This window comes from Mycena indigotica, assembly GCF_014461135.1.
Source record: "Mycena indigotica strain 171206Taipei chromosome Unknown Mind.scaff0007, whole genome shotgun sequence".
Lineage (NCBI taxonomy): Eukaryota > Fungi > Basidiomycota > Agaricomycetes > Agaricales > Mycenaceae > Mycena > Mycena indigotica.
The window spans coordinates 4,882,415-4,943,362 of record NW_023503006.1 but is presented as its reverse complement, the minus strand read 5'-3'; the positions used below and the strand labels follow the sequence as shown (position 1 = coordinate 4,943,362).

Below are 60,948 nucleotides of genomic sequence, written 5' to 3'. Positions count from 1 at the left end.
CGCGCTAGTGGGGATCGAACAACGTGGCCGCCGACCTGGCCTCGTGCAACGGTCCTCCATGCAGCCTCATGTGCTGTTATTACGCGTTCGTTCCTTGGGATCGCCACTCTTTTACGCAACCGGATTTACTGCTCCGGGTCCGACTCCCTGTGTCCATTTATATGAAGATCGTCGTAAGTGTTTTTCTGTGTCCTGCTTCCGTGTCCCTCACTCTCCAAGCAGTATGCCTGGCCTCTTGTCTTCATTCCCGCTCAGCAACGAACGCTCCTCTTGGGAGGACGCCTCCACCACCATTTCCATCGACGCTCTTCGGCAATCCTACCTGTGGCGCTTCCCGCTGCCTCCAAACTCGCTCGACATCGTATTGGACGACCACGGCGACCTCACGGTGCCTTCAATCAGCGAGCACCCGTATCCCGCTAGTCACCCCGACTCGCAACACGCGACACAGCACCGCATCGATGTGCGTCTTTGTCGTTGTTCCTTCCCAGTCGTTGCTGACTTTCTTGCCACACAGGAGCTTCAGCGCTGTTCGTATTGCGCCCAGCACCTCCTTCCGTGTCTGTTCCGCGCCATGGGCGTTCCTTGCGCCAACTGCGCGGCCGCGGGCTCCGACCTATGCTGTTTCCTCGACCGCACTCTCTTTGTCGACTCTCTTAGCGACTTCCGAGTCGTGGAGCTCCACGACGCCCGCGAAACACTCCTTTCTCGTGTTCTGGACCGTGAAATCGATGACGAGGAAGCAGGTTCATCTCCTGCTTTGTCGTTGTTGCTGTGCTGACTGCCAACTCGTAGGTGCCATGTATCAGACCGCCATCACTCGAGTCCATCGTTCTATCCAAGGCGCCATTGAGCGCTTCCAGGTACGCTCTTTTTATTTCTGCAGCGGTCACTGATCTTACTCAGATCACTTCCCAAGCACTCGACGGACTAGTGTTCAGTGGTTTCATGGCCGTCATCGCGAGCTGCGATGATATCGAATTTCTTGGACATCTGGCCTCCGTACTTCATGCTGCTGGCACAGTGCACCCCGCTGTTATTTCCGCCATTGGTGACCGCATCTCCGCTCTTTCTCGTGCTCAACTCGAGTAGTTTCTTCGTGTTATGTTGCCTCCAGATAATATATTAGCTTGTTTTGAAACCAGTTTCGTCGCCCGGAGACGTTTGAGAGCGCGTTTCAATACCATAGCCGTGCCTGTGTGGCCTGAATAGTGTCGCAAGGCACAGTTCCAGCTGCACGTTTTGTTTCGTGAGGCGCCGGCCTCGATTTCCTTTTCGGGCTCGCCGGCCGGCCGCGCCGATGACATATAATAGCGAGCCGAATATTCTCCGGTTTCCGCTAGCTCGCTTACCTATCCCTTCACGCCTATCACACCGCAGTTTTTGCCTCTTGCCTTCGCTTTTCATGTCGTCCGCCCACGTTCTTCTTTCTGCAACGGAGCTAGCCTCCATCCTCGACGCCGGCTGCGCCGTTCGCCACTCGACTCCCAAGGATCTTCAAGCTCGTATGCCTTTCTTGCTGGGACAAGCAAGTTTCCTCGTAAGTCGTTTCTTCTCGTTGTTTTTGCCTAGTGCTGACTGCTTTCCAGCTCGAATTTCGTCCGCGTCTGCTGTCTTTCGTCGATATCCCAGCCGCTGGAGAGGTCGTTTTTACTCTCCGCGCGGTTATGGTCCACAGCGACATCCGCCGCCAAGGCCCTTTCGGTGACGCCCTTGTCGCTATTCAAGACTTCTGCTCCGACATCATTCATACCCGCAAGATCATTCGCGAGCGTAAACGCGCTGCTCGCCAGCACATTCGTAACTTCAAAGTGGCGTCCAACCGACAAGATATGCTCGACACAATGGCTTTCATGTCCGAGCTGGACGCTTGGAAGGTTGGTTCATCTTTCTCAGTTTTTCATGCTCCTACTGACTTGTCTTCGTCTAGGCGAGCGCTCAAGGCTCTTCTTTGTCTGGTTCCAAGATCAATCCGACACCAGGTGGTCCTGCGGCGTCCGGCGGCTGCTCGTTCAGTCAACACTGGTGAGCCCTTCGTTTTCCTTTTGCCAGTTCATGGGTATTAATTCCAGTATGTCGTTTTCAGCTGTCTCCCCGGCGCTGTCCGATCTCGAACGCATGTTTACTCGTTTCAGGTTCCCTCCGGCGCCGGCGCCGACACCCATGCCATTTCCGACCCCATCGTCGCCACCGTTTCGTCCAGCGTTGAAGACCAGGTCCTCCCTTCCGGAGCTCGTTCCAAGCAGCCCAGCCAACAGCAAGGGCGTAAACGAGCCCGGTATCATTCGGATGCCGTTCCTGCACTCGATGAGTCGCCCAACGCGCTCGCTGGTGAGCTTACTTCCATTGTAAGCGTACCCATGCTGACGTGCCCATTAGCCTCGCCCTCGTCCTCGTGTTCCGGCTCTTGCGGTCGCGACGGAACCCCGCCCGGAATCTCAGTCTTACACCGCGACCCCACTCGCCCCGTATATCGACGACTTCATCGTTTGGACTCCGACATACGAGCTCTCGAAGCCGAGCGGCGGTGCACTCGCTGGCAACTCGACGTTTACTTCAGCACCCAAGAGCTCCAAGCTCCGCCGCCGTCGCCATGCGAAGAAGAAGGCAGGCGTTCGTCAGTTAGTGTTTCCGCTCCTCGACCGCATGCTCGCGCTGACTGCATTTCCAGAGCCCCATTTTGTAGTTTTTGCGATTCTCGTTTGCATACCATCCAACAGTGCCCTTCGCTGGTCTAGCTGTACCGTGTCTTTTGTTTGTAGTTTCTTTGTGAATTGACTGGCCTTTGCAGCCGGATTTTGCGTACGTCCGTGTGCCTGCCAGGCTGTCAGATTGAGTTGGCCCTCCCTTTCCGCGCCCCTTCCTGCTCGTTCTCGAACGCGCTCCACTTTCTGGACCGCTGGGTGTCCTATTCGGGCCTAGTCGTCCTGCTGGCGTCCTAATCCAGCCGCTGGCTGACCCAAATCCGCTGGCCCGTGTTTCAGCGTGCGCCTGGAGGCACCCCCATACTCGTTTCGTGTCGTGCCTGTCGCCTCGTGCTGCGACGCGACACGAGTGCGTCTTGTGTTTCGCCCCAGCTTGAGGCCAGGCACCAGTTCTCCCCCAACATAAAATGGCGACACTCCCGTGGAGCGCGGCACATTAGCTCTTCCGCCTTCACTTTAACTCGCCCATGACACACCCTTGCCCAAATTCCCCTTCTAATCCCTCGCCCGCTACTCGGTTCGAGGCTTCCAGCCTCCCCCCTGCTCTGAACCACCTCCTCACCCGCCTCGTTCGTCTCTTCAACGTCGACAAGGTCGTCGGGACCCAGCTTCGCTACAAACACGAAGTGTTCACAGACATCTGTGGTGTCTTGGTGCGTCTTTGTCTTCTGTGTGCTGTTTTATGGCTAACCTTGCTGTCCAGCTTTCGTACGAGCGTGAGCTCGACTGGTTGACGGCGCCCAACGACGACAACGTCCGCCCCGGCCCGATTATCTCCGAATTCGCCTCCTACTTGACGAGCGTCGAGTTCATGCGCGGCGGCACCCAGTACGAGTTGGCGCAGAAGGTCCGCGCGCTCGGGCGTCTTGTCGACAACTGTATCGCCGACGATGAGGCCATCGAGGCCTGTGCTCTCGTGAAACTGGTGTGTATATCTGTCCCGCTCTGCTGTCTTTTTCTAATGCTCTTTTTCCAGCAAAATCTTCCTACCACTCACAACACTCCTCGAGCATCTCTCGTTCCCGATTCTCCTCCCCTTGTTGCTGTCGACGACCTTCGCGAGGACGGGGCGATGTCGCCCGTCGATGATTCTCCTCCCATCGTCACCTTGCCCGAAAAGCGAACTACGCGCTCGCACCGTATCAGCGTAGCGCGTCCGCCTACACCTCCTCAAAAGCGTTTGGCGCGCCAAAATAGCGAGTCCTCTAGCCCACGAACCCGCCGCGGCTCCAAGTCCACGTCTTCGACCCCGTTGACTCGCTCGAAGGCTCTGAAGAATGTGCCAGCAGTGCCGTCTGCACCATCGCCTCGCGTTTCTGAGGCGGTGCCTGTCCTCTCGCAATACGTCTTGCGGCCAGCACCAGCATCGCGTCCAGTGACGCCCATGCCTGCCGCCAACGCCAGTGTTGCTGAGGCAGTTCCAATCCGCTATCCACCGCCTTTCTTCACCCAGACGGGCGTGCCCATCGCGCACATTGCTCGCGACTATCGCCAAGTCGAGATTCAGCAGGCTGCACTCCGCGCGCAGATGTCTGGTGCTCCCGCAGCTACCCACAACACCAGTATTCCATCTCTTCCCGGTCCCGCACCTTCGTCTGGTGCTCGCCCATCGCCAACTCCTGCCGCTGCAGCCATTCCTGCTGTTCGCGATGCGCCACCTGCTCAAATTGCTCCCGCAGGTCGTCGCTCTCCACCAGTCTTCGGCCCTGGGCCATCTTCCCACTCTTCTGCTGGCAGCAAGCGGGGCTTCCATGAAATTGTGAATGGAGAGCTTGACGATCCCATTCGCTCCGCTCCATCCATCCCTGGCAATACCAATGCCTACACCCAAGCCCTCCACGCTGACATCGAGCATAACGCACTCGCTATTCGTCGCAGCGAGTCCGGCCGCGAGTATAGCATTGCTTGCCGTGACTTTCATGAGCACAATGCTATTACTTTTGCAGAGCAGACCAACTATTTCCGCGGACGCTTGGCCAAATCCCAGGCTCGGGCCCAGGCAAATGGCACTCCTTATGTTATCCACAAGACTTCTGATGCTCCTGGCCACTGAATGGACTGCAACACCTATCCTCCCCTTTCCTGTATATTTATCCTGGCCTCGAGGCCATATTCTTGTGCTTTCTTATAGTCCAGTGCCTGTATTTATGAAATCCCAATGATCAAGTTGCTTTGTCTTGAGCATTTGCTTGCCTAAGATTTCCTAGCTCTAGGTTTTGGTGGCCGTTTAGAGCGCCGCAGGCCTCCTGTTAATGGTTCATCTTCAGAATCTGATTCCAGCCTTTGTTCTTCACTGATCCTGCTGATATTGTCTGTTTCCTGGCTGATGAGACCGCTGGCATCATCGGCATCGCTGATCTCGGCCTCGGCATCATCGGCATCATTGATCCGAACATTGATACCATCAAATTGGTAATCAGGGCCATGATACTCCAGGTCTTCTTCATCTTCTGCCTCTAAACTGTCCAACACAGTTCTGGAGACATCAATCATGTCTTCAATTGGCCTTGGCAGAGTCAATTTCCTTCTCTGCTCAAATGGAACCACTCTGAATCTCCCAATCTTCTTGGACCATACTGTACCATCCATGTCAGCCACTATGTAGGCTCCACCTTTGGTCCTTCTGACCACTATGAGAGGTCCCCACCATCTTTCCCTGTTCCTGGCACTTGGAGAGTCTTCTTCCACTGTGTTTCTGACCAGTACTATGTCTCCTGGCTCAAAGCGGAAGTCTTTGATGACATTTTTGTACTTTCTCGAATATTCCGCCGCTGACTGTATGCGGACTTTCAACATCCGATTTCGCATTTCTTCGACGTGTGTCACATGTTTCGCCAGTGCTTTCGCCCGGAGTCCGACTAGTTCGGAGGTTGAAATGATGGCATCAGGATACTCTACCAGCCAGGTTGCTTCAGATAGGTCCAGAGGAAGTGTTGGATGAGCACCGCAGACAGCAAAATAGGGAGAACATCCCATTCCTCTTCTTGCTGTGATCCTGTCTGCCCATAGTACTTGATGAAAGAACCAATACCACTTGCTCAGATCTCCACCTGTAGCTTTGAACAGTGACTGTCTCAAGTCCCAATGTCCTCTTTCAATGATCCCATTAGCCTGAGAATTGTAGGGTGCAATTTTGATGCCCTTGATGCCATATTTGGCTTCAAGCCATTTGACGGCTGCCACAAATGGTGCTCCATTGTCAGTGATCAACCACTCTGGGCATCCCCATCTGCAGATAATGTCCTCCAACAGGAACAACCCAATATTTTTGGCATTTTGCTCCCTCAAAGGCCTTCCCTCCAAATATCTTGAGAGTGCACACCTGGCATCCACCACAAAATTGTGCCCATAAGACTTTTCTGACATGTACATCACATCTGCATGCACCTTTTGGAATATACTGGGCACCGCAGCCACCACCTGTGGCGCTCTCATGATGCTCTGTTTCCGTTTTTGGCAAAGTCGGCACGTTTTGATGTACCATCTGATGTCTCCTTCCATATCAGGCCACCAAAATCGCAGTTCCAGCAGTGACTTTGTTGCAAATGCTCCTCTGTGTCCTAGTGCATCATGGGCTGCTCTCATCATGTACATCCTGTGGTGCTTCTCAACCACCAACTTGTGCATTGATTCTTCTCCTTTTCTGTACAATTTGCCATCCTTGCTCATGAAGAATTTAGATGCTAACTTGAGGAACCTCTTGAACTTCAGATCATCTTGAACTTCAGCAGGTCTGACTAAAGGCTCCTTTAGCCACTTTTCCACAATGGTTAATCTGTCATCCTGGACTTTGGCACCTAGACTCCTGTGTTCTTCATTGTATGGCTCCCTCTCCTCAGCATCATCCTTGAGCATCTGATCTGGCAACATCTTGTCCTCAGGCAGGTCTGCTTGGAGGTAGACTGGCAGGTTCAAGCCCTCAGCAGCATAGGCAGCTCTGACTTTGGCATTGAATGCTCTTGTCTCCTGTTGAGCCAAATCCAACTCCTGTTGTATGTCCTTCACAGTGACAGCCAAACCTTCTAAGGTTTGTACATAACCTCCTCTTGTGTCAATGTCTCCTTTGAATTCCTCAAACTCCAGGGGTTGCTCTGCAAAATAATCCCAGTCTTCATGTCTCTCTGGAGGAATAGTTGGGTCTAAACCATCTTCATCTGGTGGCCAAATTTCATCTCCAGGTTGAGGTTCTCTCCTTGACAGTCCATCAGGAGGGAATGCTGCACCCTTCACATGCTTGAGTTTGAACTGGAACATCAAAATCTGCTCAATCCATCTGTTGATTGTTGCATTAGGTCCCATTCCTGGATTGTTCAACATTCCTTGGATATATTTGGCGTCCGTTTCAATGACCAGCCGCCGGCATCCTAAAAAGCCAGTAGCGCATTGCATCCAGTGCTCGCTTGAGTCCATACAGTTCCCGTTTCGGCTGAGAGAATTCCGCCTCTCCTTTTGTTCAACGGTATTGATGCGAATTTTGCATAGTAGCGTTTGCGTGGATCTGCGGGGTCACACTGATAAATCTGAATGCCAACTGCCATCCAGGAGGTGTCAACTGCCATGACTATGTCTGAGTCCCACTCATAATTCAATGGTTTGAGACTTGGTGCATTGATCAGAGCTTGCTTCAACCTGTCCATAGCTTTCTCCTGTTGCTCTCCCCATTCAAATTCTATGTCCTGTCTGGTGAGCTTCTGGATTGGTCTTGCAATGATAGCATAGTCCTTGATGAACATCCTCAGCACTCCAACTGTTCCTAGAAATTGTCTGACAGCTGAGACATCCTTCAATGGTCCCCATCTGGCAATGACTCCAACTCTATCTGCATCTGCAGTTCTCCCTTCAAATGAGCAGAGGTGCCCCACCACATGGAACTTTTCAGCACACAGTACTGATTTTGCCCCATTGAAAGTCCCTCCACAATATTTCATCCTCTGCACAATTCTGTTCAAATTTTGGAAATGCTCCCAGATAAACCTCCTAATCCCAGGATTTTCAGGAATTGTCTCTGGTGTTCCATCTGCAAGCTCATATCTAGAGCCAGGTCCCCTCAGTGGGACATCATCAATGTAGGGTTGAGTGACATGTGGAATCTCATCCTCCAGAATATATGTCACATCATCATGGAAAATGGGCACACTGTTGGTCCAACCCATAGGAAGCTTGACGAGTCTCATGGCTCCAAAGGGTGTCTGGAATGTGGTGTAGTCCCTTGAACTCTCTGAAATATCTCTGGCATCATATCCTGAATAGAGGTCCAAACATCCTCCACATGCTCTTCCAGCAAAATGGTTGGCCAATTCCTCTGTAGCAGGAGGAATTCCAGAATGTGCAATAGTGACTGCATTCAGAGGTTCCAGAGCATGCACAAGTCTGATGCTCTTCCCATCCTTCTTGATAACTCCAAAGAACTTGCTCCTGTAGGAAGCATTTGAAGGCTCATAGACTCCAGCATCCAATTTCTTCTTGATGACTTTGCAGAATTCTTCAAATTGTCCCCTGGGAATGGGTATGCTCTTTTCAACCCATGTTTCATGCTCTATCACAGGGAATTCCACAGGTGGGAAGAAGTCATGCCTGAAATCTCCGCGCTCGTTATCTGTCCATGCAAAGCCATATTCATGATTTCCAACCACATCATGCAGCAATTTCAACTCCTCTGGTTGCAAAAAGTCCTTGTGTCGTTTTTCCATGTCGACCATCCGTTCGCGGGTATAGCGCTGTCGGTCTTGATACTCGGGAGGGTTCGGGTTGAGTGGTGGCAAATCTGCCAATGGGTCACCCTTGATCTCTCGCTTGATGCGATACCGGTCCGGTAACTCAGTATACACCGGTCGAACTTTGAGTCCCACGGGCTTGTACTTCTTCGCCGCAAACACCGACTCCGCTTCCGGATCAGCATCTCTGATCACGTCATCCTCGCTCGCTCCCGGAGGACTAATGAAGTCAATTGATTGACAGCAGAAGCATCTCTCCACTCCAAATTCGTGCTTCACAGCTCCTTCATCTGGATCAACCAGCACATTTCCAACCACTTTGTGCTGCACTCCATCCACAATCTCTGTCCGTGCTTGATGGAATTGTTCGAATAGGTTTGCCGCCAGTTTGTCGTTGACACATATTTCAGATTTCGAGGCCAAGAGGTATGATTCAACAGTTTTGCGTGTTGTCATAATTCCACCTACAGGCTGATACAACTCCTCTATGCGTGCTTCGCCGTGTTCATCAAATCCTACCAGGACCGCGGTCTCTTCTCCTTGTCCCATCCAGGCCAAATCATCGAAGACCCCTGAAAACCCTGGTTCGACTCTGGTTGGTGTCGATCATTGCTGTTGCCGTTATGTGCCGAGTTTGAACCAGACTTCTCACGGTTCTCCCTACGTGTTCGATCATAAGTAGGAAGGGTCCAGTGATTGCCGGAGTTCGGATCAGTGATGGTAAGGATCTGGTTTTCGCCATCATGCTCGGTTCGACTATTAGTCAGCACATCAAAGGGTCTGCCCAGCAAGACTTTGTAAGCTGGTCCCTTGATCACATGCACTTGGAGAAAGAGGGTAAGTTCACCCCATCTGAATGGCACATTTTTAGACAGTCCCATTGATTTCTCCAATTGACCATTTGCACTCTGCATGAAAATGTTGATGGTAGGGTCCCACATCAAACCACACTGTTGGGCCGTTTCCAGTGACATGGACACAATCTGAGATCCAGAGTCAAGAACACATTCAATGGGTCCCTTAGAGTTGATGTGTGGGAAGGCAACCCTGAGAGGTTCAGAGTCTCTTGCCACATAGATCTGCTTTGGCTTCTCATCACTATCCAGATTTTCCAGGTACTGGAGGTAAGGGTCTTGAGCAACCATAGATCCAGCCGGTATGCCATCCACATCTGTGTTGACCACAAATACTCCAGTCACATCAGGCAAGTCACTGACTTCCAGAGCATCATTGTCCAACTGGAATGTTCCAACTTTCTGAACTTTCTGAGCACCTTTAGGGGCTAGGGATATAGCTGGCACCTCCTGTATAGGGTCAATAGGTTGGCGCACACGGGTCAACCGCTGTCGCTCCTGTTCCCTAAGGTCTCGGCTAAGTCCGAACAGATCACCAAGTCTGATGGTGACTTCAGTGTTATTGATGCGCTCCAATATTTCGTCCGTAAGGCCTTCGCGCTGAATCGGTGCTCGCAATTTGAACAATTTGCCTGCATCGCCTTCATTTGGCGAAGGGTCATCCTTTTTGGGAGGTGGCTGAGTTCGAGCCCCACTTTTCCCAACTTTGACAAACTTGTATGGCAGTTCCTTGAGCACTTCACTAATCACTTTCTTCTCCTTGTCTGAGTCCTTCTGGGCTTTGCCTGATTTTTCTGGATTTTCTGCTGAATTTTCCTCGTCTTCGAATCGAACTCTCTCAGGTGGCTTATTTCGAGATTTAGCCTCCTTCCTCGAGATATTCAAAAATCCAATCCAGATTGGCTGGTACCAGACCGACCACGAGTCTGAACATATTGGTCAGGACAATCTTCCTGCATATTCAGCATATTCATCACAGCTCTGCCCAAAGCTTCAGCATTGTTGCCCATAGAAGATGGCCTAGGTTGATTCATGGAAGAGTTGACTTGTCTCCCATTCATATAGGCAGGTTGAGCTTGTTGAGGGGTGTTAGTCATCTTGTCTGTAAGCTGACTAAGCTTGGCATGTATGGTTCTGACCTCATCTCTGAGCAGATCAAAGTCATCATCAGTCACTGATGGTCCCTCCATGAACATGTTCTGTCCAACAGCACTCTTCTTCTGCCAGTACTCCTCAACCTTGTTAGATGTGGATGATGGTCCCCTTGGTATGAAGCCTCCATCAGCTAGCTTCTGCTTGCCATCCTCTACAACAATCCAACCTTTGGCCAAGTGGGCATGCTTCTTGTGGCAATCTCTAGCAAAGTGGTCTGGGTCTTCACAATAGTAGCAACCACCATTGCCACCATTATTGTTGTTGTAGTTGTTCCTCTGATTGCCCCAGTTGTTGCCACCATAATTTCCACGATTATATTGACGCTCTTGTTGCCCGTAGGAGTTCTGAGCTGACTGCCTCTGCTCATAGTCATCCCTTGGTGGTGGAGCATTCCTCTGGTTCTGGAATGTCTTGACCAATTCTTCAATAGAGGCTTGGGTCTGCTTCTGCCCAACCACTACTGCATCTCTTAAACCAGACATCTGACCTTCAAGATCATCAAGCCTGACATCTCTCTCTTCAAGCTTGACCCTTGGGAACCTGTCAGACCTCTTCACTTCAGGAGCATCATTACTGAAGGAGCTATCAGTCCCACCAGTCCTTGAGAATTTCTCCGCCAATTTGATCAGTTCATCAAGTTGGATAGGGTCTTCCTTCCTGTCAAGACCTATAGGACCAATGATTGCTCCAGCCTGTACAGCATTATCATCCCTCAGTAGGTTCCTGGTGTTCATAGCAAGCTTCAGAGATTGGGCAAAACCTTTCTCCAGGGTAGACAAGTACTTGGTGCATGCCTCCTTGTTCAGGATAATGGCAGGGGCCTTGTACAACTTTTGTATCAAGGCTCTGAACTTCATGCCAAACCTAGTAAGCTTCCCTTCTGAAGTATGCTTGATGCCTCTATACTCATCACAGAGCTCTTCTAGCTCATCAAGGGTCCCAGCCCTATCTTCATCTGCCTCTGGGTATACTTTCATGACTGCCCTCCTGAAGGCAGCATAGGTGGTACCAGCTTGGTACTCAGGCAGCTCCCTCCACACTTCTCTCTTCTTTGCTCCAAGATAGCCAGTCAATAGCCTCTTCTTTTCAGCATCATCATTGATACCAGCTAGGTCAAAGATCTGTTCCACATGTTCCATGAAATCAAGTAGGTCTTCTTTGTCATCAGAAGTGAACTTGGGTGCATTAGTCTCCCAAGCTCTAGGAACTCTGAAACCTTGGACATTAGCATTGGCCATGTTATTCTGCTGTTGTTGTTGTTGTTGGTTGTTGTGGTTTATCCCTGAATCAGAAGATGATGATGAGGATGATGAACTTGAACTGGGGTCAAATCCAAAGAAGCCTGGTAGCAGTGGGTAGTCTTCCTCTTCAGATGGAGGATAGTCTAGTTCAGGAGAGTCTCTGTTATACTCTTCTGTGATATCACCCTCAGGAATAGGTGATGCTTCTCTGGAAAGGTCTGGTTCAGATTCAGACTTAACAATAGTCTCTTCTTCCTCTTCTTGGATAGTTGGGTTGTTGATCAAGCTCTCTTCTAGTTGAGCTCGACGTGTAGCACGATCAAGAGCACGTTGTGCTCGACGTTCGGCGGCGGTAGACGTTGTTGACGATGTTATACGCTCAGCGTATATGAATGTTGTTGTTGTTTATCTGAATGAACCCCCTCGCGGTGGGCTCCAGATGAAACGCGGAGGAACGGTAGGAACAGTGGGTGGAGGATGGGAGCAATGAGGGGACAGGGGACAAACAAACACAAACACGGACACACACAAACACAAACACAAAACAAAACACACACTCAGTCACTAGACACACTTGTGGTAGACACTTGATGTCAACCCTAACCCTAGATCAGGGTTACTCCCAATTCGACAATAGTTCCTAGTTCGTAGCGCAGGAATACGGGGGTTCCAACCAAAGTATATGGTTGTTGCAATCCAGATAGTCTTCAATCAACAGTTGGTGTGGGTGTGGGGGTTATGTTCAACAATGTTCAGCAAAATTTGACGATAGTTTCGGTATATCACTCAAATGACGATAGTCCCGATGTTCGGCGTTCTCGGGCAGCGTTCTCGTAGCGTTCTCGGGTACAGTTCACGTGTTCACAGTCTTCGTAGTCGTCGTCGGGCGTTGATCAAAACCTTTCCTCTATGGGGAGCAATGCAACCGCTATGGGGGGCGCGTTGGATTCTGGGCTGTCTACTACAAAATCGAGCTGAATATATACTCCTCGCTTAGCTAATATTGATGGCCCCGGCCGCCCCGGCCACGGTCACGTGCTGTTTCACCTCAATGTTTCGCCCACTTGCGACGCGTCGCACCTCGCACGTGACGTTTCACCTCACGTTTTATCCACCTCCCCGCGTTTGAGCTCGCGTTCCAACCATCCGCGACGCGTTCGAGCCGAAACGCGACCGCCATTGGGTGGTTTTGTGTTTCCGGGTCGGCCTACCGCCGGCCCGGTCGGGTCACGTGTCAGCCGACGCCCGGGCAGCCCAAGGCTGTCGTATTCATCGTTCCAAGGTGTTTCCAACACCCGTCGCGTAGCGCGCTCGACAATCTCCTGGCAGGAGTTGGCCGAACGGGCTCTTCATGGCACGTCTGAAGCAGTCCAAACCCTTCGATCCCACATTCGCGCGAACAGATTCCTCAAGGCTTACTTCATCAATCTAATATGTGTCATCTATCACATTCTGGACCCCGCTACACCGTGGACACAGCTGACTGACCGGGAGCAAGTCGAAGCTGCCAATTAGTGTTGGCCAAATATGATTATATTATTTTATGGGCATAATATATTATAATCATATCATATTCAGAGCTTCAACCCAATAATATATTTGTAGTATAATATAATCATATTCAGCTGCAAAATATGAATATGTTATGAATATATTGAACTATAATCTAGTATGCATATCTCTTGATATGTTTGACATATTTGCTGCTAGAAAACAGAATCAAAAATATAAAATACATGCTGGATTGTCAGGGCAACTTCCTTTTCAAGTTGGGCCTCCCTGGGTTACATAGGACTCTCAAAATACAATCAGGGGCATTGCCACTAGTATTAGGTTAGCTAGTAGACACTTGATCAGCTCCTGACACTTGTTCCTACTAAGAGTAATGTATGAATCACCCTCTATAATAGATAATCGAAGCCAATGATTGCTTCCTGCGTCTCCCACACGCCGGGACTCGCCTCCTCGATCCATGTGCAAGTACACGCAAAGTACGAATCGTTGTTATCAGCCTGCCAGCAGTCGTCGGTGCAGGACAGCTCCCCCGTCACGGTGGGGCCCTGATATCCGAGTCAATTAGCATGGCAAAGCGCTGAGGGGAGGACGCACGTTGAGCTTGTCCTTGAGAATGAGCATCCGCTTCTGAAAGAGGTCCATGATTTCGGCACGCGTTGCCTTTTCGCCGGGAATTATGACGCCATTTTTCGCTCTGACGCAATATCAATCATCAGTTTAAACTTGGGATGGCTTAATGCTTGAATCGGCTGCCAGACACTGTTCAGCATGCAATATATTGTGGGACCGCTTACTTGGTCCGTCGCAATCAGCCAGTCAAGAGCGGCCTCCCGGAATGCACTTTCGCTGTACATGATTATTCTCTCTCGTGGGGGCGGCTCTCGGAGGTGGGGGTCAAGCGTAGGTTGCGAGCTTGAAGGCTGACTTTGAAGAGCTTCGACATCCTTTCGAGACTTTCGATCCTTCGGAAGAGCCGAAAGGAAGTCGGATTTTGTGGCCCATTTCTGATAAGCACTCTGGCATCCTATTAGTGACATAGTTGACGAGACAATGAAGGGCTACATAGTGACTCGCTTCAAGATGGCGACGTAATGTGGTGGGTTGGTCGACAATGCTTTTCTTTCCTCTACATTTGAGTGTCAGTAGAACGAAAGGACAAATAGGTTGACAAGAAATACCCCGGGCATGCGAGGCAAAGCCGTCGTGATTGCTCCTTCCCATTCGTCCGGCTCTCAATGTAAGATGGGCCAAAGAATCGGTCCAAGTCCTTATTCGTGTCGGCCTTTCTCTTGCGAGGGCCAGTTAATGCGGTGAGTCGTATGTCAGCGAGGAACCCAGAATCGTCAATAGCATCAGGATCGGCCACTGTCGTCGCTGTCGCTGTCGCCGTAGATAGGGCAGAGCCACCAGCGGTTGTCGGTTCGGTATCTGTGGCATCATCCACGGTAGAGTTGACAGGGCCCCTGCGAATACCTGGGAGGATGGCGTCAGAATGGACAACAAAGTGTTCAAAAAACCTCACGTCGTTTGAGGGGACTGCGAGGCGAAGACCCCATGACAACCTTGGTGACCTTGACGGGAGTTCGCAGATCACTGACGGGCTTCTTCTTGCGCTTTCCTGCGATTACAACAGCTTCAAGAAGATGAATATAGTAGAAGCTGGGCAAGAAGATCACCGACGTGTATCCGAGTCTTCAGACTCGGATCCATGGATATCCACAACATCTTCCTGTGGCTGTTCGTAGCCAAGTGCGCGGCTTGATTTAGTTCGTGCCCGTGCTGTTTCGACAACCAATGTCGAGTCAGGAAGGTCCCGCGCCGGCATTCGCTAATAGGTTTCAGCAAACCTGGCGGTGATTTTATACTGAAAAAAGCCAAGACTTACGCTGGATATATTGAAACACTAATGAGTCCGGTAGACGGACGCAAAGCAGCGTTGGGAAGGGCAGAGAGGCTACAAAGCATCCGCCTCGCTGTTACGATGGCAGTGGTTGCTGCGCTGGAAATGTGCTGGCAGGCTGTGCTGGTAGAAATCAAGTGTTACGGTACTGATCGACTCGGCTGATGACTCCGACAAGTCCGATCTCCGACTAACGCGATCACGTGATAAAGCCAGTGGCTTTTGGCCCGGCTTTGGCTTTTAGACTCCCAAGCCAGGCCAAAGCCTGCCTGGGCCACCAGTTGTGGCTTGGCTTTGGCTCTGGTACCAAAGCCAAAAAGCCATGGCTTTTTGGCCTGAAGCCAAAGCCAGAAGACCACTAAAACGAACAGACGACCTCTGAATTCAGCTTGCTTATCCATGCAAACCAGGAAAAGAAGTGTTTTTTGGAGGGTGGAGGGAAAGTACTCTTCGGTTAGCAGTATGTTCATGCCATTCCTTCAAATTGTACAACAAGCGTTCACAAATCCGATCAATGATGTGGCACTGTAGATGTCATGACTCGGCGCCACGTGGCACGCGACTCCTGCTCTTGACGGCCATGTACTCGCCATTTGATCTGACAAACCTGAAGAAGGTCCCCGTTGACACCCGCGTATATGGCCCCTTCATTCAATCTCTAATTTCCTAACTCCTTACATCTCCTGGCAGGAGTTGGCCGAACGGGCTCTTCATGGCACGTCTGAAGCAGTCCAAACCCTTCGATCCCACATTCGCGCGAACAGATTCCTCAAGGCTTACTTCATCAATCTAATATGTGTCATCTATCACATTCTGGACCTTTGGGTATGGCTCTGCCACGGCAATGACTTCTATTACGGACACGGGGGCCCGGGGGACGCCGCCAATCGCGGGGACTTTTCTGAGTCGTATGCAATAGTCTTTCGGCCAATAGCTCGAATGCGACACGTCGCCCCGGCTTACTGCACATCAGACGAAGTAATCCACGCTTTCTCGAGTCGCCCCGACTTCTACTCCGAGTTCATCCCAGCGTGGAGGGCGGTCCTACGGTCTCCCGCTTCCGAGTCCCGCGACACCACCCTTGGGGTGATCACAACGTTCTTCATGTGCGAAGTAGAGCCACCGCGCGAACGGAGCGCCATTGCGCAAGGCATGAGGGACCTCGTCAACGGAGTCGGCGGCACATGGGACTCTCTCGCCGCTATTCTGATGGAGCATATGCAGGCGCTAGGGTGCAGCCCGCCTGTCGCCAGCCAATCTGCCAACTCAACCCCTAGAAATTCCAGTAAGAGCGATGGAGAGAGGGTTGACCTTCTGCACCTCTTGGTGGATATTGCTCAAATCAATGGACTTAGAGAGGCTCTTATCGTGAAGGGTGTCCTCTCCTCTCTTATTACGACTGCGCACACGATGATTCAGCGGGCAGGCTCTGACATTGCCAAGTGCAAACAAGTGGCTCGAAGTCCCGTCATGGATGCATCTCTCGACGCGCTTACTAGCTTCCTGTCTATGGCCAGACCCCACAGTCGCGCCGTTATCCAGGCCCTCAGCGCCGGCATTCTTTCTCTGATGCTTTTGCTTCGCCATATCTCGAAGAGCAACGAGATCCTCGTAAATCTTGCACACGATGTCTTCGATGAATCAACCACTGACCCATCTGTTCTCCGTTGTTTCCGTGCAGCATTCGATGGTCTCAACAGCTCTAAACGCACACTGATGCATCAAAGTCTCATTCCGGTCTGGGAAGACGCAACAAAGTTGGTAGAGGAGCGGCTACATATCTTGGATTCTACAGCTTCTCTCCGAGTTGATCTGTATGTGTGCAAGAACGCGTCGGTCAGTGGACATCTGCATTCCGATAACAAAATTGCTCACAATCTCGACAGTGCGGCCTTATTTCCACAAAGGCACGCCTCCAAAAATGCTCTGGGTGTTTAGCGGCACTGTATTGCTCGAAGCACTGCCAGCGTGTTGATTATCGAGTCGGTGGACATCGAGAGAATTGTGAATTCCTGGGGGATCGTCATGCTGGTGAGTGAATGGGCATGCTTGACGTCAGATCCTGATTTGTGGATGTCATAGAGCTACGTCGGCGCTTCTCCCTTGCAACCGATCGCGCCTTTCTGAGGGCACTCGCAGCGTATTATCTGAAGGAGCACCGCACGGAGACTGCGGTCAATTTGTTGGCGTCTCTGCACAAGAACTTGAATCAAAGCAATGAAAATCCATTCGAATTCGAAGAGCCAATCGTTACTGTCTTCGACTGCTCCTCGGGATTCTGCAAAACAGCAACATATAGCTTGGACACTGTGCCACAAGATATTGAAACCACGATCAGCGCGGATATCAGCATCGCCATGGCGCAGCGCGAACGGGCTGTCAGCAGAATCGAACTGCACGTCCTTGGTATTCCGGGGGACAAACCGCAGACGCAACACTGGCTCCTCATGCCATTGCACACATCGTCAGCCATATCGATGTCTACCGTGCTCTTTAATCAAATTTGTACACTTGCGGGTCAACTCGCACCCATCCCTGTCGACGAGGAGCGGGACGACGCATATTACCGCGGGCTTGTGCAGGATATGCTGAAAGAAATAGATGTTATGGAGATTCATAGCTTGTACTAGTAGCTATACCTTACAACTAGACAGTCGAAATCCCAAAAGACGGCAAGCGGAGTTGATCCTTTTGCCCTCCTCGTATCTCGGCAAGCCCCAAAACATGCGCGCCAATAGTGGCCGTAGTTCTCTGGCGACGGCTGGAACGTCCGCATGGCGGTCGAGCGTGAAATGGGGTACGCCAAGAGAGTGCGCCTAGGAGACTTCAGGTCATAGCCGATACTGAAAATGGACAGCAACACACCTGTGTTAGACATTGACCATGCCTCTAGGGTCAGCGGACCCTAAGCGCGAGCCTGAGTACAGCCCTGAGAGAGGCAGTAAGGGTGAGCGAAGGCGCTGAACAGTGAAAACTGAAGAATAAGAAGACGTGCCCGCGCACCTGTCCCGGTGACTCGCCTCGTATCCAGCACTTTTCTCGTTGCCGGATGTCCCCGCCAACGCGTCCGAAGCGGACCGACGAGATGGCCCCAAACGTGCGCCGTCCGTTGTGAGATTGAGACGATGAAGCGAGGAGTCGGGGTCTCAGGGCGGTGGGCGCACCAGCGGGAGCTACCCCCCAGCACCAAGTCCAAGCATCCACAGGCGCCAGCAGGGTCGGATGTCGAGGCCAGGCACGCTGGCGGCGAATTGGGGCGTGCAGCACAAGTGTGGGTGTGTTCTTGAGGGTTAAGACGATGGTCAATGTGTTGGAGTTGGATAAAGGGTCGGGGAACGGTCCATCGGGGAGAACAAGCCCGTCGTTGAAGCGAAAACCGTTAGAGCGTCATTCCCAGAAGGATGTCGCACCGGCTAACAGTGTGCTTCATCTACAGAGAAGCATTAGCGGAAAAAACTTGAGACGGGGGCGCAATATCGCACCCAATTGCAAGCACAATGCCACAATCTCTCCCCACATTCGCTGCCTCGCTGTCCCTCGGCTCCGTCCACCCAGAGGCGTCCAGAACCGCCCTTGCCCCAAGAGTGCGGCAGGTTGAAGAAGCCAGAACTGGTGACTGTTGACCAGAGAAGCGACGACAGTCTTCGCAGTGGGGAGGCACCGGCTTCCGGCCCGCCGGCCACTTAAGCGCGCCGTCGACCAACCAGGTGGCTTATCATTCGCGTGTGAAGCCACCGTGAGTGCGACCGCCGTGCGCGGCGACGCGGCACAATGCGCGCGCACATGGTGGTTAGCGGAAGAGAAGCGAAGATCGGCGTTGGCGTGATGTCACGCTCCCACGCTGCTTGTCGTCAACGGCCATGTCCTCCGTCGCGCATCCTCTTCCTCCGGCTCAACTGCAGCTGTCTTTCCCGTGCTCCCGTTGTACAAAACAACCAGCCAGAGGCCGAAACGACCGGAAAATCAAACAAAGGAACCAAGACGTCAGAATGGTGCTTTGTCGAATCGGTACGCGTGGGCGCGGAGCGTGCGGGCGGCGGGTATAAAGGGCGGTCGGCTGGTTGCAGAACTGCTTCCAGACGATGCCACACCCACTACTCTCGCTCCGAGCGCTTCAGAAGCTGCCAGTCTCTCAACGCGTGCGCTATTACATTTCCATCCCCACTTGATGAGCTGACATTCAACAGCTTCTCGCACAGAAAGCGATGACGGGCTCCACTGACGCCCTTCACCGGCTCTACGACCTGGCTTACGGAACGCCGTCTCAGGGACTCTCGTTTCTCCCCGTTGTCAATCACCTCCTCGCGCCACAGCGCATCGCCAGCTTCACTGCGGCCGACGATCCCCATCTTCTCACCCACATAGCTGGGCTTGTGTTCAACCTTGTCGATGCCTGTGACCCTCTCGTGCCGAAATCAATATATCGGGCGCTGTGGCCCCGCATGTGGGATTGTGTCCTGGCTGTCGAGAAGCTTGCCGACACCCTGTACGACTCCAACCCCGCAGAAGCCCAGTCCATTCTTCGGGAAACCTGCTCGACACTCCTCGTGGTGCTAATTCCCTTCCTCTCCACCGCCACGCCTGCTGACCTGGGTGGCGATCCCGCTGTCTTGTACGACTTATCGCGCCTCAGCGGTCGACTATGGGCTGAGCTCATTCAAACCACGTTCTCGGACTCTCACCGTCAGCAAGACCTTGCTGTCTGGCTCTCCAGTCTCTACAGACTATTTGGTGCCATGCGCGGGGCCAAACTTCCCGCGGCTGCACTTATCGAGGGCTTCGAATCAGCGCGCACGCAGATAGACTTCTGCAAATACATTGTCGACACCATCGACGACTCTGACGACGAGGACGTGCTATGTGGGCTGATTGCCATGGCTTGCAATATCATCCTCGTCCGCCCACCGGCCAGCCCCTGGGCGAAATCACTTCTACATCATGGGCTTCTCAGCGCCGTCGCGCGTGCTTTCACCCGCGTATGCGATTTACCGCCATCTCCGCTGTCGGATGGGCTCCGCCTCATCGCCATTTCGCTCACGTCTTCCGAACGGTGGCTGTATCTCCCGAAGGCTCTGGACGCTGGCCTGCTGCGCGTTCTGAAGCAAGTTATTGACAATCAAAATGCCGACACCTACGTCCCTGTGCAGCAGCTCCTGGCGCGTCTTCCCGGCTCGTTGATATACCATCCCGTCATGGAAGCGCTCCAGCGCCAGCAGATGGACTTGGATGGTGGAGAAGCTACGGATGACTCAGATGAGCTTCACCATGTCTGGGCGGGCTTCGTCGCTCTCGCAAAGGAGCGACTTTCAATCCTGGAGGAATACCAGTCAGGAGAGCATCGGCCGCGCCGTATGTGCGGCAGTCCCACAGTGAGTTGCTTCTTCTCTTCCTCTATACCTTTCACACCCGCGATAGTGTGGCCAAATCGGTCTCGAGCGGGACTTCCGCCGCTGCTCAGGCTGCTCCGGTACTCTCTACTGCGACAAGAAGTGCCAAAAGGTGTCGTGGGCTCACGACCATCGCGACGGCGGCTGTGCGCTCGTTGGTAAGCCTTCTATCACCTCATGTACGAACGCTGACTCCGACTTAGCGATGATGCAGCACCAATATCGTGGTCCCGCCGCGCCGTTCCGGAACAAACGTGCCGAAGGCTTCTTGCGGCTGATCGTCCAGCGTGACTACCGGTCGCTCAAGCTCGATATCCTTCGCCTCACGCTCGGATCTCTCCACTCAGATGTGCGCAACCCCCCGCTCATCGTCTTCGACTATACCGCCAGCACAGGGGGCCGCAGCATCCGTCTTGTCCCGCCTACCCAGGAGTCGCTTGTCGATATCTACGGCCAATCAGGCCTTGTTCCTTCGCTTTTCCGCGGGCCCAACAAGTTCTCCGCGTCAGACAACGATCAATACGTGCTGGGGCTGCACCACATTGCCATCATGGAGCAGGACACGACCTACCATGTCGACTGGGTGTTGTGTTCGCCCAGGGCGGCGTTCGTCAAGCAACGGCTTGCGGAGATTAGTGCGAAGATGAAAGCACTGGAGGTGGACGTCGAAAATTTGCGTGACCAAGCGCCGGAGGTTTATGAGGAGTTGGTGATGTTGAGCAAGGAGCAATTGGACGAGGTGTACCGTTGATTCCGAGAACGAATGTTTGATACGTCCAAACTACAGTACAACCTAGATCCCGTTGGGTAATTTTCAGTTGAGCTTCTGGGCCGGTGTTGAGAGCTCAATTTGCATATCTGGGCCATTGTTTGTCGTAGTAGTAGTCCCTATTACTTGTTACAACAGGATGAATCAGCATCCTTGCTAGTGCGGTATGAGGAAGGAAACCCACAGTTCGCGGTAGTATTTCATATGCGGGGGAGGGAAAATAGATGAATGCAAGGCGGAAGATGCACAGAGACATATAGTCCATCAGCTTCCTTGTCAACGTGCTCTTGTGCTCGAAATGGCAAGGGGGTTCAAGATCCTTATCAGGCACATGGGGTAGGGCGGAGGGGGGGGGTCCCAGGGGGGTAAAAAAAAACTTTTTGTATATGAAAGATTTGGGCCTTATATGGGTGTAAAGACACTGAAAATATAGTGTATACACTCCAATTTCTATAGTTCACAACCCTCATACTTATATCTATATCCTTTCAGGCCCATGAGCTTGGATAGCCCACTCTGTTATAGGTCCATGGACAGGTAATTGATGAGAGGTGAACATGTTGAAGAGTTGATATGGCCTGCCATGTGTGTTTGACATACATACACATATACACATACACATATATAAAAAACTTTGCAAAAAAAAGTTTCACAAGGATTGAATTTTTTATCCCACCTTTTGATCGCTTCAGGGGTCGGAAAAAAACTTTCCGACCCTATATCCATGATTCGAGACTTGAACCCCCCTTGCGAAATGGAACAACAAGCAAAGTACAAGAAATTGCTTACCACACGATTACATTCACAAATGATCCAGATGTAGACCTTTGTATAGCAAATGAATACCGTGGTCAATGTCTGGCAAAGCGAGATGTGGTAACTAGGCTTTTCTGCATCCACACGCTGACCGTCTACACTTTTACGCTCGTTTACATCCATCCGCCGTCGCGTTCCAGACTCGCCGAGTTCAAATACCTCCCACACGTGGAGAACAGCGACCGGAGTGGTGGAGCCTGAGACGGTAACAGGAACGGAGGACAAATCTCATGCGAAGATGTGGACCACAAAAGAAGGCAACTCTTGGAACACGGTGAATTGATTTGAGTACAACAGAGGCCTAATCTGCATGCGAAGCTTAGTAGAACACTGACAAGCGTTTGGCTTGTTGTTGCTTGTTTGGTCTTGCTTGTCCATATTTGTTAGTTGTTCCTGATCTCCCCCTTTATGTGTTCCTTAGTTCCTATATGTTTCCTTATAGTTCCTGTTCCTGTTCCTTCTCTTAGCTCCTGGTTAGTAGTGTATATAAGCCTGTCTCCAGTTTAGTTCCCATATTATATAGTTTCCCACAGCAGAGTTTCCCTCAGAGTCCAAAGTCTTCCTCTTCTTCTCCCTCTCTGGTTGTGCTGTAGCCTTTGGTTGCAGTTAGAGCAGTTTGAAGGGCTCTTGCTTTTCTTGTTATTTCTCACACCAGTGAGAAAGCTTGTCATTTTGGAGCCCACCGCGAGGGGACTTCAAGATTGCGTCTGACGCCTCTTACGCCTTACGGCCTAACAAAGCTTAGCAAAGCAACCGCAAACTCTGTGAAGAAGTCCTTGCGGCAATCCACGACCCCTACGTCGCCACCCCTTACTTGCCAGGAGATTCAGACAATCTTTTACAGATCATACCTGACACATTTGCGACCCACAACAACTTATCCCCTTACCACCGCGATGATCCTACCCTAGCTTGGCTCTTTGATCGGCCTCCTACACCTATCGACAAACAGGTATACACCCCCGACGAGCAAACACCACCCGAATCTCCAACCCTGAGCCGCGCCCCGCCACCGTCCCGACTCCCCTCGATAGCGCCACCCATCTATAACCTTCCCACAAATATGGCTCCAACAAGTTCGACTCAACAAAACCAGAGGAGCTCCGTCGATACTTTGCTGACATCGAGTATCTTATGGACCTAGCACAAATTACCACCAATCCCGCCAAGAAAAAGGCATGCGCATGATACCTGTCTGTCCAGGACCAAGAGTTGGCGGAGGGGCTCGATGAGTTTAGCGATGCGGGAAAGTTCTACAAGGAGTTTAAGAAAGCCGTGTTGGTCTACTATGCCGGGAATGATGAGAACCACCTGTATACGCTGAAAGATTGGGACACGCACCTGGGAAGTACAGCACGTGTTGGTCTCCACTCTGAGCATGAGCTCGCCACATTCTACCGTACCTTTGTACAAATGGGCAAGTTCTGCTGTTTCTTCGAGATCAGTGATCTCGAAGAAACGGCTCTCTAAGACCGAGCAAAGCAATGCATTCCTGCGTGCGCTCCAGCCCGGGTCACTGCAAGCCTCGGTGAAGCAGCAATTGCAGATTTTGAAGCCGCATGTTCTTGCCGACGATCTGTACGACTTGAAGGACCTATACGAGGCCGCGAAATATGTGCTTGCTGGCACGTTGTCCCTGATGTATTCCACATCAGTCGCAGCAACACCGGCTCCAGAGCCGACACTGAATATCAACCCAGAAATTAAAGCAATACTTCCCTTGTTAACGCAGCTGGTCACCATCTTGGGCAACCAGACACGAAACCCCCCAAGCAATGGCGTCTGCGCGACTGCTCCCGGTGCAGCCCAACCAGCCCGCTAATCCGACTCCCTTCCAGCACCCTCCTGGGTGTGGCTATTGCAGCAACATGACACACTTCATGGGCGACTGCGGGAAGGTGCTCAAAGATTCAAATAAGGGGCTGGTGAAGCGCAATCATGAGGGGAGAGTCGTGCTGGCTAACGGCAATTTTGTACCCCGCGTAATCCAAGCCAAATACTTGCGCGAGAGGGTGCTCAAATGGTATGAGCAGAACCCCGGTCAGCAAACGACTCCACAGATGGTAGTGGATGTCGTACCTAAACCAAGCCAGCCACCAGCGCCCGTCCACGACTTTTTTGTGCTGACTGATGAGATAATAAAATCATCATGACTCTCTAACTACAGTCATTATATTGTCAGAGCTAAATCAAAGAATATGTTTGATCTAACCATGGGCTGCCATAAAAACCTAGGCATATAGTTCTTTAAAAATAAATAAAATAAAAAATAGAGCTTTCTTTAAAAATAGAATACACTCACCCAATGGTCTCTAGTCTACAATTTTTGTGACAATCTCTGGGACTCTCTCTCTAGAGTTACAATCATCAGGGATTACTGATGAAATCAGAGATCTCTCTGGATGTGGATGCCCTACTCTGAGACCTTCAAGCCCATAGCTCTATAGCTTCTCTGAGCCATCACTAATCAAGGTATCTCTGCAAATGACTTTTTAGGGTGCACCCATTTCTGCTAATGGCCTGGCCTGCTTTGGTAGGTGTAGGTACTAGCATTCTAGCCGCTAGGCCGTGGGTGGCCTGAATTTGACAGGCCTATGGACTACAGAAGCCACAACTGCGCTACACTGAGGTCACCCAAACTATCAACAATATGTTTTCACATAAAGAGTCACTGGAGACCCAATTATCTGGTATACTGGGCCAACCTGTGGGCTAGTAGGTTCAATGCACCAGGCCTGTACCTATACATGCACATGTAATGATCATTACTTGGCACCAGTGAGGCTTAGAGAGACTAAACAGATGCAAGTTAAAGGGATAAGTTATATACTATATTGTCTATTAGTCCTTTATGTGATACTAGCATTGACTTAACAAAGGCTTTTATCAGTCACACAGTCCTAATCAATATCTAATCAAGACATGTCCAAATGATAATTTGTCTAACTTTTGTAACAGGGAAAGCCATAATGAAATATTAAGTTCATTACATACTTTAAAGGGTCATAAACTGGATAATAAACTAAAGGACAGCACAACATTGCATGGGGGAGGCACCACTGGATATGATGTTAGTTGGTGGGTGTAAGGGCAACCCCAGAGGCTCCGAGGAGAGTCCTAGTAGGGGAGGATCCAAAGTGTGAATAAAGCTACAGGAAATACATGGAGGGACCAACCTAGCAGGGGAGGATCCAAAGAGAAGAAACTCTAAGGATCCAGCAGCATCGCAGACTCTGTCCCAAGGTGATCGTTGGAAGGGATGAAATACATGAAATGAGAGCAATGGTGAATGCAGAAACAACTCCACAAACAACCAAAACACCCAAATCAAGGTCTGTGTGTTCAGGGCTCCATGGAAAGTATATCCATGCTGCAACCCATAGGAGCAGGATGATGATGACTAAGTTGAGGTGGTGAAGGTGGTGTGAGTGTGATGGGATTACTGATGACAGTGATGATGTTGATGGTTTGCAAGCTGGTGGTGGTAGTGGTGGTGGTAATGAAGATGTTAGGTTGGGTGGAGAGGAAGGAGGTGCTGATGTAGGATAGGACAGATATGACATACAGAGTATGCCTCTTGTGGCCAAACATTCCCACAACAACAACCCACAAGATAGATACATTACCTGGTCCCTTTGTTGTCTTCATCCTTGAGTAGAACAACCAGCATCAAGAGCATCAGTTGCCACACCATCAATGGCATGAACAACTCTAATATGGGTCGCTCCATCCAAAGAGGGTGACGTTCCATAAAGGGAAGCACATCTGAGCATAGTTTTCCCATGTTCATGTCTTTACATTAAGCTAGCACTTCAATATCCAAAATTTGACAATAGTTCTGGTATATCAGACAATTTGGAGATAGTTTCAGCGTTCTTGGGCAGTCTCGGTGTTGTTGGGTAGCATTCTCGGGTTCGGATCGCGTAATCACAGTGTTCGTCGTCGTCGTCGTCGATGTCAAAGACCTTTTGACTATGTGGAGCAAGACAACCACTATGGAGGGCACATTGAATTCTGGGGTATCTAGCACAAACTCGAGCTGAATATATACTCCTGCTTATGCAACAATTATCTAAGCGTGATGGCCCCGGCCACCCCGGCCATGGTCACGGTGTCTTTCACTGTCATGTTTCGCTCATCTCTGACATGTCGCGCCACGCACATGACATTTCATTCTGCGTCGTATCCATCTCCTTGTGTTTGGTCACTTGTCTGAGCCACCCGCGATGCGTTCAAGCCCAAACACGCTCGCCATTGGTTTATTTTGCATTTCCGGCTCGGCCGGCCCTGGCCCGGTCATGTCACATGTCGGCCGATGATTCCAGACTGGTCAAAGATGGCCCGTATGGCAGTTCCAGCGAAGTTTCCACCGTTTGACGTGTCCCGCGCTCGACAGGGTCTTGACAGATTGGTGATTGTGCGGGCAAAAGAGGCTGTGGACACTGGTTGGGCTGGGTCACACTGCGGGCAAACCATGTGTCAGATTGCAGATGACAGGTGTGTGACAGACCTAGTGTCAGGTTGCTGTCCGGAGGTTGGGCTGTCTTTGTGGGTCTTTCATAGCGGTAGCACAAAGAATAAACCTATGATACATCAAATGATGAATTGATTTTATAATTAAACTGTTGCCTGCATGAGAGTCACTAGTGCTATAAGATTTTCTGTCCTCCTTATAATTTCTTAGAGACTTTGCAGCAGGTGGAAGAATCATATCCCTATGGTCCAAATCTACATATGCTAAGTGACTAAGATAGCCAGCACCAGTTGCATTCAAATATTGCAGAACTAGCTGGTACTGCCTGTCAGACACACATTTTGCCTTTGCCAGATACCAGGTTAAATCAGATTCATCTAGCTCTTGAGGTTGTTTAAGATATGCCATTTCAGGCTCTAGAATTTCAGCCAGATATTGAAGGCTAGGATTGGTAAAATCATGATAGTGGAGTCTGGATAAGAGACGATTTCGCCGTGCCATTTGCCGCAGCATAGTAAAATCAATATCATCTAAAATTAGGGTAAAATTAGCGCAAGTTAAGTAAGCTCAGATATAAATGAACATACAAAGATGTTGATTAGTAGGAATTCTCTGTAGTTGAACATTGATCTGTTCTCCTTGAAACTCAGCCAACCCAGGCCCAGGTCCCCAGTACTTGGTTTGAGCTGCAACATGTACTGAAAAGTGCAAGTTAGGTGGTTCATTGATATCTGGGTGTGTGTTTTGAATATATTGTCTATACTTAATAAGCTGTTCTGTGAACATATCTGCTTCACTATGTGAAACAGAGAATGATGCATTGATATTGGTTGCTGCTACTAGATGATAGAACCCTGTTTGCATATTTTCATTTACATCATCATCTTCAGATAGATCTGTTTCCGGAATGACCAGAGGAAGAACAGCAGTAAAGAGCACAAGATATTGGTCTGCCTTGATTTTGCCATGTTTTTTCTCTCCAATATTAGGAGGTAACCTAGGGATATGGGAGGGTAGATACATCTCCTGTATACAAGTTCTGATATGTTCTATTGCAGTCTTATTGAGTTTGAAGTTGCCAAAAACTGCTGCACCAGTATATTCCTGATCAAAATCATCACTGTCATTATCATCTTCACTTAGATCACTTGAACTATTGTCTGTTGAAGAGGCAGCACTGGGGTCAGGTGTCATGACAGCTGATTGAGACCAATTATCATCAATGTCCATCTCATCACTATCTGGGGCTGGAGCTTGGGAAACAGCTCTCTGCTGTGGTGTATCATCTGTATCTGCTGTTCTGAGAGTATTGCTCTGACTATAATTATCATAGAACTCTGCAAAGTCTTCTGGGTTATCTAAAGGATCATTCAAGAGTGCCTCTACTTCACTAGCAGTCTCAGATTGAGCAAGTTCATTATAGGTCTCTAGATCATTGAACTTTTGAAGTTCTAATTCCTTTTCATCTGATCTTCCCACACCCCATACAGTTCGGAGGTGAAACCGTAAGGCCCCCTCAAGCCAGTTATGCATAAAACCTAGTATTGTGTGCTTGATAGGATTCCAGTATGGCAGCCTATAGAATGATGACCAACGTATACCAGTGGCAGTTGCCCTTTCATTACGACCCTTCAGAGTAGTTTCATCTTTCCATAGCTGAGCAGCAATACGTACTGCCTCTGCATCTCGTAGTTCCCAGTTCTGCCAGTCAAGCCTTGCATTTTCATGAGAGCTACTGTTTTGGCGTGGCCGAATGGCGTGCGCCAGCGCCAAGTGGCGTGGCGTGGCGTGGGAGTGGCTTTTGGCTGACGATCAAAACCCACGCCAGCCATCAGGCGTGCACGCCATTTGGTCGGCTTGGCACGCCCCACCAAAATGGCGTGTGCCCAGCATCTCCAACGCCACCCAACGCCCTCCAACGCCTCCCTCCGCTCTTACCGACACAGAGGTCACGTTTCGGACTGTGACCACGCCATCCTGCATCGGCTCTCGTGGCCGCCGCCGTCGCACTCGTTTCCTTAGCATCGGCACCCCGCTTGCGGCTTACCATGACGCAATCGCCCGCGTCGCTGTCAGCTGCCACGTTGCATCGGCCACATAGCCGTCCACTCCGGCAAGCTGCCCGTCCACGACCGCCGCCGTCGCGCTCTATGCCTCTGCGTCAGCGACACGCTGACTTTGGAGGTTACGCGTGACCCCATCGACCACCCTCACCTCCCCGCTGCCCGCCCCCGCCCCCGCCCCCGCCCCCGCCCGCTGCCCGGCCACAAACCTGGCCACATCCATCAGCCTTGACCCACCGCTACCCGCGCGCCTAGTCGCGTGCTTACGGCGTTCAACGCCGGGCGTGGCGCGGGTCCGGGCGCAAAGTCAAACACCCCAGGCGGAGTGGCCAAGTCACACAAGTCACACATTTCTGATGCGCCGCCGGCGGGGCGCGTTGAGGCCACCAATTCGCGCGGTGTCGTGTCACATAAGCTGCGGGGGCTTCCCAGACGCCATATGCCATCGGAGTATGGGCGAGGGAGGCATAAGGTGTCCTCGCCGGTAGATGCCGGGAAGGCCGGAGCACACCGGTCGACGACACTGGAATCGTAGTAAGCACTTATATGGGAAATCCCTACAGCCAGTGCGACGCACCGAGGAACACAGTAAACAGCGACGAACAATAGAGAGAACCCTTCGGGAGTGTCCCACGCCATCACACGCCACGCCACCACCATCAGTGGCGTGCACGCCGGCGTTTGGCGGGCGCACGCCATTCGGCCACGCCACTATGCGAGCTCTGCATTTTCATCAGATGTCAGAAGGCAGTACCAACAATAACAGTTGGCTGAGTGTGAAAGAAATCCACTGGCCTCTCTTCCTGCCAACAGATCAGCAACAAGAGGGATAATTCTAGCTCTGACAGTAGTACCCTCTGGATGCAAGTGGGTAATGACCATCTTTCCAGGCTCATAGGAGAGAATTTTCTTAATAATTGGATCCAGGACATGAGGAATTATAGCTGCATCAGGCTTTCCAGGTGAGGGGATAAGAGCTGCCAGAAACATATTTTCCTTACGATAACGTAGATGAGCAGGAAGATTAAGACAACAGAGGTATATGCCACCACAGGATACTGACTTTCCTATACTCTTAATTAATAATACTCTCAAAAAAAAAGAGACACTGTATATACCTGCAGTTTTATTTCCAAGAGGGTTGAACCAGTCAATATAAAGGCTGAACACCAGATTGTACCTGTTCTCAAGATATTCACTAAGATCTGCCCAAGCTTGACTATCTTGAAGATCATCTATATCACTTCCAGGTGCTGGAAATTCCCTGTTGACTGCAGCTGCTAAAGCTTCTTCAATAGGTCTCTGTGATAAAAAGAACTGGAGCCATTGATCAAAATCCTGAGTATTGAAAGTTGTATGTGCCACATTCTTGGTACCCTTTGCAGTTCTGCGTTGACGTTGAAGAGTTGCACCACATTTCCTTGCACGTGGAGAACGCCGGAAACTACAAACTTTTGGAAGCTTATCCATATTGCCAGAATAAAGGGTATAACACTTTGGACAACAGATAGTCCGTTTGATTATTGGTTCAATATCAAACTTGGAGAACATAGTTATGACATCTTTAGGAATATGAAAATCTGGAAGAGTAACAGATATTCCCTGTAGCTTAAGTCCTAGAGAGACAATTTCTAGAACAGTAGCAATAATCAAATTGATTGCCTTGAGAGTAGTGTTGACAACAGATCTGCTGACATTAGCCTTGGTGTGTAGCCAAAGTGCAAGCATAGAGCAAAGTTGAATAACAAGCATTGGTCCAGGTTCAGGTTGAGTAGTTTCTGGACCTGGGTCTGAGAAAAGCACAAGTCATCATAGGCTCTGGAATTTAAGGTGTAAAATAAACCTTCTGGTCCTCCATTGTCTGTATCTGGGATACCAAGATCTGTTTGAAGAATTTGATAATTTAATCAAGCAAAAAAATATTATTACCTGAATCACTGTCATCATCAGAATCTACTAAGTCTGCAGCAGTAGCTGCATGAACTCCTCTAGTTGACCTCCTATTCTTGGTCTGTCTCTGAACTGCTGGTCCTTTTGCATGGCCACCTTGTCTATGCTGCTCTCGACGCTTCCATGTCATCATTCGGCCAGGCTGTACTACTCCATCGAGTTCAATACTACTCTTGTAGCACCCATACTTGGTGCACTTGCAGGGATAAAGTTTGGGCTTTGGGGGCATCGAAGGCAGAATGAAGGGGGAGTCAATTGGTAGACTACTGATAAGAAGATCCGGCTTATTTGATCTAAATCAGGGTCAGCAGACGTATGACGTAGTTGCGGGTAACGTTCAGACACTTTCAATTCACCTCCGGCTAACTATATACCGGTCCCGATCATTATGACGTAGACCGGCAGAGAGGAAATTCCCTCCACCACCGTCTACGTCACAGAGTGCACAGCCCCCTTCTCGTTCCCGATTCTACACCCACAGCACTACTGGGCAACTCTAACTCTAGGCTCTAGCTCATGCCGATCTCATCTGGTTCACAGGTCTCAGCGCTATGCTACTAGCCGAGACACTCTTGGGCAGCAATCTGGGGGGCCAAATTGGGGTTGGGTAATGATGGACTGGCAGCGGGAGACAACGGCTGGGCCGTTCGGGCCAGAAGTTTGAGGGTGTGGCCGGGCATATTGAGCGTGCTGAACGCTAGGATTTGGTGGGGATTGGAGCGCAGCCAAGCGCAGGGCGGCCAGGACAACTCAGGACCACCAAGCGATGGCGGGCGGGAACGCGCCGGTCGATACACGCTGTTTTTGCGCTGTGGGACCCATTGAGGGAGACGAGCTCGTGGCCGAGTTTTGGCGCAATTTGGCTCAGAGACGCCCCCAGTGCGGCTAGGCCAAGTCGGGGACACTTCAATTTTGCAAGTGACGATGGGCGGGAACGCGTGGGCCGATAGCCGTCATTTTCAGGCCACGAAGCGTGTTGGGGGGGACGAGTGCGTGGGCGACATTCGGTACGATTTGGCCCAGAGACGCCCCCAGTGTGGCCGGGGTATGTCGGGGCAAGCAAGTGATGGCGGGCGGGAACGCGTGGGTCGATTCCCGCCGTTTTTGGGCGGTATGGTGCATTGGGGGAGAGGGAGTTAGTGGGCCAGGTTTGGCTCGAATGGCCCGAGAGACGCGCCCAGGGCGGCTGTGCCAAGTCGGGGACAACCTTGGATTTTGCAAGCGACGATGGGCAGGAACGCGTACGTCAATGCCCGTCGTTTTTTCTCCACGGGGTGCGTTGGGAGACACGAGACGGCAGGCCGAGTTTGGCGCGATTATCCCGAGAAATGCCCCCAGGGTGGCTAGGACAACTCGGGGCCATCTGAATTTGGCAAGTGACGGCAGGCGGGAACGCGTGGTTAGATGCCCGCAATTTTCGTGCCGTGGAGTGCGTTGAAGGAGACGAGTTCGCAGACGAGGTTTGGTGCGATTTGCTCAAGAGACGCACCCAGGGCTGTTGGTCCAAGTCGGGGATACTTGGATTTGGCAAGTGATGGCGGGCGGGAACGTGTGGGTCGATGAGCGCCGTTTTTATGCCATGTGGCGCATTGGGGGAAATGATCAGATGGGCCGAGTCTGGTGCAATTTGCTCGAGAGACGCGCCTAGGGTGGCCAAGGCAAATTTGATTTGTTTGCTAGTCCTCCTTGTACTTCAATAAAATAACATGCAATCAACTAATTATAATTCCCTCAACATACCAGAAATACTAGTCTATATAAGTCTACACATCCTCCATCCCAGAACCTGACGAGTCTGGGTCGAGGTTCAGTGTTGGTTCTGGTGAAGTATCGGCCCTCTCACCATCATCATCCTCACTATCTCGCAGATCAACGTCTGGCTCCTCCCCATTCTCCTTCTGCTCTCGTCGCTGACGCTCTGCCTCAACCTCCTCTTCTGTTGGAATGTTGTATGGCTGAACCATAATGTCCCCATATTGCCGCATAAACGCTCGTCGCTTGAGATTCTTCCAACTGTCGATCTTTAGGGCTGTAGGCCGTCGCCGTAATATACGGCGTACGGCCGGCCGTAATACGGCGCCGTAACCGTACCGTAAGACCCCCTGGGCACCGAGCTTACGGTACGGGGACGGTACGTCGGTGACGCCGTAAGTGCCGTCCCGTATACGGGGACGGTAGCCGTATATACGGCATAGCTCGGCTAAGGCAGAAATTGATCCGGAGGTTGTCGATCCATTGGGTATCGGACCCCCGGACGCCTGTTGCTAGGGCCCAGCCGTTGTCGGTGGTCAACCAACACGGCCTGGCTGGCCTTTCAAGCCGCCCAGCACTCCAGGCAGGCGCTTGGCACCGCCGCCCGACCCGGCCCGGCCGCTCGGAGGTCGATTTTGGCCCAAGTCACATCGTGTGACTTGGCACCCGTCACCGTCACCGTAATACGGCGTGACGGCGCCGTCCCGTACCGTAAGCGCCTTGAACGCGAGGGCTTACGGTACGGCGTGGGGCCGTCCCGGCGCCGTCATAGGCCGTACCGTACATGGCCGTAGCCGTATACGGTACGGTCTACAGCCCTATCGATCTTTGCCCAGTCTGCACAGTGCTCCTTGGCTGGGAATGCAATGGTCGTGTCTTCTGCGTATGCTGCACGCTCCTGGACATCCATCCTGTTATAGAACTCGGGCTGGAAGTAGTCGATGGGAAGACGGACGGGAATCTCTTGTGCACCAGTATAGTAGACTGGAGGAGGTAAAATGTGTGAAAGCCGAGATGCAGCTGCCAGCTCATCAGTCTTGCGTACAGGTGGTCTGTATTGCAGTCAGCTTGTGAAATCAAAAGGCCAAAGGACTCACTTGTGGCCAACCGGATTCCGGGCCCATTTCTCCTCAATCCGTATGTCGATCCAGCGTAGGAGGTCCGTAAAGGTCTCATTCCGACCAGGCTTGATGCGTGCCTGGGTAGCATACTTCTTTCCAGCGTCTTCTGGCTTGCGCTTCTCTGGTGTTAGTGATTCGTCATCGGAGTGGCAAGCCGGTTGGCCAATTAGACGAAGAGCTGGTTTGGGTAGCCCTTCGAGGGTCGCCTGGTCAAAACGACGATCACAGAGCTGAAATAACTGATGAATAAGCTTGAAAATAAGACAGAAGTGAACACACCCGTCCGCGGCGCTTCTTGTCAGCATCGAGTATTGCAGCCTCAATATTTACACCAGGTCTGAGCTCTTCCGCACGACTGTCTGGTCCAAGGGTGGAGGCGAGGAAGACATTATAGACATCAGTAAGAAAAACCGAATCAAGAGCAATATCGAGAGAGACCGAGGATTCAGTAAATCCAAAGAAGCGTGTAATGGTTTGGAAAGTTGATATCGCAATATGGCGATGGAGTTGGTTGTAGTCTGACTGTGCCGGTCCAAAGACATCAGGATGGAAAGCCTTGAGACCAGCCAGGGTTATGGCCGTAAACGCACTTGCGATATGCTCCGCTGGGATGCTGCCAATGGCAGTTGCAATTTTGCCACGGCCACCCCTTTCTCTGGTCTCCCAATTAGCTTCTGAAACGGCAGACAACAACTGCTGGGCACGGCGTAGAGCATCTTGTACTGGGCGCTTGGCTTGGACGATTAGATCATCGACATGAGCTTGAAGATTGTCGACATGGCTATGACGAAGCTCGTACCATGCCTTTGCTTCATCTGCCCGGCCAAGAACATCGGTCTGCTTGAAGAGCCCACAAAGACAGCGCACCCAGCTGCGAAACGCTTGCTATATCACATATCCAAATGTTAGTTGGCTGGTAGAAATATAATTGGTACACGCACTGCTGTCGAGTTCTCATAACTTTTTGGAGTTGCGCGAAATGCATGTCGACGTGCAATAAGACCGGCTGAAGATGGAGCGGACATGGTGGGTGCTTCTGCGCTAGCTCCGCATGCCGCGGATGTTGTTCCACCAGCACCACTGCTTGATTGAGCCTGAGGAGCGGTCGTACCACCAGCAGTTTCGGTGTTTGTGGCGGATGAACCGGCTGCGGTTGTTGGAGATGGCTGACTTGGACTGGGCTGTCCATGTCTGCCCCTGCCATGTTTGCATCCAGGTCGACCACGCTTGGCTGGTGGAGATCCTCCAACTCCAGTAGTGGCACTGGCTTCAGTATCGGCTTGGTTGCCATCGGATCCGCGCTTGCGTTTTGTCGCTGTTCGTATGCCGGGCATATGAATAACAGGAAGATGAAACATTACCTTTTAGCTGAGTCCATATCTCAAAGAAACAAAGACGCATCACCACACATGTTTGCAATGCGGGCAGAGGCACAAATGATTTGGCAGGCTGGGGATCAAAAACTGAATTATTGAATACACTGCTTAACAACTGACTACAAAGAGCTCAAAGGGCCCTTGCCATCCGGACACTCAACGGACGCTAGGTCTGCCACATGTCTGACATTTGCTGTCGGACGCAAGGGTTGCCCGCGGTGTCAGAGCATCCAAGGGGGTGCCAGTCAGATGTCCCTCGGATGCGCTCGGATAGTCCAAAGGAGGCCAAAGTGTGGGTTCCCCTGACAGTGGGTTTCACCAGAAAGGCTTAAATTTGCTTCTGGTAGTAATTTTTAATCATGTTAAATCAGTATAAATGTCCTTACTTATCCTCTTTATTTTAATATTTCAATATGGAGAGCTTAAAAGGCTAGTTACACCAGAGTTTCAGCCAACAAATGGTCCCCTGAGCAGAATGTATATATATAAGAAATAGTGGTCTAAACCAATGGTCTTCTTTGCTGCTTTGATTAATATATGATAAAAGTTGCAAAAATTGTATCAGATTCACCAAAAATCATACCAAAAATCATGTGACGGTTCGGGTCGGGCCGTCGGGCCCTATACGGCCCGACGGGCCCTCACCACCCTTAGAGCCCTAGGGCTTGACAAGCCCTCATATATTCACAGGCTCAAAGCACTGAGCAACAACACTAATATCCCAGAGAAGGGACATAATCACGGATCACGCTTTAGTCAGCCATCAAGCCATCATGACCCGCCATCAGGGATCATGATGCGCCGCCGGACGTCCTTGACAGCGGGCCCAATCGGCCCCAGACAACCACAGGGATCAGGAGGGAGCTCCTTACTGTTGCATTGCCAAACACTCCTTAGTGTCGACTTTGGCATGGCTCCTTTCCAGAGGAATGGTCCCTGGGCTCCTAGCGGAGCGACCAGGGACGACCAGAGACATCCCCTGCTCCCTTCTGATCGACCCTCAGCGGGCCCGATCGGCCCCTAGCGCCCACAGTATATAAAGACTAGAGTATTACTCCTGTACCTTAGGTTTAGCATTGAAGTCTCTTCCTTTGAACCCTACTCCGGCCTGGTCCCCTAGAGCGGGGTTGCTGTGACCATACCCCAGGAAAGGGGCGTCTAGACGACTTCCAACACTCCAGGCTAGCTTGCCTCATTGACCTGAGCCCTTGGTTGGGCTGGACAGCTCAGGCTCTTGTCTCTTATGTTCACCCTTGTCCTAGCCACTTCTTCTTGCTCTCTGGCCTCAAGCTCTGGGTTCCCCTGGTATGGGGCGATGGGAGGGTGCGGGCCCGATCGGGCCCGCATGTCACGCGTCACACCGCGCAGTCACGCGGTGTCTAGGAGCCACAGCGACTCGTTTCTCCAGGAAAGGAGATATGGGCCCGCAGCCCCTGCTGCGGGGCGACTCCCCTCGACCCCCCGAACCGTCGGGCGTGACCGCGTTACGTCACGCCCCACCCGAACGGCTTGTTCAACTGCGATGGGAGGGTGCGGGCCCGATCGGGCCCGCATGTCACGCGTCACACCGCGCAGTCACGCCGGTGTCTAGGAGCCACAGCGACTCGTTTCTCCAGGAAAGGAGATATGGGCCCGCAGCCCCTGCTGCGGGGCGACTCCCCTCGACCCCCCGAACCGTCGGGCGTGACCGCGTTACGTCACGCCCCGCCCGAACGGCTTGTTCAACTGGCCCAGCCTATGCCTTGCCCTATGCCTTGGGCACCAACTCTACTAGGCAGCACTCTTTGGCTATGGACTCGTTCCCTTCAGCAGGGGTAGGACACTCTAGATGACTACTTGTATCCTGTGACACCGCTGTCACACAACGTGACAGCGGGGCGTCTCGAGTTGCCCCGAGCTGTCCCTACCCTGCTCTCTATTGCAGCAGTGGCACCATCTACGCTGCCTGGTTGCCGACCACCCAGCTATGGGGGTTGAACCATCTTTCCCACACTTGTCAGACTGGCAGGAGACCGTCACGTGGGCCCGGGCCGGCCCTGTCCCTGACAAATCAGGTCCTGTATTGGGGTCTCAAATATAGCAGACATTGACTACTCCCCTTTTAACCATGTTTAGCAGACAGGAAATTTGATTGTATGCTTAATTGTCACCACTTGGTCTTCTATATATTATTCCAATTTTATTTATTATTACCATTATTACTATTATTATTCTCCTTGGTTTCAGTATTTCTACAAAATCATAAGTTGCCCTGATGTAATCAAATTGTCCCAAAATTATTCAGAACATCAACAATCTTCAACCTCCAAGCTCCATTCTAAAAGCTCACAACTCAATCTGTGACCTCCAAGCTCCCAACTCAAACTCAAATTTGTCACAAAAGCTCAGGTCACAAAGCTCCAAAATGGTCAAAAAGCTCCTGGTTCTAATAAACAATGAAAAAACATGTTATAGAAACTACCGCCATATGCTGTGGACAACCAGGAGTATGTACAGGCGATTGTCGACCCGGCCTCGCAGATCTGCGCAATGTCGGAGGCGCTTTCCCATCGCCTGGCGCTGCAGTATGATCCCACTATTGTCCTGCAGATGCAGTCCGCTAACGGAGCAATTACTCCGTCACTCGGCGGTGCGAGAAACGTGGCATTCACGCTGCGCGACATCATCCTATACCTTCAGGTCCACATTGTCCGAAACCCAGCATACGACGTCCTGCTCGGGCTCCATTCGATGTCCTCATGCAGTCTGTTGTGCATAATTACCAGCTCATATAGCTGTATCTATGCAAAAGATGTGGGCCAGTGCCCAGAGGGGTAATGCAAAAGATGAGTTCTTTGATGATATTTCTTTAATTTTAAGCCCTGTAGAGTGGTATCAGTGATGGGATTATCTAGCTAAGTTGACTAATGTGGAACGATTTCTGATGGCCATCAGTAAGTTTGATCACTGTGTATAGCTAGATCGATGTTATGTAAGTGATTATTGATTTCTTTGTTTTTGGCTTATTAGGACCATAATATTACATACCGCATATGTTGTGACTATACTCACTATGCAGATTACTTACTATTGCTGTCATTATGATTTTTTCCAAAGTCATATAGAGGATCCCTGACAGGGGGTTTATTTTAAATCTTCTAATAACTTGAAGTAAATTGCATATGGTATATATAACTTAAACATATTATACTAACTTACACGTGAGAGTTGACGGGCTCTAGCTCTCTCTCAAAACCCCTGCAGTCTATGAAACTTACAGACTTCAAAGCAAAAGGCCAAAATTTCTGTCATAAATTTCCAAAAAAAGAAAATTTTGGTCTCTCTGGTCATATCAGCTCAGTTGGTTTATAAAACCTAAAATCGGTTTATAAACAGGGTTTCAGAGGCCATTTTTATCAAACCGTTTGATAACCTTCAAAATCTTTAGAAACCAAGCCCTAAGGTCCTGGTCCTGTAGTAAGGTCCCGCTCGCTCATTCAAGTTGTGGGAGCCCGACACACTTACTCTCTTGCCAGCTCCCATCTCTGACACCTGCTTTGCTCGCCGTTCTTCCTCCATACGGAAACAGGCTTCTGTGTCACTGGCATGAGCAGGGGCACTTATACATGATTCTTAAGCGAAGCGAAGCTGCCTGCCGCAGTCGATGCCCCATTGGTCAATTGGTTGAGAGCGCGTTGATATATCATATCTTTGTGCGGATGCTGCCAGCCTGCCACTGTACTAGTAAGCAGAACAGCCAATTGTCTCCATCGCCGTCATGACGGATACATGCATGTCTCGGGAGCGTGCGACGTCCCTGTCGCCGCGGTTCTTTTCTCTGTCATATCAGTCCTATGGCCGTGACCGTTCGGTGGGTCTGGCCTCGCCCCGGCAAGGTTTCAGTGCCTATAAAAGCTGGCGGCATTCCCCCCATTGACCCCAGAGCTCATCGAACATGCAGTTTGCAGGCCTCTCCTCTTTCCTCGTCGCTGCTATTGCCGCTTCACCCAGTCTTGCTGCCGCTGCAGCGACTCCGGTCGTCACCGCTCCCAATACGACGGCGACCACCACCGCTGCTCTCGGGCTCACGCCGCTCAGCGGGGCCGGGCAAAGCTGCAACGACTGGGCTATCTCCGGCACCACCCTCCAAGCGCTGTGCAGAAACGTCCAGGGCGTCTTCCAGACGGCCCACACCGACATCAGCAACTGTGTAACCAACAGCGGCGGAAACCTGTTCTGTCAAGCCAAGTTAGTGCCGGTTCCTGCATTGCTGTGTGCTTCTGCTTATTGCCATGCAGCGGCGGCGCTGGCGCGTCTTGCAGCTTTTTCAACCTCTTCCAGGCGGGAAGCAGCGTCTTGATCTCCGCGCATTGCGGGACAGGTAATGGAGGCAACAAGGAGACCGACAATTTTGATATCAGTGAGACGGCGGCCTGCTGCCAACCGCCTGTTCTTGACCGGATACTGATGAATATTACAGACAACTGCTTCTCGAACAGTAATGGAGCGCTTAGCTGTTAAATATAGCCTCGGTTCGAAGCTGACTACTGTGTTTCGCGGTGTATTGCATTTGCAGATTCAATAACTGAATGCTATTGGCAACTTGACTTACGAACGAGCTAGTTAAGCATTGTGGCCCAGTACCGGTATCATCAGAGTTCCAAGAGCAAGAAGGGCCCCGGCCACACCCATTAATGAGGGGTCCTACTCTTTGCGCGTGTGCCGACGGCCCGAATCACGAGTGACGACTCGGATTCATCAGGTATGTCACCCCGGGAGTGTGGGTCCATGTCTCAGGGCTGTTTGCGCTGACAAGACGATGAGCCACCTTTTCAAAGCGATACAAGTGCCGCGTCCTCAGAACAAGACGTGTTCATCGTTCTCTTCGCAAATTCCCAGGTAGAAAATGAAAATTTTGACGTCGCCAAGAGGAGCAGGTCAGGTGAAGTTAGCTCTCGCCGTCCTGGGTTCGTTTGCATAGTATCTTCAACATAGCACAAGGTTCCGCCAGCAATAGAGCTTGGTCGCGAGGGTGGCGAGGTCGACGAAAAAGTCTCCGATCAAAAGGGAAAGATGTGACGAGTAACGCGTGACGTCACACTTTTCCCGGCCTCACCCTTCCCTCCGCGCCATCTCCCCCACCCAGCGTCTGCCCGCCATGGACCGCCTCGAAGCGCTCGGAAACTCGCTGTCCCAGATCACGATGTACGACATCAAGAGCATGTACAATCAGGTGCGCTGCCCTGCCCGCTGTCCCCCTTCCCCGCTGAAAAAACGGCGAAAAAGGCGAAGAACGTCGTGCTCAACGTCAGCGAGATAGAGGCGAAGGTGCGGGAGGCGACGAACGATGACCCTTGGTGAGTGGCTCGCTCGTATGGGGGTGCTTTAGGGCCTGGAGGGGGTGGTCGCTGGCGGGGCTGGCTGGCGGTCGGGGCGGGGAAAGACCACGCTTGGTCGTTGTCGGGAAGGTGTTGCTGACTCTCGTCGTAGGGGTGCGAGCTCCACGCTTATGCAGGACATTGCGAATAGGTGTGTCTTAACGTGCTTCTCTCTTTCGCTTTGGCTGACCCGTCTCTAGGACCTTTAACTAGTATGGCCGTTCCCCCATTCCCTCCTCCTGCTTACCGTCGCCAGCCCCGACTTCAACGAGATCATGCCCAGCATCTACTCCCGCTTTATGGAGAAGGAGGCTCGACAATGGCGGCAAATCTACAAGGTGTGTCGTCAGCATTGTCCTTTGCATAGACATCACTAACGCCTTCTCCAGTCGCTCCAGCTGTTGGAATACCTCATTAAGAACGGCTCAGAGCGTGTCGTAGACGATGCCCGCTCACACGTATCTACTATCAAGATGCTGCGAAACTTCCATTACATCGATGACAAGGGCAAAGACGAAGGGATCAACGGTGTGTACCCCCTCCAGTACCGGGCCGCCCTCCTTACGCTAAAGTAGTGCGGAATCGCTCTCGCGAGCTCGTGGAGCTACTTTCCGACGTTGACAAGATACGCTCGGAGCGCCGCAAGGCAAAAGCAAATAAAAACAAGTACACGGGCACCGGCAGCGATGGGTTTTCCTTCACAACTAGCGATGGCTCTCGCTATGGAGGATTTGGAAGCGAAAGTGGATATGGTGGAGGGTCTAGTGCTTACGGTGGTAGTTCGGCAGATCGAGGGTCAAATGGTGAGTTTTCTATTGCATATCCGGCTCGCGAGTCAATACCTCCTCAGACTACTACGGTTCTGGCTCTGGTGGTAGTGGTGGTCGCTCCTCTGGGTTCAGGGACGAACGAAGGTCTGCGACATTCGACGAATATGACGCGGGTGGTGACGAGCTTAATGCTCCCACCCCAACCAGTCGTTCTCCTCCGACAAGAAGGTCCACGGCTCCGACTGCGACCACTGCCGCACCACCACCAGCCCCGGCGCCTGCTCCCGCCCCCATCGTTAACTTGTTTGACGATGATGACGTTGGGAGCTTCAATTCACCTCCTGCGCCAGCTCCCCCAGCTAAAACGCTGACTAAACCTGTGGCGCCTGTTAATGTATTCGATGGTTGGTCCTCTTTTCAGGTGTCGCATTCACCCTCTTACAACCGTTCCAGACGACGACTTTGGGGACTTTCAAACTGTTCCCACTCAAGCCGCTCCCGCACCAGCTCCCGCGGCGCCAGCACCATCGACAAAGCCTACTTTCTTGGACCTTATGGGCTCAACACCAACACCGATGGCGCAGCCCGCCAAGCCAATTGGACTGGGCTTGGGTGGTCCTGCGAATACCACGATGGGAATGGGCATGGGAATTCAGCAGGGACAAGGACACCGATACGGCGGTTCGATGTCGTCGCCTCCCATTCAGCCGCAACAAGCCCAGGCACCGAACTACATGTCTCCCATTACGCTTCAGGCCCAGCCCGCCCGAGCTGCCAACAACACGCCCTCCACCGCCAACACCAGCGCTGCCGCCAAGTCAAGCGGCGGTGGGTTCGACGACTTGTGGTCGATGTCGCTGGGTGCGGGGAGCGGCAGCAAGCCGGCAACGCCGAGCGGTGGAGGGAAGAGTATGAAGGATTTGGAAAAGGAAAAGGCCGATGCGGGGCTGTGGGGCGGCGGGCAGCAACAGCAAGCGAAACCGAAACAGCCGACCATGGGGATGGGGGTGAGCGGCGGGTTTGGTGCGATGGGTGGAAGCTCGAGTAGCGGAGGTGGGGGAATCGACGATTTGCTTGGTTGAAAATAAGGCTATGGAAGATGGTGAAACGATGGGATCGAGCCATGTCTGTCTACTTATACGTCATACCTACATACGTACTGTTTTGTCGAGGAGGGAAGAATGGATTAATTAACTTTTTTCAGTCGTTATCTTATGTACGCGTGGGTGGAGGAAAATAACTGCGCAGAGGAAGACCTGGACCACACATTATACTGAATGCCAACGACAGCCTGAGAGAGGACCAGTTTTTAAGACCAGCTTTCAACACAATGTGATTTTTCACCATCTTCTCAAACTTTAACACGATTCGTGCGACACAAATACAACCTTCACGGCTAAGGACAACTTGAATGAGAGCATTGTCTCTTCAGCAGCTAAGCGCCCCGTTGCTGTCCGAGAAGCAGTTATCTGTAAAAAGGTCAGAACTCAGCGAGGACCGGGCCAGAAACACCGCCTACTAAGGTCGAAATCGTCAGTCTCGTGGTTGCCTCCGTCGCCCGTGCCGCAGTGCGCCGAGATCAAAACTCTGTTTCCCTCCTGCTTCAGGTTGAAGAAGTTGCACGACCCGCCGGCGCCACCACTGTCGCGTGGGATGTCAGTACTAGTAACGGGTCAAGTAGGCAGCATGCACGTACTTGACCTGACAGGCGAGCCTGCCGCCCGCGTTGGTCACACAGAGGCTGATGTCCGCGCGGGCGTTCTGGAAGCTGCCTTGGTCGTTTCTGCACAGCGCGGAGAGGACGGTGCCGGAGATTCCCCAGTCGTTGCAGTTCCCCCCTGCACCGCTGCGCGGCGTGAGCCCAAGAGCACCAGGCTGAGTGGCAATCGCCGTCGTGTTGACGGCGTCGGTGACGACGGGAGTCGCCGCAGCCGAGGCGAGGCTGGGGAAGAGGGCGAGGGCAGTAAGCGTGAAAGAGGAGAGGGCAGTAAAGTGCATGGTTGAATCTGAGGATGGCAGGGGATTGCTGGCGGCTTTTATAGCAGTGGGGGTGTGCAGTCGCCGTGGCGAGTGGAATTAGGGAGCACACTCCCGAGAATTGCATGCGGCATGCGTAGCAGCAACTCCCGGCCTCAGGCTGTTCGTTAAAGCAGACGCGCAACCAAGAGCAACGAGTCGACACGCTCCCGCCGGGTTGACTAAACCTTGGCATTGGCCGTGGCGAGTAGCGTTACGGTCCGCTCAAAAAAGTCATGAATCCATGTTGTCCTTTCGTGCGAGCAGATCGCAATTCCAGGAGCGCGTAAGGCCCATCCGTCTCCTCCAATTGCGAAGTTCCGCGGACGTGGCTGACTCTGAGGTAGAAGCCGCTATCAGAAAGCAATCAGGGCGCTGCGACTGCCACGCACCAGAAATCACCCTGCAAGCGCGAGTGTCTGCGGCCATTGAGTACTTACGGCCTGTTGTCGTCAGAGTCGTCTTGGTGAACGGGAGCCTGGGTCTTGCCAAGTGCCTACTGCCCCGCCTCGCGCGTAACACCCGCGAAAGTTCTCTTCACTGGCGCATGCGAAGTATTGCCACTTTGAAGCTTTGACATCGCAGCTAGAATTGGAACTCCGAGTCGGATTCAAGTTCGGTGGATGTGGCCGACTATTAGTAGTGTGGTGAGTCGTAATGTTTGCTCGGGAGCCTACTGCGGGTACTTACTTGGGTGACTCGGGTCGGCGAGAACTCGACAGTGTGATCCCGGGCCAGGACGTCGCTGCGCAAGAGGACAGACAATGCGAGGGGAACACACGCCCAGGAGAGAGGGCGGAAGTTCAGAAAGTAGAGAAAAAACAGATGGTGATGGGAAGGAAGAAGTCGTTGTCGCGTGATATCGATTGACGTGGAGTCGTGGACAAGCGCGCACGGACCATGCTGTGCCGCACGTGTGACTCGCACGAACCCGGACAACAGTTTCCCGGGCCCAGACCCTGCTCCACGTCATCAAAATGACACACACTGCCATCCTTGTGAGACTTTGGCTCTGTGAGTGGGGCTTCCCGAATCCCGATGCCGACTCTCCCGAGGGCATACCTGAAAGCTCAGACTTGGTGTGGGTGGGTGGGTGAGAAGCGAACGAGTGCGGAAGTCAAGAAGATATGACTTGTGTCATCCATCCGATCAGATAGACAGACACTTCCGCACTCGTTGGCTAGCCGGCTTTGTCCTCTTGCTTGCAGGCTCGCATCAAGGACAAGCCATCAACACTGGGAACACACGCTGGTTACACGTGTAGACACACTTGCCTGTCTCCAACGAACTCATCAGGGAGATCCTCCGATTTCTCCCACCCTCCGATCAAGGGAACGGAAGAAAGAGGCCACGAATTCCTTTCCGCGGTCAGAAGTGACGTGGGATGGGACTCCGTGTTTCGAGAAGACGTGAATGGGGAAAAGTCGAGCGAGCTCCGGAGATGAAATGTGAGTGTCGCACGGAATCAAAATGACCTGTTTTGAGGCACGATCAACGATGACTAGAATGGTATCAAATTCACCGGATGTGGGGAGCTGCTCAATGAAGTCCATAGAGATAGAATCCCAAGGACGGAGAGGAACGGGGAGAGGCTTTAACAGACCATAAGGTCAATGCCTTGGCTTCTTGTTGCGCTTGCATGTGATACAAGATGCACAGTAGTCCTTGACGAGGTTCTGAGTTCTGGCCAAGTGTATTCGCGTCGGACAAGAGCGAGAGTACGATTGTGGCCAAAGTGACCGGAGAGGATATGGTCGTGATGGTGTCGGAGTACAGTAAGTCGCAACTCCGGAGATGTACTGGAGACGAGTGCGTAAGAGACCAGTGTCATCAAGTTTCCAGCGCGAGGAATTGCCAGATTTCGCAGCAGCAAGGCCGGAGACAGCAGCGGGATCGTCATTGATGTGAGCACGGATGTCGTCGTGAGAGCCGTAGTGGTAATATTTAGGCTAAAAAGCTCTAGGAATAGCTAGAATAGCGGTAGCCTAGAAATCTAGGTATTCCTAGTCCCTATGTTTTAGCAGCATAATTACTATAATATTATTCTAATCCTGAACACAGGCCTTCCCCACTATATACCGGGTCATCGGCCTGAAGAAAAGGAGTTAACATTACTATATATAGTATTTTTAGCATCGAATCTATCAATTTGATGTATTAATACCCCATTTTTAAAGTCTTTCTTGGCTGGGAAAAGTCTTCCTAGAGTTTTAGGCTACCGCTATTCTAGCTATTCCTAGACCCTAGGCTAAATCTTACACCTACGGGTGGCACATCCGGCTGATGTGTCCTTCTTGACCGCAGTTGTAGCAGCGAGTGCTGCGGGCCGTAGCGGGGGCCTGGGCCCGGTCGATCTCCATAGGTGCGGGTCCCGTCGAGGGTCCGGCGACCGTGGTTGCCCCGTTTCCTCGGGGTGCGGCCACGGTCGGTCCAGTGGCGCTGATCGCTGCGTTTCGGGCCCAACCGTTGAACGGGTTGCGGTTGCTGAGCCCGCTCTTGGCGGGGCGGGTGCCGTCGGGGGCGTTTTGGCCCGAGGGTGGTTAACCTTGTGGCTTTCGTCGAAAATGCGGTAGCGGCGGAGTGCGCCGTCTTGTTTGATGGCCTCTGCCTTCCAGGCCTCGTAGGTATCGGGGAGTGTGTCCTTTCGGTAGACCGCGTTCGTAACGCCCCGGAGCATACAGTTCTTGGCGACGCGAATAAGGTTAACATCGTCGTAGTGTGCGACTTTGTTGAGAGAGTCGAGGACCGTGAAATAGCTAGTCACGTCCATGTCTTTGGTCTGGACGAAGGTTTCCATCTTCTGCTGCGCGATTTCGGCGTGAGCTTCTCCGCGGAAGGCCGCGATGAAGGCTTTCTCGAAGCCTTCGTACGTAGTATAGGCTGCGGCGGTACGGAGCTTCATGGCTTGGGAGACGTTTTCTTTCCACGTGACCGCGTTCCCGCCTTTGATATAGGAGAGTGCGTACGAAATCTTTCGCACCTCATCGTTGTAAACATTCGGGTTGGCTTCGAAGGCCAACCAACGATCGGCCAGGAAGGCGTCTACTTCGCTGGCGTCGCCCGTGAACTCCTTAGGGGGAGAGACGGTTACTCGTGTGTTTCCCCCGTGGGGCCGATGAGCCAAGTCCTCTCTGGCTTGGCGGAGCAGATCGTAGCTCTGCATGACTCCCTGCTGTACAGCTGCATATTCCCCGTTTACTCGGGACAGCTCGGCCTCGAGGACCACTTGTCGATTCGTCAGGGCGGTGTTTTCCGCCTTGAGTTGCTCCATCTCCTGATTCATTCGGAACAGATGGGCGAACAGGAACTCCTGTTGTTCGTCATGGCCCAGGGCCATGAATCGGGCACATTCGTCCCCCTGGTTTGCGGGGGTGCCCATCGTACTGTCGTGCTCGGTAGACATTTGTCGCGCTTCTTGCGTTCGTAGGGGAGGCTAATATTCTGTCAACGTCGGGCTCGGGCCGTATCGGGGCGTCGGGGGGTCCGACTTCGAAGGGGTCTGAGGAGCACGAGGGATGGGTATTCGCCCGGAGAATAGACGATATTAGCCTAGCGACTACATCTTGTAAGTACAGTTTTTATACGCTACGATATTAGGGATGGATCGGATGGGCGCCAGGTCCCAGGGCGGATCGAATGGGCGCTGCGTAGGGCCGCAGGGGTGAAGGGAAGGGGTTGGAAGAATGGCACCCTGTAAGCCCAAATCTATGCATAGAATGTGGGTGGGGTCCACAGAATGTAATGCATAAGATATGGGCCACCTCAGGGGCCTACCCCCGGCCGGGTCCCACATCTGATGTGATCAATGGATCAATGGATATCTTTTGCAAAAGATAGGCCGTGCAGGAAAATAGCAGGAAAATAAAATAAAAAATACCGGGCCTGGCAGGAAAATAGCAGAAAATAAAATAAAAATACCAGGCCTGGCAGGAAATAATTGATGGCATCAAATACTATTGATAGGGACCAGCTGCTTAAAATAAGCAGCAGGGAATATATAAAATACCAGGCCTTGCAAGAAATAATTGATGGCATCAAATACTATTGATAGGGACCAGCTGCTCAAAATAAGCAGCAGGGAATCTATATATATATTCAATAGAGCAAGAATTAACTGAAATACCACAGGCTGCAAGAAGAACCTTATATACAGCCATTCTGAAGTCAAATATATAATTTAATCAGATATCTACTCCCGCCATCAAAAGCTCTTCTTCATCAAAATTTCCACTCTCGTCAATTGTATCATCTTCAATGAAACCATCACCGTCCTCCAGTCCCATATCACTTGCCTTCAGAAAGACATAGCCCGGCCGATTTTGCCGCACCCCTTTCTGAAGCTTCGGCTCTGTCCGAATAGCCTCTGCCCACTGTTGAAGATTCTGGTAGATGTCGGCTTGTTTGACGGCGTAGGCAATAAGGCCTTCAGCATTCGCCACGGAGGCGCTGGAGATTTGCACCGCTGTTGCACGTTGGTGCCATTTCTTCACTTCGTAGTCCAAGGACACAGCCACGCGGGCGCCATTCTTCCGTGAGGATCGCAACCTCCTCTGTCCAGCGATGAACTCGAGCCCAAGCCTTCGCCCACTCAATCCGCAGCGCTGATTCAAGAGTCATTATACTAGGTTAAAAGGGTAGACTGACGTGACTAACCTTCGTTCATCTCTTCATTTGTCTCAGTCCTTCCGGTCATTGACCAGATCCACGAGACCGTCCTGCGCGATTCTCCATGCTGGATAGCAGCCCCATCATAGCTCGTACTCGTAACACTGCTGCCAAAAGTTTCGAGTAATGTGAGAGGCTCCTCTTCGAATTCGGACTTGTCTTCTTCGTCCGAGGATTCGCTCTGCCGACTATCCCGTCGATTTGACAAGAGCGGTATTATTCCGGCCTTGCGCATAGCCTCGTCTCGTTGTGCTTGACGCAAGATAGCTTTCTTTTCCCGCACTTCCCTCTTCGCCAGCTCGTCGGAGTCCTCGAGACAGCGAATATCGTCCTTATGGAGACACGGCCATGACACCTCCGACGTATTCCCTTCGGCTATTGCCACCAGAGCTGAATGCGCGGCTTGATATTTCCAAGAATGGAGAAGGATCTTGTATTCGTTCCGCGTTACAAGGGTTCGCGAGCGAGTATTGGTTTTTTGATGGTGAGACTGAGTCCGTTTGTAGAGAAGAAGTCGGTACTTGATGTGGAGCTGATTGCGCAAGCTGACCAGCACGGTGCATCCCGCAATACCTTCTCCATTTCAACAAGCCCAAGTACACAACCGCCGTTCATCCGCTGAGTCGTCGTCAAGACCGATGGAGGCAGTAATGGAACCTTTTCGGCGACTGTGTTCTGGGGAAGGCGAAGGTCGGCAAGCTGCTGTAGCGAGGCAGGTGTGTAGGTGGCTTGCAGAATACGAAGTCGGTCAATACGTTTGTTGAGGGCCCGACGAGAGTTCTGCAAGTTGAAAGTCATTGCAGTAGTCTTCGACTTTTTTAATTCTGCATAAGCGCTGACGGCGACGTCTGATTCACAGTCAAAAATAATGCAATTAGATCACATATGAACAAGCACTTACTGCTCCTGTTCAATGTCCAAAAGTTCTCCAATAAAAGCGGACGGGGGTTATATCATGGATCGGTCGAATTCCTGCGGCTTGCTGTTCTTCGTCTTGACGATCCAGGTCTGTGCGGACCTGAGCCTCTGTAGCGCCTATGAAATGAGGATGTCACTCTCAAAAGGAACACGCGCCAAGGAAGTGTCTGACCTTTGACTGTAGCTTGATATGGGTTTGGCTTGCTACCATCTGCTTCGAAGTCCTCCACAAAGGCCTTCCATCGAGATATATTATCCGCTTGCTGGGACGAGAACGACTGGAAGGCCTCTTGTTGACGCGCCAACTCATGAATGGCAGTGTCCAGTCGCTTGCGGAGAAGTGTTGCTGTCAGCAATCACATTAGTCAAAGGAGCATGAATAACAAGGAAGACGCACGCAAACCGATCAGCTTCTTCCAGTTCCAAAACGACCAATGATCGTCGAGAATGTCTGCACGTGCTCCAGGCCCACTGACTCTGGTGCTTGCCGCAACGCCGCCTATCATGCTCCAGGGCCGCTCAATCCCTTCGCCGTCCGTTTGCCCACTTCCAGGGACCCAGTTGAGCGAGTAAAGAAGCTGGCAAGCAAGAGTATGTCCATGGATATGGAGCTTGGGGACAACAAAGCGAATAAGAGCCAGGACGAGCGAGAGACGCAACATTGGTGGCAGCTTTTCCAGTCGCGAACGAAGATTTTTGGCCCATTGACAGGCAATATCATAAGAAACCATTAGGCGAAGCGCTATATGAAGGTGACGAACGATGGAACTGAAAAGCCAGTCCATGTTGGCATAGCTGAATGAAAACTGTAAGCAAGACAATAAGCAGATTGGTAGACACCACCCACCATTCTCCGGCCTGGAGATCAACAACTCCGTTAGGCTGGACAAACTCATGTCGGGCACATACTCCCATACCAACACCAGTACAGCTGTAGCCTCGCGAGAACTTGCTGTTTGCGTGATCCAGCACTGCGAGGCCACTACAAGAGCTCATCTAAAGGACATGTCAGAAAAAAGGACAGTCCGAACAACAAATACTTACCTCGCGCTGATCCTTCATTGTCGTAAGATATTCTCGATATGGCGCCCATTCAACCATATATGCCCACCCCGTTCCCAGACCCGGGTCCCTGATCTCGTTGGAGATGGCACGGTGTTTAAGTCGAAAGCAGGCGTCAATAGCCAGGAAGAAGATATAGATACAACTGATTGAGGTGAGTGAAAAAAAATGATGAAAACTGAAACGAGCATTTCTCCCAGCCGTCAGGTAGATTGACACCGGGTCGCGGACAAGCAGGGCATCTAACAGCCAGCTCGCCAGGAGCAGTCGCGTTGACGCCACCCTCAGCGTGCCCCCGGCCGCTTCGCTTGAGTAGGAGGAGATGACGATATTGCCGTGCTATTCGCAAAAAAAACTTGATAGCGATTTGGTGGTTTAGTGCCCGCTCCATCTGTGATGTCCTCCAGCGCGTGGTAGAAGTCGTAGGGCGTTATCTTGCCCGACAAAGTAAGCGCATGAAAAGTATCCAACATCGCGAAAGACGCGCATGTTCGAGGAGATTCGAAAATGGATGGATACCAGCCCATTCGCAAAAGTTGGATGTAATAAGGATCTTCTGTTTTATGGCACCCACAGAAGTTGACGGCCAGGTCATGAACTCCATTGATGTGAAGGAGAACGAAGCCTTCCCAAGCAGGGATGGGTCGGTCGCAGCGCTGCCCAACAGGATGTCCAATTTGAACACGGAGACCGAGACTTTTGAGCGAGGTACGCGCAAAAGTAGATGCCTGTCCACTCCTTGTAGCGCGAAATCCGTAAGAATGGTGGCGGGTGAGAAATATGGGAGGCCTACCTTGATGATATGCAATGGATGTCGTTGATGTATCTTGGAACAATAGCTTTGGCAGAGCAATGCTCCACCAAAGCACTCTTCGCAACGATATATCGGGCCTTCTTCTTGACATTCTGCACAAAAATCCGCCTGCTGGCCTCTTCCTTCTCGCGACAGAAGAATTTTCAGGTATGCATCGCGTTGGTGTAGCATCCACTCCTGCATAGAAGGATCCTGTAGTAATGTGAGCCGAGGCAATGATAACGGTTTTCGCGTACGGAAGGTCTTAGAATGCGCTCGCTCAGTTCGTTTTCCAGGACATCAGCGTCTGGATCGGCCCAGTCGTGGTCCCCTTGGCCCATGACATACAAATTGTGGTCCAAGGTGTTAAGGGTGTCTGTCAGCAGTGTTGGTTGGGAAGGCCCTGCTAGTCGCAGCCTCTTGAGAGGGGAAGATGGGTTGACGGTGATTGGGGAGGTATAGGATCTTCGAAGGTCTGCGGAGACACGTTGGACGGCGCTTTCGACCTCGGGAGCGACAGCTGCCCGTGAGCCATCGACAACCACAACGTGCTCATGCCGGTGGACAGCTACAGGCTGAGCGAGTTGTCGACGACTGGAACGGAAAGTAGCTGGCATAGATGGTCACGTGCTATTACTGATGGTCGTCAACAAGCTTAGGGTCTAGGGCAAAATCGTGTTGTCAAGAAATTACTTATATACAAGTAGCTGACGCTTCTGCACTAAGTAAACAAAGGAAAACCCGTACCCGCGTATCCACCAGCATCTGAAATAATCTACAGAAAGATGTGAGAAAACAAGGCAAATATAATGTGAAATCGGACCTATGTGGTTGACTGATTTTCGACGGCGTAAGTGCACTTGTAGAGTCGAAGAGCCGAGCGCGCTCTCCATTGACAATGAATACGAAGGATGGCAACCTCCCGAGGACGTGTTTCCTCTGAATATCGACCGACATAGCGCAACCCTCCCCGCCATTGCAGATAAGCACCGTCATAGGTGTTTCGTCGTAAAGCCACCGCCCATTCAGGATGCCCTTCCTCCTCACAACGCTTGATCTCTTGAAGGAGATTGGCCTCCGACTCACGTTCTGCACGGAGGTAGAGCGCATGTACAGCGACTTCGATGTGTCGAGTGGCTTCTTGATACGAGACAGATGCGCGGTCCAGTGTGTCGTTCTGAGTCTCTTGGGGAACAGCGTATGGAAAACCGGACCAAGCAAAGACCTCGCTGGTAGCCCGTTCCGCTGTGTCCATGTCAAAGTCGTTGAGGTGGTAATGGAAACCAGGTTCGTCGTCAGGAATGTCGAAGACCGCTTGTGTCCGCAGCAGTGGAGGTGGGAGCTTTGCTTTACGACCTAGAGGGCGAGGTAGCTTGCGGCGGTTGCGTTGTAGAGAGTTGGCCGCAGCAGTGAGCTGGCCACTAAAGCTCAAAGTGAGTTATGATAGGAAGGGATGGTGAAAGAGAAGCATACCGCGGGCTGGCAGCATATCGACGTTGTTGTTGGCGCCGAGCCTGGAGACGCTCTTCGTCGTTTTGGTATTTCACTCGAGCAGGCATGGGGGGAGAAAGACCGAGACGTGAGGAGGTAGAGAGGCAAAAAGAGGGAATGAAGGTGTGACTGTTAGCTGCTACTGCAGATCTAACCGCCTTCATGACCTTTCGATTGCACCTCGAGAAACCTGAATCTAAAACCTATCCCAATTTTCACATATTATTCTCGGGGCACTCTATGAGATTATTTATATGATTTTTCCGGCTTTAATTGTGTAGAGTCTATGAGGTTTTCCTGGGCTCAATTTGTGATGACTCCTTCACAGGCTTGAAGCGCTCGTCAAGCGCCTGTTAAGCGCTCGTTAAGCGCCCACTAAGCGCCGAAAAAAATGCGCGTCTGCTGGTTTGACGCTCATGCATAGTGGACAAAGTTGCGCAAGACCGACTATTATATACAGTTTGGTGTGTATGATACATTTTTGGTAGGTAGCGCGAGTAGAGGTCGTAGGTACAAGTAGCACGGATACACTGCAAGCAAAAGCAAAAGTAACACAAAACAAAAACTACCAAGAAAACATAGATGCAGTCGTGTTTTTGAGAAGCCATTCCTCGTCTTGACGCGCTTTTTCGTAAAGATCGAGGAGCGCGTCTCGCTCTGCCTCCAAGATGCGCAGGTGGTCCTCGCATTTCTGTCTCTCCTCCGGGTGTAAGCTGGCAAGACGTTGCATTTGGCGAATGAATTGAGAGAGGGTGTTACGTTGTCGCAAGGATTCAGTCTGGCGCCGGCAGGCCTCCTTCAGGAAGTAGTTGTAGCCTGAGACTTTGTCAGCGTGAACACCAATGGAGCTTTATGATAATGTAACACACTCTCATGCATCTGTCGGTCCACCCTCGTTTCTTGCTTTTGCATCGCGTTCGATGACTCGGGTCGGTGTTCCGTTGCTAGCTCGTCCGTTGTTGTTTGTCGCTGGTTGGTGTCCTTCTTGCGATTCCGCACTCTGAGCCTCAGTGCTCTCCCTGCTGCATGTCAATATTGAAAACCCTTGAGAGGAACAACAGGCTTACCAGGCGCGCTCGACACCCTCGCCGTCACTGGGCATCGTGAGCTGAGCGAGGAATAGACATCTGATGTCGTAGTGAGAGGTATAGATTCGAGGGATAGATAGGAAGTCCGTGTTCTCGAAGATCTCCGGAGAGGGGCTGAAGCTGAACTGAGAGCTATTGGCAAGTACTGAGAGTATGCTCGATGAGGAGGGGGAGGTTACATACTTTTCGGCATGAGTGGGCATAGAGAATGTGTGTCGCAGGAAGGGAAGATGGAGGTGGGTTGCAAAGGAAGATGAGCGCTGAAAATTTTGTGATCGGTGTCTCGGCCTTGATGAATCAGCGACTTGATCGGTGTCTTCTCGAAGGATCTGCGATTTAGCTTGCGCATTAACCCCCCACATGAGTGAAGCCTTTGCTCTTGCGAAGGCTTCGCTTCCAACTTACCTTTTCCCCCCCACTATCGCCAGCATGTTGCGAGGCTACTTTGTCTGTGTCCCACCATACCACGGCCTATGCAAGTCTGAAGAACCTCCCTCTGATCCCAATGCCCACCACCTCTTTGCCTTGGTCACTCGCGGAGCGGTCCTTGGCGCGTTTAGCAGCGGGTACGTGTACTGTCGCTCCTCTGCATAGGTAATCACTCATTCCGCCTAGTGGCCATGCTCATCGCGTCAACTTTGCGGAAGGCAACGAGCCTCAACATTTCATTTGGGTGCCCTGCACGAGCTGGGCTGAGCTGCTATTCGAATGGGGTCGACTTTGCGTCCATGAACACCGACACGAAGCTTCGTTCAATGACCGCTTCCTCTTGGTGACGCAGTACGCGTTGGAGCCACAAATCCTCTGTTCCCCACTCTCTTCCCCTGCGTTGTCGTCTAACAACGATTTCCCTGCGGACAAGCCACCCTCGAGTTCTCCCCCGCCCGCTCAGCAACATGTTTCGAGTTCTCCCCCGCCCGCGCAGCAACATGTTTCGAGTTCTCCCCCGCCCGCGCAGCAACGGGTTTGCGATGTCTTGGCACCCCCTTCTTCTCTTGCGGTGAACTCCACTCAGAGCTCCACCTTCACCTTCGGGTCAATGGCTGACAGTGGCGTTGGAGAATGGGCGGCAAGCATTTCTGGCTGGACGCCTTCGGCTTCTACAGCCGCTCTTGCGCCCAAGTCAGAGCCTGTTGACGACGTAAATATGGACGGCGTTCAAGTTTCCGCGGACTCGCCACCTTCGGATTACTGGTGCATCGAGGGAGAAAACATCATCTTCAGTAGCCTGTAAGTCGTGTCTCGGCCCACGTTCTTCTTGTGGCTTACACTTCTCGAAGTCCAGAGCTGGCTCGTTACATCAGAGGGGAGCGCCTTTCTGGTCGAACGCGCGCCGCCATGCGCATCCGCAGTTCGCCCAACTTCGAGCACATCGCTAGCATTGCCTGTGCGCTGGGTGCCAGTGGGTCTACGAGTGTGTGAAGGAGTGAGCTCAAAACTGTCCGAATATTTCTTGACACTGCTATATCCTGACATTCCTGTTGTACCATCGCCACAATGCTAGTCCTTTCTGAATTTTCACCGGCTCGAAATTAAGTTTCAACATCCAAAAAAAGTAATTACGCTATGACTCGTTTGACAAGAAGATTGCATTACAAACTAACTACTGAGAAGAGCTTCCTGCATGCGTACTTTCCGCACGAGCCGCAAGCGAGAACGTGTTCGCCGGAAGAGGCCCTGCTGGCACAGCTCCGAGACCCCATCTATGTCCGGTGAACTGGTTAGCCGTCTGTGAAAGGAAAAGGAGAAAAAAGCTCACTGCTGCACGAAATCATGAATGAGCTCGATGTCGTCTTTCTGGATGCTGAGGAGCTGCGTTGACTGGAGCGACATGGGCAGATTAGCGTCGTCCGCGTGGCTTGATGACCACCACGTTTCCTTCGACTGGGCAATAGTCGTTAGAGTAGAGAGCCGCAACGGCGGCGTTCCCCGCTTCGTCATTGAAATCATCGTCCCCCCGGTTGTGTCGGCAGCATTCGACAATAGTGAAGGCATAACCTTTTGACTCCCCGCGCAGAGAGGTGCGCAGATAGCGACACTCCTCACAGTCGAAGCCTGGACAGTCCCAATACGGCTCGAGAAGGCCCATGATACAATAGACATCGAAGGGTCGTGGAATGAGAGGGCGGAGGGGCTTGAGCTGTACACGGCCACGCTTTCCTCCAGTGAAGTAGACGTAGACGCAGACAGTACGAGGCTGGAAAACATCAGCTTCAGATGAGGTGTACGACGAGAGATACAGACCCAATCATTGGGATCGAGACGAGGGGCAATCGTTGCTGCGGTCGTTGGAACAGGCGTCGAGGCAATGGACATAGTGGCTGAAGATAGAGTGGGGGAAGAAGACGACGAGAAGCATGGAAGTTTATAAAACGTGACCAAGAGGTGACCAAGAGGTGGGTCCAGTCCAATGGAAATGTAGAGTAATTCGCTTCCCTTTCGTGCCCTCCCAGGAACAATGGCAGTCAGCGAAAGCCGTGAAACGTCGCCATCGCGTTCGCCTGAGCGCACTCCAGCCAGCTCCGACAATGAGGGTGTCCAGTCACGAGCAAAGAACAAAAAGCGAGGCAATCCAGGAAAATTCCATGGCAAACGACGGGAGTACCTCGAGGGTTTTCTTGCCGAGTATTTCGAATGGTCAAAGAAAAAGAAAAAGACTCGTTGCGGCTCTGGCCAGAGCATTTGGGATGTCGTCTTCCCGAGCCATAGGCGTTATATTTTTACAAATGCAACTAGCTACAGCTAGCATAACAGTTGTCAAATACACTGAGCAGGGCTTTTTGTCACATATGTCACATTCCTTCAAAGGCTTATTTTATTTATTTAAGACTACTATTATGGTAATTGATGATGGAATTGATAGCATCTAGATAATATCATCAATGTGGAAATATTTTTGATTGCCATCAAAAGTTTTGATGATTGTAACCAGCTCCATCATTTCTGTCCAAATTGGGATTATTAATTATTTTCTATATATATAGTCTTCCAAATTATATAACGGGTCTTCGGCCTGAAGAAAAGGAACTTAACATTTATTTATTAAGTGTAATAATTATTAATACTGATGTTATATCAAAGTTTGATCAGTCTTATAGGGGAACAGAAGACAAATGCACTAACTGGACTCAGGCCTCAGTGGAGCTAGTGGATTTGACACCAGGTTGACTCAGTGCACTCAGTGCAGTTGTCAAATGTGCACAACTACAGGTGTCTTCCCAGGCTATTGGAAGATTTCGCCATGGCGCGCCAACATGGACGAAGAACCCCCCAGCGATCCTGCACAGCTGGAAGAGCTTGGTCGTGATCCTGTTGACGACGCGGAACAAGAATTGAAGAGAATCACGATAGAGAAGGTTGAACAGGTTGGCATTTTTCTGTTTTTGCTGTGTGTTTCGCTGATCGTGTCGGAAGTCGATTATGTCCTGGTTTTCAAGGCAGAAAGTGTCCCATCAAAAGCCCAACCCCTTCCAACCACTGCTTCGAACTCTGCGCGGTCCACTGGGGGCGACTCCGCGAGCCCTTCGCGATTACGAGGTGTATATGCGTCACGCTGACTTCAAAGCGAAGATCGACCAAGAGTTCAAGAATCGCGATCACCATCTCGAGCCTTCCAATCGGTAGATTAACCTTCGTGTTACTGTGGCCAAAGCCTTGCTGGAGACCGAGACGCCAGAATTACAACAGCAGATGAAGGCTGAAGCGATTCGCGAACATGAAGAGACAATGGCAGCATATCGAGATGCCAAGCAAGGAGCCCCGCCGGGAGGACGAAGAAGGCAGAGAAGAGTACGTGTTTTTGGATTGTCCGTCTGCTTAGAGGCTACAACATTCCCCAAGGGCGCGTCGCCGAGTACCAGAAGTCGTGCAGCAGCTGCTATATGGATTGCGCGAGTACACTGGGTGCCATGTGTTGCTCACATATGGCCGACTGGTGAATAACTCGTCCGGGCTGAACTGCTGGGTCCGAACAGTTCAATCTGGTGTAGGCTTGACAACACCCGCGCATATGGACTTCGCCAGATGGGAGCCTCAGGCGTATGTCGCAGGCATTGAAGGATTTTCGAAATTTCTTGCGAGTTCACGTGCGCAAGGCGTTCGTTCGATAGAGCTTGATTGCAGACTGAAGTATTGACAGATGAAAAGAGCCTTATGGAGGAACAACGGCCCGACCCTGCTGATGTCCCGCCCCTGCTCCCCAATCCCGGTCCAACAGTTCCTCCCGTCAACGTTGTTGTTGGCACGGCCGCCGCCGCCGCAGACACAACGACCGGTCTACCTGATGGACTGGAAAACCCTCGTGCTTGGGGAGGTTCGGATAGAGTGGTCGATGCCCGTGGCCACAAACGCAAACTTCAAGTCATTGCCGATGGGGAGAGTGGTGGAGGGGATAGTTCTGATGTCGGGGAAAGTCCAGAAGAGCCTGAGGGCGAGGAACAGCAGCCTGTCGCGGTTCACAAGCCGAAGGCCAGAAAGAAGCGAACCAACGATGTTACGGAAGACTCTATCTCCGTCGCGAAGCGGCCAAAGCAAGGGCCAAAGAAGGGAGCTGGGGCGACCAAAACCGATAAGTCGGTATGGGCAGAGTCAGCCCTCCAGCAACTGGAGTTGTTGTTGAAGACCTCGAAGGACAAGGAGCGTTGGCAGAAATTGTTGATTGTATGGGAAGAGTGGGAAGAAATGAATGGCTTTTTGAAGTCGGTGGGTTTGTTCTTTGTGAGCGTGCTTAATATCTAAGCTGACATCGCTTGAAGCTAGGTTCTCATGCGACAACGAAGCGTCCTATTCAAGTTGGTCAATGGAATAAAGTCGCAAGGGCAAAAACTTACGATCCTGGCATTTCGAATGCTGGCCGATTTGGCTCTCAAGTATGGGATTGGTGGCCTTCTATCAATCCGGAATGGCGTGTCAAAGGAAACAAGGTGCGAAAGGTCGAAGGAGAATGGACGGTCTTGGATATTCCGGGCAAGAATGGCTTCTATAACGTTCTCATCTGTTTGAAATGGTGGGCCGAGGCCGAAAAGGGGTCGCCAGCGCCTGAATGGAGGGACATGGTGGAGGATGTGGCGTGGGTTCTGGAGAAGCTATCAGGGTGAGTGAATATCAGCCGTGCGTGGTCTCCTATCGACTTACGAGATCACAGATGGAAAAGAGAGAAGATGGCCGCCGAGCAGCAGAGCAGCAATGGTAATGCAGCAGAATGTAGGGCTGTAGGCCGTCGCCGTACTAGACGGCATACGGCTACCCGTAATACGGCGCCGTAACCGGCCCGTAGGCCCCTCTGTCACCTTCCTTGACGGTACGGCAGGCTCCCGTCCCGTAGGCCGTATGAGGCCGTACCGTCATAGCCGTATACGGCTATGACGGCACTTGCGCTTGGCACCCAACCGATGACGTGGATCGGAAAGGCAGTGTCAGCGCTTAAACACCTTGGCTCCTCCCACCATGCGGATGCGCCGGTCGCCACCCTCTCAAGTTGGCTACTCCCCTGAGCGCTGACCTCACAACGCGCACCCAACCTTGCGCAAGACCGCCGGGGCCCGTCCCAGGCGGTGCTCCGCTCTGCTCTCTTACAGACATTAGACGAGCTCGGGGTGTGCAAATGCGCTCGACTCGGAGCGTTGTAGGTGAGTTTTCTCCTGGTCTTATCCGTTCATGTTTACAAAAACTCAAGTTATAAACACAGGCCATGAATGTCAGCGCAACCCCAAACAATGCAGTCTTCCTCTCCGTCGGGCGACTCATGCAGTTGCATCTCGAGATGTCGAAGAACAATCTTTGCGTGAGTGTTCCTTACCAATGCATCACCACTGTGGCTCATTCTTTCCGCAGAACCTCAATTCACCAAATATGCGTATAGTGTGCTCGCGTGCTCATCGCGGCATGCACTGGTATACCGCGCTGATGTCTGGTTTGCGATCTTTGTTCTGCTGGTGTCGCTTCCAGCCGCTTCACTATTCGTTGGCCTTCGTCTTACTCTATCCACCATCCTCCCCAATCAAGACACAGCCAAAATCTTCTCCCTGGGTGTAACTTTGTTGGTGGTATATTTCACGACCCTGCTTCTCGTTATCGGTGAGTGAAGTCCAGACGCTCTCCTTGTTATACTTATCCTCTAGCAGCCCAATCACGTTGGCCGTCATTCTTTAAACTCCATCGTCTGTTATGGTCATCGGAATCACATCCACGAAAGCGATGGCACTGGTTAAATATGTCTTCGCGTCGCCTGCGACGACTCGTCAGGCTTGACGTAGCCACAATCTTTGTCACGGGCGCCGATCGTGCCTCAGTACCAATCCGTAGGTTCACTACCCATATCGTACTGTAGTCGCTGAAAAATCCCCAGTCGTTGCTGGCGATACAACTGTTGGAGACATCATCCAAACCTTGCGGAACCGTCGTCTCATCCCCCAGTCCTCTAAATACCATGCGCTTTACCTCCACGGCCGTCTTTCTCGTCTCCCCGAGCTTGCGACAATGCAGGAACTGGGGACAACGGCATTATCCCATTTCGATCTCCGGGTTCGGGTACTTGGAGGTTCAGGCAAGTGGTATCCTGCTTCAGTTCTTTGTCTGCATTCTAAATTCTTATAGGTTCAAGTCGGCCACGGCGGGATGGAAACAATGCACGCATGGCAGAGATATTTGCTGCGGACCGTGTACAGGAAGATGGTGAGCCCAAAAGAAAGACCAAGAGGCGGCGCGGGAAACCTCGGAAAGCGTCATCGAAGGCGGCTGAGAATGTGAACGTCGAAGGAGAGGACTCGGACGATCTCGATGGGGATTTCACGGGCTCAGATACTAGCGACGACCAATCTGAGTCGGATTCTGACTCTGACATAGAAGTCGTTGCACCAGTGACGAATGTGGAGGTCAGATAGCATTCTGACATGCTCCAAATGGTACTTACCGTCATATTTTAGATGGCAGATCTTCTTTCTGGGTCGAGCAAAACTGTCGGCGCATCTTCGAGTGGCCGGAAGAAGCGAAAAGCAAGCGACCGCGCCGAGAAGCCTCCAGCAAAGAAACGGCACACATCTGAGACGGCTACACTGTCAGCGCCAGACGGCGGGCCGCTTCCTGCACCAAAGGCCACAGAAACGAAGACAACGAAGGCAGTAAGTGGCTCTGTGACGGCCTTGGTCACTCGCTCATGCTAAGTTTCAGTCACGCGAAAGAACTGCAGTCGCGTTCTTGTTCTTCGAACGTGTGGAACTCAACGCTAAGGGGCAAGCCGGACTGGATGGTGACCGGCACTTCCGCTGCTTACATGGTGATCACAAGGTTATCACGATTACCAAGAAGATGAAGTCCAGCACCAACGGTATGTGCTCTCATTGCCGCTCTTATCTACCATGTTCATATATGATAGGCCTCGTCGGGTATCTCAAGTCCCATGCTCCTCCCATGTACCGTCTTCAACAAATTCTGGCGGAACGCGCCCGGGAAGACCCCACAGTAACCGGCCGCAGTAACGAGCCAACCACGGAGGAGATTGAGATCGCGCAGGGCCGGCGCACGTTCGATGAGGTGTCGGAAGAGAGCTATCTTGCACGACTCCGACAAGGACAGCCGACACTTTCGGAAACGATCTCTCGACAAAAGGCGCGGGCATGGGATCAGAGGGAGTTCGAGCGACTTCTGGCAGAATGGGTAGCGGAATGTGACCAGCCGTTTGACGAGGTTGATAAACCGGCGTTCAGACGTCTCTTGTATTATGTACATCGTTCAGACAGCCTGAACATCCCCGGAAGATGGTCGGTACGCAATCAGATAATGAAGATGCAGGAGGAGATGGAGGCGGGGCTCAAGACGATGTTCAAGGTATGTGGTCTGTCCATTTATGGAATCGCCTCACGGTCAATACAGGGCTTGAAGTCAACAGTTTCAATCTCACTGGATGCGTGGTCCTCGAGCAACGGATATGCATTCATCGCGATCATTGCTCATTATACAACAAACGATGGGAATCTTGGTATGAAATAATTTCCATTCC

At 51.7% G+C, this 60,948-nt stretch overlaps 6 protein-coding genes across 6 annotated transcripts; 3 read left to right on the top strand and 3 right to left on the bottom strand.

Moving 5' to 3' along the window:
• Positions 1-19,166: 19,166 nt before the first annotated feature.
• MIND_00903100 (MYND-type domain-containing protein) lies at positions 19,167-21,222 on the top strand (the record flags this gene model as incomplete). The annotated part of the gene is made up of 4 exons (XM_037365673.1): positions 19,167-19,223; positions 19,272-20,453; positions 20,500-20,629; positions 20,675-21,222. 4 exons carry the CDS (start codon positions 19,167-19,169, stop codon positions 21,220-21,222), a joined length of 1,917 nt encoding a protein of 638 aa, XP_037218915.1.
• A 17,504-nt stretch (positions 21,223-38,726) lies between these two features.
• MIND_00903000 (CVNH domain-containing protein) lies at positions 38,727-39,292 on the top strand (the record flags this gene model as incomplete). The annotated part of the gene is made up of 3 exons (XM_037365672.1): positions 38,727-39,019; positions 39,070-39,191; positions 39,252-39,292. The coding sequence occupies 3 exons, from the start codon at positions 38,727-38,729 to the stop codon at positions 39,290-39,292; spliced, it is 456 nt and encodes a 151-aa protein (XP_037218914.1).
• Positions 39,293-39,869: 577 nt separating this feature from the next.
• MIND_00902900 (Epsin domain-containing protein) lies at positions 39,870-42,001 on the top strand (the record flags this gene model as incomplete). Its single annotated transcript, XM_037365671.1, has 9 exons — positions 39,870-40,004; positions 40,058-40,128; positions 40,262-40,300; positions 40,350-40,361; positions 40,406-40,487; positions 40,539-40,677; positions 40,725-40,952; positions 41,000-41,323; positions 41,373-42,001. Exons 1-9 carry the CDS (start codon positions 39,930-39,932, stop codon positions 41,999-42,001), a joined length of 1,599 nt encoding a protein of 532 aa, XP_037218913.1. The 5' UTR covers positions 39,870-39,929.
• A 346-nt stretch (positions 42,002-42,347) lies between these two features.
• On the bottom strand, positions 42,348-42,917 carry MIND_00902800 (CVNH domain-containing protein; the record flags this gene model as incomplete). The annotated part of the gene is made up of 3 exons (XM_037365670.1): positions 42,348-42,388; positions 42,439-42,560; positions 42,616-42,917. 3 exons carry the CDS (start codon positions 42,915-42,917, stop codon positions 42,348-42,350), a joined length of 465 nt encoding a protein of 154 aa, XP_037218912.1.
• A 4,199-nt stretch (positions 42,918-47,116) lies between these two features.
• MIND_00902700 (CxC2 domain-containing protein) lies at positions 47,117-49,580 on the bottom strand (the record flags this gene model as incomplete). Its single annotated transcript, XM_037365669.1, has 9 exons — positions 47,117-47,397; positions 47,450-47,536; positions 47,589-48,132; positions 48,174-48,380; positions 48,544-48,635; positions 48,691-48,864; positions 48,916-49,313; positions 49,366-49,514; positions 49,563-49,580. The coding sequence occupies 9 exons, from the start codon at positions 49,578-49,580 to the stop codon at positions 47,117-47,119; spliced, it is 1,950 nt and encodes a 649-aa protein (XP_037218911.1).
• Positions 49,581-49,864: 284 nt separating this feature from the next.
• Positions 49,865-50,990, bottom strand: MIND_00902600 (CxC2 domain-containing protein; the record flags this gene model as incomplete). The annotated part of the gene is made up of 3 exons (XM_037365668.1): positions 49,865-50,406; positions 50,460-50,586; positions 50,631-50,990. The coding sequence occupies 3 exons, from the start codon at positions 50,988-50,990 to the stop codon at positions 49,865-49,867; spliced, it is 1,029 nt and encodes a 342-aa protein (XP_037218910.1).
• Between the last annotated feature and the right edge of the window lie 9,958 nt (positions 50,991-60,948).